At 40.8% G+C, this 71,486-nt stretch overlaps 4 protein-coding genes and 1 non-coding gene across 9 annotated transcripts; 3 read left to right on the forward strand and 2 right to left on the reverse strand.

Annotated features, from left to right (window-relative positions):
- The first annotated feature begins 1,601 nt into the window (after positions 1 to 1,601).
- On the forward strand, positions 1,602 to 7,348 carry LOC105389740 (odorant receptor 4). Its single transcript, XM_048630631.1, has 10 exons — positions 1,602 to 1,753; positions 2,181 to 2,333; positions 2,787 to 2,966; positions 3,716 to 3,868; positions 4,412 to 4,538; positions 4,937 to 5,033; positions 5,220 to 5,321; positions 5,439 to 5,527; positions 5,626 to 5,692; positions 7,277 to 7,348. Exons 1-10 carry the CDS (start codon positions 1,669 to 1,671, stop codon positions 7,331 to 7,333), a joined length of 1,110 nt encoding a protein of 369 aa, XP_048486588.1. The 5' UTR covers positions 1,602 to 1,668; the 3' UTR covers positions 7,334 to 7,348.
- Positions 3,212 to 3,284, reverse strand: Trnaa-agc. Its single transcript has one exon. It is a non-coding gene; the product is annotated as a tRNA-Ala (tRNA).
- Positions 7,349 to 7,606: 258 nt separating the features above from the next.
- Positions 7,607 to 15,979, forward strand: LOC105389739 (protein BCCIP homolog). The gene is made up of 7 exons (XM_038111469.2): positions 7,607 to 7,802; positions 8,318 to 8,444; positions 10,240 to 10,364; positions 10,467 to 10,603; positions 10,786 to 10,922; positions 15,296 to 15,438; positions 15,749 to 15,979. The coding sequence occupies exons 1-7, from the start codon at positions 7,686 to 7,688 to the stop codon at positions 15,824 to 15,826; spliced, it is 864 nt and encodes a 287-aa protein (XP_037967397.1). The 5' UTR covers positions 7,607 to 7,685; the 3' UTR covers positions 15,827 to 15,979.
- A 231-nt stretch (positions 15,980 to 16,210) lies between these two features.
- LOC105389760 (protein polybromo-1) lies at positions 16,211 to 47,733 on the reverse strand. Of its 5 annotated transcripts, none has more exons than XM_048630521.1 (37): positions 47,648 to 47,733; positions 47,345 to 47,476; positions 46,773 to 46,922; positions 46,334 to 46,505; positions 45,783 to 45,910; positions 45,089 to 45,343; positions 44,424 to 44,591; positions 43,055 to 43,160; positions 41,548 to 41,779; positions 41,087 to 41,202; positions 40,353 to 40,600; positions 39,824 to 40,018; positions 39,379 to 39,460; positions 38,851 to 39,115; positions 38,267 to 38,365; positions 37,687 to 37,848; positions 37,077 to 37,283; positions 35,117 to 35,237; positions 34,837 to 34,898; positions 34,351 to 34,499; positions 31,831 to 31,949; positions 30,153 to 30,266; positions 29,588 to 29,754; positions 24,333 to 24,399; positions 23,978 to 24,083; positions 23,414 to 23,547; positions 22,868 to 22,972; positions 22,435 to 22,558; positions 21,841 to 22,026; positions 21,284 to 21,423; positions 20,152 to 20,169; positions 19,850 to 19,946; positions 19,284 to 19,479; positions 18,776 to 18,849; positions 18,352 to 18,423; positions 17,991 to 18,063; positions 16,211 to 16,640 (listed from the first exon to the last, which is right to left on the reverse strand). In XM_048630521.1, the coding sequence occupies exons 2-37, from the start codon at positions 47,468 to 47,470 to the stop codon at positions 16,349 to 16,351; spliced, it is 5,127 nt and encodes a 1,708-aa protein (XP_048486478.1). In that variant the 5' UTR covers positions 47,471 to 47,476; positions 47,648 to 47,733; the 3' UTR covers positions 16,211 to 16,348. The 5 variants fall into 5 exon arrangements, with proteins under 5 accessions (XP_048486478.1, XP_048486477.1, XP_048486479.1 ...); XM_048630520.1 differs by lacking the exon at positions 17,991 to 18,063 and adding an exon at positions 18,101 to 18,148 and having other exon boundaries at positions 18,327 to 18,423; XM_048630522.1 differs by lacking the exon at positions 17,991 to 18,063 and having other exon boundaries at positions 18,279 to 18,423; positions 45,783 to 45,904.
- A 399-nt stretch (positions 47,734 to 48,132) lies between these two features.
- Positions 48,133 to 51,591, forward strand: LOC105389738. Its single transcript, XM_038111640.2, has 5 exons — positions 48,133 to 48,210; positions 48,396 to 48,583; positions 49,051 to 49,389; positions 49,595 to 50,632; positions 50,959 to 51,591. Exons 2-5 carry the CDS (start codon positions 48,404 to 48,406, stop codon positions 51,178 to 51,180), a joined length of 1,779 nt encoding a protein of 592 aa, XP_037967568.2. The 5' UTR covers positions 48,133 to 48,210; positions 48,396 to 48,403; the 3' UTR covers positions 51,181 to 51,591.
- Positions 51,592 to 71,486: the final 19,895 nt, after the last annotated feature.

The following is a 71,486-nucleotide window of genomic DNA, read 5'->3' on the forward strand; positions in this document are numbered from 1 at the left end:
GCAAAGTTATTTCACTGAAAAGGTTAAGACCTAATAACTTTTTGTTTTTTACCATAAGTATTGTGTCTAGTTTAGAAACAATCTGTTACTTTTCTATCGATATTAACCCTGTAAACCTTGAAAACTAAACAAACAAACAAACAAAAACTTTTTCACAAAGTGTTACAAAAAACAGTTTGAATTTTTGACAAGTTTAAAACTTTGCACGAAAATTTGAAACGTAGCATGTGTTACCTCAGTGGCTCGTGAATAAAGAATCTTCTTAGAAAGTTCTAGAGAAGTTGGTTCTACAATATAAACCGTGGTGAAGAATAAGTGCAGCACTCAAGTTTGCAGAGCGCTGGAGTCATGAAGTCTTCTTTTATAAAGAACTTCTGTAGCAAGAATAAAAAGGACGTTGAAGATGAAAATGAAAATAAGGTCAGTTAAAAGCTTATTGTTTTCAATCTATCAACTTAGACCCAGTTCCCAGTAGGGAAACAGTTCGCCCGTTACTATCGCGTAACACTTCAAACTCTGAAACACACTCGCGTACCCAATAGACCTAACTGTTTGCCAACTGGGAACGCTACTCTCTACCTATGCAGTGAGGTCTTCGCGGTATAGGTATCCTATGTATACCTAGATACCCTGTTATGTCACCTGTGATGCAAGACCTGGATTAGGCTTTGTCACTGTGGTGAAAGATTAGCCAGTCAGATTATAGCATCAGCCGCCGACTGTCCGAGAGTAAAAATTAAAATCATATTTAATGTCAGTTTGAGTCGGTACATCCTAACTAATCCTAATCCTATCCTAACTAATATTATAAATGCGAAAGTAACTGTGTCTGTCTGTCTGATTCTTTCACGCTAAAACTACTGAACGGATTTGAATGAAATTTGGTATACATATGGTCTAGACCCTGAGAAAGAACATAGGCTACTTTTTATCCCGGTATTCCCACGGGAAAAGTTTTTAAGGCGAAGCGAAGCTCGCGGAAACAGCTAGTAAGGTATAATTTTGTTTTTTTTTTAACTAAACATCTGTTTTACGTTTACGTGTCTAGATTTGTGTGGTACCCTAATAACTATAATAATAATATAAGGTGTATAAAAAATATTTAGAATCAAATTAACTTTATTCCTATGAAAGTTCAACTTACTATTGTTTTGATCCTCCCTCCAGGTGTACACATGCGATATCGAGCAGTACGACGACACCTTCAGGGTTCCGAAGACCATCCTGAGGCTGGTGGGCCTGCGCCTTACCCGCCAGGACCCTCCGCTTGTCAAGTAAATACATATTGTTATGTATAGATATTCTTAGCCCGCCAACTAGACCACAGACTCTTAAGACAGGTTCGTTATCGACGTCGATAAACTCGATCAATTCGCGTTCCACCAATCACAGCGCCGTACCTATTTATCGCGATGTCTATCTAGCGTCTATCTACTTCGATAACGAACCCTTGTCACGTCAGTTGGCCTAGACTTAGTCACTGTGAGAGGATTACCCATACCCATATACAATTTACAACTGCACCTATTAGTCACCGTAAGAGGATTACCCACATACAATTGACAGTTGCACCTACCTCTAACTCATATCCCCAGGCTATGCTGGGACGTGTTCTACTGGTTCGAGTTCGCGAACCTGTTCGTGGTGACGTTCCTGGAGCTGATCAAGATGGCGGAGACGGCGGGCGGCGGCTCCTTCCAGGACGCCGTCGACATCTTCCGCATGATGCCCTGCGTCGGGTACCTGCTTATGGGTAAGGGAAAGTGTGGTATAGCAAATATGACCCTTAATGCTATGCCAATGGTCCCGGGTTCGATTCCCAGCCGGGGCAGATATTGGTTTAGTTAAGACAGATAATAGTATACTTATGTGTGAGATATCCCCACATGGTCCTTTTCGGTGAATGGCAGATTCTGGCAAAGGCAGATACATATAATCAGGCCTAGCGGCATAGGTTCGTTATCGACGTGGATAAACTCATTTTATGCGAGTTCCACCAATCAATGCGCCCGTATTATGACGAATCGCGATATTGGCCAGCCAAATATGCCAATAGCATTAAGTTCGCCTATGTAGACAATTAATTATGTGCAATAAAGAATTTAATAATAAGAATAATATATATAGAAGTTATATTAACATTAATAAACAGATGTATAAAAACCCTTGACTTCCCCCAGCCATGTCGAAATCCTACAAGATGGTGGTGCACCGGCCCGTGTACGAGAACTTGGTATCCGAGCTGCGGTCCATGTGGCCCCGCGGACCTGTGTCCAAGGAGGAGCATGAAATCATCAGCGGCGCGTTGAGGACTCTGAACTATGTCGTGCAAGGTATGAGTTGTAATGGAGGCTTGTAATGGGTACAACAGGACTCAATGTACAATGACATAACACACATATTAACTATAGGTACCTACCTACTACCAACATGATGCTAGGTAGGTACTATGTGGGGTTATATCTAATCGAAACATAAAACTAGAAGGATATAACAATAAGTTACTATATTAGGGTAAAATTTTATCAGTGAGCTTCCCGAGGGCCTGTAATGTGTCATGTAGTGAACAATTGTCATCGAAAGGCCAATTTTGAAATCACGAATAACTAGGTATTAAGTAGGTATACTTACCTACTTTAACAACTGCACATAATATTTTTTGAGTTTGTCGGGAAGATTACTAATAAAAATACACCCTGTATATTATCATAGAATAACGAGTACAGTAGTATTATGTACCTACCCGTTATTCTATAATATTATTTACCGTATTCTCATCTCCCCAGGCTACTACTGGTGCAACAACGCCCTCCTAGTGATCTTTCTGTCGCCCCCGTTCGTGGAGATAGGACGCCGTCTGGCCGGCCTCGAGGTGCCGCTCATACTACCCTTCTTCTACTGGTTCCCCTTCGACCCCTTCCAGAAGGGGTACTACGAGGTGGTACTGGCCTTCCAGACGTGGCATGGTGAGGGATTCTATAAATATTTTTTATGGGTATAAAAAAAACTTGATAATAGATAAATGGAATGGTACCTCATATTATTACTGGGTAGGTAGTTGGCATACAGTCATACATAAATACTTACTTTTTTTAGTCTAACTAAATAAAATTTATTACATAGTAAATTCTTGATTGAATTATCATTAAAGCTAGCTAAAACTAACTAATATAAAATTTAAGTTAAATTAAAAATAAAAAGCAAAAAAGATTGGAGGCGCCGGGTATCGATCCCGGTACCTCTCGCATGCTAAGCGAGCGCTCTACCATCTGAGCTACGCCCCCGATGTCAAATCAGTCGAAAATTGCATTCAGGTTCCCTACCACTGATATCCGAAACTTCATCGGCATCAGCTTTTGGTAAATTTTGGTTGTCACTAGAGCAAATAAATTATCTGCTATACGTTTCCCAGAACATTTTTGCTGCCGCGCAATATCTTATTATTGGAAACCAAAGGCAGTCTTTGCCCTACAATTTAATTTGCTACTCAAATATAGGCCTAGGCATCAGATTGATCTCGAAGGGTGGAACAAAAATGTAATGAGATGACCCAACGACGGCCAACGTTAGCTTATACGAGTTGGAGGCAGTCGCATTTACCGAAATCGGTAGGAATAAAAATACCATCATCGTACATCCTCGATGTTAAACATCTTTCCCTGCGTCCAACTCCTCCAAGTATAACTACCTACCTATCATCATCATCATCCTCCAGGTCTAATAACCATCTGGTTCATGCTATGCGGCGACCTGCTGTTCTGCGTGTTCCTGAGCCACGTGACGACCCAGTTTGACCTGGTGGCCGCGCGCGCGCGCCGCCTCGTCTACGTGCCCGCTGACCGGCAGATGCCTGGGGAGTATCCACTTGGTAATATTACCCTGATTACTTACACCTACCCAGTAGCTTATTATTTATTCGGGCAGCAATACGTGGAGACACTAAGAGCAAAATCATCTGATTTGACTGCTTCCCCATAAAGTCCCCATCTCAATCCACACTGTGACTATATAGTTAATATTACGTAGATTAACTAGTTAATGAGAATTAAAACTCAAACTCCGGTGTGCCTATTTCCTAATTTATTAATCCAGTAGTAGTAGTAACTACACCGATATTAAATAAGTCACTGATGTCGATTCTGAAGGCAGAAATTCTAATTTTAACGCTGTCAAACTAAAAAATTTGCTAGCATAAAATGACATGTACGGAAACAATCATAGAGTCCAATTTCAAACAAAGAAATTAAGGTTTTGACAGGTCTAAATTTAGAATTTCTGCCTTCAGAATCGACATCACTGTCTTGTTTACATAACAATTTAAAACAGGTAGGTATCTGTATAGGTTGGTATTATTTGGTAATCAGCCATTAAATAGTTTTCTAGGTATACTTATAGTGGATCCCATTCCCAGGTGTGTACAGCTCGGCCTACTTGCTGCAAGACAAGGCGAGCGTGGAGTCGTTCAGCTACCAGGACTGGGAGACCAGACATCAGAAGGAGCTTACAGAGATCGTGCAGAGACACCACGCTTTGATCAGGTACAAAAATCTGCTAAAGTATAAGCTATAACAAGTTACGGCTGTACTTAAGTATTTTTTATTTTACTGGCTCTTCGTCTTTTTTTCTGAAACCTTCTCTGCTAAGTGTTCCTCTTCTCTGTATCTTGAATAATTATTATTACCTCTATAACAATCAGGTCACTCTGAAAAAATGCATCTAAGTAACTAAGTACTTATAGGTATAATTCATCTGCCCATCTAGGTCGGCAACTATATACGCTGGTGGCTGAACCAATATGAATAAATGTTTCTAGTTAAGTACTTACACCATTCGGTGGCATTCATTTCTGCCAAAAATTCATAATCATCATCGGCCAGTAATGTAATCATTTTACGAAGTCGGTTAAATAATGATTATCTTCTCTTATCTCGTGCAGGTTGGCAGGCGACGTGGAGCGCATGTTCAGTTTCGCCCTTCTCGTCAACTTCTTCAACAGCTCCATCATACTCTGCTTCTGTGGCTTTTGCTGTGTGGTGAGTCTTCCAAGCTTGAAGTGCCGTGAAAACTAAAACGGGAGGCGATAACTAACTTTAAGTTTTTCTTTTTGTTTATTTCGTGTATCTTTCTATAGCACTGTATAGCCAAACAGATGACTCTTACCTCGATTGCAGTGATTAATCTACCGAAATAGTATCTAAGAGTAGGGCTTTACATTGCAGATTGTGGAGAAATGGAATGAGATGATCTACAAGTCCTTCCTGACGACTGCTCTCTCACAGACTTGGTTGTTCTGCTGGTATGGGCAACGCTTGTTAGAATCTGTAAGTAATAACTACCTACCTTGTTAGTAAGAATATAAATAATAAGTACTTTCCTAGGCCTAAGCCGAAAGATTAGCGTTTTAGCTAGCCCTTCAGTTTTTTTTTGTTTTCTTACAGAGTGAGGGTATTTCCGATTCTCTGTACAAGAGTGGATGGTATCTAGCGGCAAAGAAGATAAAGAGTTCCATTTACATCATGATTCACAGGTAATTATTTATAATAGGTAAGTAGTTACCTATCTAAGTTTTTATTGTTGTGGGTGGTGGGTATTTCAACACCCACTTACAAAAACTTTGGTTTTCAGATCCCAAAAAGAAGTCCATGTCACGACTTACGGGTTTTCTGTAATATGCCTAGCAAGTTACACCACGGTGAGTAGTTACGTTCTCATCAGAAAGTAGGTAAGTAGGCACCAACGAACATTATGAGTATCTAACTACCTACCTACACTAATCTAGTGTACATAATCCACAGTAGATCAGGCGCGGATCCACCCATATGGGCAAGGTGGGCATGCCCATCACCTAAATGACTTGCGATTTATAATTTAGTTATTTTATCACTATCAATGAAATAAATTAATTTAAAAACACCACATCGCAAAAGCGCATATATCTACGATTTTCATATATTTTGTTAGGATCCCTTAGAGTAATCTATTCTGAAATTTCCAAACGTGAAAACCGTGTACCTACCCATGGTACCCGAAAATCAGTAAAGTCTTGTTTCAGTTATTTTTAAATGTGACATTTACTAAGCTTTTTCCAGGTCCTGTATGAATACTGAATGGAGCGTTGTAATACAAAAAAATTTCGTACAATTTAAGGCTTAAAAAAAATTGGCCAAGTGCGAGTTGGACTCGCACTTTTAATTTTTTCATATTATATTATGTACTAACTACATCCGTGATTTTTTTTCATATTTTTTGGCCTAGCCATAGAGCCAGCAGGTGGGGACACTGAATCAAAAAAATGTTTGGGCACACCTGTGTGTGTATTTTTAAAAGACCTATTCAACAACGCATGAAAACAACGTGAAAAAATAAATTCATCCCTGCTTTACCCCAAAAATATAATATTTTTATTTTACTACTTTGTCGGGGCCGCAAAATTTTATATTTACTTATGCGAAATATCAACTTGATATCTTTACTCGTTTCTGAAGAAAAGAGTGGTGACAGACTGACAAACGGACAACAAAGTGATCCTATAAGGGTTTGTTTTTTCCTTTTGAGGTGATCTTTCTAGGTCTATTCGTTGCGGAAAGGGGCGGAGAAAATTGAGCTTTTTTTTCCAAAAAGTTTGAAAGCAATCGCAAAAACGCACGTAGGTATTCAGGATTTTTGTACTTATAAGTTTTTGTAATGTGGCCTGAGAGTAGTTAGTTTATTCTGAAATTTGCAACCTTGTGCTTCCTGGCTCATAACCCAAGAGAACAAGAGCCAAAATTTTACCGTTTTTCGGGTACCATAATAGTAACGTACTTAGCACAAGGTTACAGGAACGCAAATTTCAAAATAAAATATGCTCAGGTCACCTTACAACATTTTTATGAAAAATTGTAGCCACATGCGCTTTTGCGATGTCATAAGTAGTTTTAACATATCTAACACCCTAAAAAAACAAGATGAAAATCGGTTCAGCGAGCTATGCTACCACAGACACAGACAGATACATACACACACACTGATACACCAACAATTTAAGCTTATAACACTTCTCTTTTTCCGTCGGTGGTTAAAATCGTAGTATACCTATGCGATGCACTTTTGCGATGTTTTCCTAAATTTACGAAATTTTCCTTAATCAAACACGCGATTCGCCGATTTTCAGGTAGTTTAGACTTGCCCATCACCAATTTTGAGGTCTGGATCCGCGCCTGCAGTAGATAACTAGATTTCTAATCCATCAAGTTGGAAACACTGGTTAACTATAACCTTTTCATGGTTGTTTCAGATCATAAAATCTGCGTGGTCTTATTTTACACTACTGCTGAATGTGTATAAAAAATAGTTAACTAAGTCGTAGATAAAATATGTAACTATATATAAGTAGTTACCAAAGTAGTTACCATCCTATTGTGGACACAAAGTAAGGTAGAACGACTACTTACCATTTAAGTACCTACTTATAAAAATTGCATGATTTATTGTAGCTAAATAAGTGTAAATTATGTATAATGATAAAATATTAATCACACACTATCTTTTCGTTATTATTCTAAATAAAAAATATTCTGTGAAAACAACTCAAATCAATGTTAATCTGTGTAATAAAATAAAACGTCAAACCAAACGTCAAAACGCAAATTTGTTTTGATTTCGCGTGCTCTTTTGTTGCTGTGCCGGGATAAATTAACTTTAAAATGTCCAGCAAAAAGAATAAGGAAATTGAAAACGACAGTGGCAGCGAAGACGAAGTTGGGTCTGGCGATGAAAATGATTCTGACTTTGATTCGGACGGCAACTTCATCGGAGACAAAGTAAGTGCTTAACCTTAAATTTTCCGCACGTGGATTCAAATGTTAATGTTAATCAACATCAAACTACGGTAATTACATATTTGATATAAGTATTCTAGGTCAAAATCCTGTTAAAATCAATTCATACCGTTTTACCTGTAACATTGGGACTAACATAACACTCTGGCGAAAAGTGGGTGCAGCAATGCACCTCTGCCTACCCCGCAAGGGAGTACATTAGTACAAGGCGTGAGTGCGTGTTTTTTTTTTTTTGTTTTTTTTTACCTGTAAAAATTGTCCTTATTACTTAACAGCATCTTTACTATAATATAGCATTGTGGTGGTGTTTTGTTTCTTCGTAACCCTGAAATGGATACACTTCCTTCTCAATAAACAGACAACAATCGAATGAATAACATGAACATGCTATATGAAATACTTAAAGAAGTTTGTAAACATTACAGAGTTGCATTGCATCATTAAATATTTTAATAACTTTAGTATCAACAGAATCTTATGGGTTTAATTGATTGTAGGAGATCCAAGCTGACTTCGAAGGCCGCAACCCTGAGGACTGCGACTTCCAGGGCATCAAGGCGCTGCTCCGGCAACTGTTCCTGAAGTCTAATGTGGACCTCGGGGCACTGGCACAGATTATTATTTGTGAGTGTATTTACTTCTTTACAGAAGTAGTAATGATGTTTTTTTTTTTTTTTTGTAGTCACTGTAACATGCAATCGGTCTTGAGTGACCATAAGCAGTTGTTTGGAGAGTGTTGATGACGTTTTAGGCACTCCCTCCCATCGTTGGGTTGCCTTCTTATTCAACTGGTCCTAGACCGTCCCAAATGTGCTTTCTTTTCAGCCTTCTTATTGGAATACAACTGGTGAGGTCAGTAGCCAGCTTGTTGGGGTGAACAGCAATCCTATCTCTGTAGGCTCTTGACAGGTTTTCCACTTCCGCTTTAACCGTGGGCATTTGTAAGTACTCATGGACCTCATCAATTTTAGTGAACCATGGTGCATGGGCTATGGTTTTTAGAACACTGTTTTGGAACCGCTGCATTATTGCAATGTTGGAGGTTTTTGCTGATCCCCACAGTTGTATTCCATAGGTCCAAACAGGTTTTAATACAGCCTTGTATATTAACAGTTTGTTGTTAACTGATAGTTTTGACTGTCTCCCAAGTAACCATGACAGTGACCGATACTTTTGGTTCAGCTCGTCTCTCTTCTTCTGAATGTGAGTTTTCCAGATCTGCTTCCTGTCCAAATGGAATCCAAGGTATTTCACAACCGTCTGATGAGGCAGAACTTCACCTCCAAGTTTTACAGGAGGACAGTTGTCACGTCTAAGAGTGAAAGTGATGTGGTTAGATTTGGCTGCACTTGCCTTGATCTTCCATCTTTTCATCCAGTTATGGACCTGGTCAAGATGACTTTGTACAGTTTTTGAAGCTGATACGGGGTCTTTGTCCGATGCCAGGATGGCAGTATCATCGGCAAATGTGGCAGTTACAATATTTCCAGATTCTGGGACGTCAGCTGTATAAATTAGGTACAGTGCTGGACCCAGTACTGACCCTTGTGGTACTCCAGCCTTTACCTCATGAAGAGATGACATTCCCTCATTTATCTTCACATAAAAAATAATGCGGTCTTCTATGTAGGATTTCAGCAGTTGATACAAATTGTGAGGAAGCCATAATTTTAATTTGTATAGGAGTCCAGCATGCCAGACCTTATCGAACGCTTGTTGCACGTCAAGGAATACCCCTGAACAGTACTCTTTTCTTTCTAGGGTGTGCCTGATGTGATCGCATACTCTGTGTACCTGTTCAATTGTAGAGTGCTTCCTTCTAAAGCCAAACTGGTGCTGTGGTATTATCCTGTTATCCTCGAGCCATCGGTTAAGCCGTCGGCTGATGACTTTTTCGAATAATTTCGATAGCAAGGGCAGAAGGCTGATTGGTCGATATGATGAGGTTTGATGGGGTGGTTTTCCAGCTTTCAGGATCATAGTTATTTGAGAGACTTTCCACTGGCTAGGAAAATATCCAATCCTTAACATACTGTTAAAAAGTGTTGTCAGAAAAACCAGCACTTTTGTTGGGAGTTGCTGTAAGACTTCAGCAGTGATGAGGTCGTATCCTGGTGCCTTTTTCAGCTGTAGTTCTCTTATGATTCCCCTTAGCTCTCGAGGTGTGCAGCTTTTGATAGGCGGGCTTAGCTGTAGGTTACTTTGTAAGAAGGATTTAACTTCCTCTTCAAAGGCATTGTCTGCAGTGTCTGTGTTAGGAGTGAATACATTTTTAAGGAAGGCTCCAAATGCTTCCGCTCTTTCTTCATCAGTTGTAATGATGTGGCACCAGTACATTTGGAGTGAAGCTAAAATCATTATGTCATGTAACATAAATTTTCATATACAAAATAATAACTTCAGTTATGTATAATTCCAGCCCAGAACTACATTGGCAGTGTAGTGAAGCAGTGTCTGGATGATCCTCAGGATGATGATGATGAAGATGATGGCTCGGATGGAGTGTTTGGCATCACTACACTTATCAACATCACCAAAAGAAAGGTAAAATCATAACTGCCTCTCCCCCCCTTTATTACTAATGCTCTGCAAATAGACCATAATTAGGACTACTTATATGTAAAATTGAAAATATCTTATTTCCAGCATGAGCCATGTATTGCGCAACTGAGGGAGATCCTGACAACACTGGCCACTGACAATGCAGATGACAAAACCAAAGCCTTGATCACCAAGATACTTGAAGATGAGAATAACCATGTCGGATTTGTTATTAATGAAAGGTATGTCCATGCTACTGTAATGTACAACTACTGCTATTGGTCTGTTGCGGCAAGAATCCGAGGATACCTCTCACACAGGCATCCAGCCAATTTCCTGGGCCCTAGCTGCAATATTAATGAACAAAGTGTAATATTACATTACCATATTGAGCTTGCTAAACAAACCTCTCATACTCTTTCAGGATCCTCAACATTCCAGCGCAGATCAGTGTGCCTCTGTTCTCATCACTTGAGACTGAACTGGAGAAGGCCATCAGAAAAAACATGCCGTACACATTCCAGTACCTCGTGTGGATATGCAAAACTTATAACACTGGAGGTAAGTCATAGCTACTGCATGCATATTATTAGGACTGAAATCTCTAAGGCTCACTTGCGTGGATCACAGGGTTAAAAATATAAACTCAGAGGTAACTAACTCAGGGTTAACTTTGTAAAATTTTAACCCGGACTTTTGATTGCGCTAATGGAAAATAACCCTGAGTTAGCCAACCTGACGTTTCTTTTTGCACTCTGTGAATCTATGTCCCGTTCCAGGCTGAAAGGGACCAAGTTTCTATTGCCGTAAAAAACATTGTCTTCTATCTCACCTCACGTCTTTGGATAAAACTATCCCTCTCTATTTCCATTTTCGCAATCTGTCAGTAATTTGTATTTTGTTTACAAAGTGTCATATTTGTGATTTCCTTGTAGATATACATTACGAAAATTATAAAAAATTGAAAAGAAGCGGCGGTAGCTCAGTCGGGTAAGCGCTCGCTTCTCACACAAAAGATGCGTGTTTGGATCCTAGCGCAGACATACCAATGAGTTCTTTGGAATTTAAGTACAATGTGTGGCTTACTTACTACCACACATTCTACTTACCACAAAACGTTCAAGAACCTTATCATAAGCAGCTCTCTTCAATCTAACCGTACCAGCAAGCAATACTCAACCAATAACAACAGCAAGTATTGATTTTATTGAACACATCGCGGTTGCAAGTTGTGCTTTAGATAGCCCTGAAAAGAGCTGTTTCTGGAAACAAAGATGGAGTTCCGAAAATAACAGTTCAGCAAGTTCAAGCAAGCAGCAGCAGCGACCACCGCCGTCACCGCGGCAGCTCGGAGAGGAGAGCCTCCGACAGCGCAGAAAAGGAACGAGTCCCCGTGCATTCCCAACGCCACGAGTATTTAAGTTAGCACCGCGCGTATAAGTAGGCTTATTTTCTGTAAATAAATTATGTAACAAGACTGCTAACCGTTTTCCCGCGAAAACAAATCGCGCGCCGAAAACGGTTAGCGTCCCACGCCGCCGCGCCGTTTTACTGCGCAGCTCTACTGCGCAGACCGCGTCCCGCGTCCTCCCCTTCACCCGCGCGCACCCCGCGCTCGCGCCACCGGCCAGCGAAGCCCGCGCAGTCAGTCGGCGCCAACCCGTTTCCCGGCTACACGCTCGCTCGCGCTCCCAACGGACATTAGTTTAGTGTTACAATAAGATTACCTCACTTGCATTATTACGTGTCTGTAGAACCTTGAAATACAGTGAACGTTTGTTTTACCCTGAGATTGTGTTTTCCCTACCACTCCCACGATAGGACCTTCTCATAGTGGCGCCCAACTCGCGGAGACGCGTGAATGTAAGTGTGTGCGAAGAGAAAATATGCTACCGAAAAGGGAAGAGCGAAGCGTCGTGACCTCGAGGAAGACGAAAGCAGCGGCACCGCCGGCGAGACCACGGTAATGCCCCCAGGCGGCGGCGCGCCCGCCGAGCATGCGGCGCGTGGCCCTCCCGCGGCGAGCGGCCTCCATGCCGCGCCCGGCGCGCCCTACGCGCACGAGGAGCACGCGGCGTGCGGGCCCCCTGCGGTGCCCGGCCGCCCCGCCACGCCCGGCCCGTCCTACGAGGACGCAGCGCGCGGTCGCCCCGCCTCGCCTGGCCCGGCTGGCCCGCCCTACGCGTCCTATGAGCACGCGGAGCGCAGCCGCTCCGCCTCGCCCGGCGCGCCCTACGCGCACGAGCAGCACGCGGCGCGCGGGCCCCTGCGGTGCGGCCCCCCCCGCAAAGCCCGGCGCGTCTTCCGAGGACCGAGGACACTCGGCGCGCGGCCTTGACGACGATGACGACCGCAGCTGCACCGGCGAGAGGAAGGTGACGACCCGCCCCGGCGCGCCCAGCGTGCCCGCGGCGCGCGCTACCGCCGCCTCCCCCGCCGCGCCTGATGTGCCCGCCACGCACGACGCGCTATACGAGTACGCGGCGCGCAGCCCCCCCGCGGCGCGCAAACTCCGCCGCTTCCGCCGCTACACTCGACGCGTTCGCCTGCGTGCTGCTGGACACCGTCGCCAAGGCCGCCAAGACCAACCGCGTCTTTATGCAGAGGATGGTGATGACCCGCCCCGGCGCGCCCAGTGTGCCCGCGGCGCGCGCTCCCGCCGCCTCCCCTGCCACGCACGACGCGCCCGCCACGCACGACGCGCCATACGAGTAAGCGGCGTGCAGCCCCCGCGGCGCGCATATTCCGCCGCTTCCGCCGCTATACTCGACGCGTTCGCCTGCGTAACGGCGGCGCAGCTCTCTGTCTTCATGGAGAGGACGGTGATGACCCGTCCCGGCGCGCCCAGCGTGCCCGCGGCGCGCGCTCCCGCCGCCTCCCCTACCAGCACACGGAGCCCGGCCGCCCGCCTCGTCAGGCAGAGCTGGCCCGCCCGGTGCCTTCTACCAGCACACGGATCCCGGCCGCCCGCCTCGTCAGGCAGAGCTGGCCCGCCCGGTGCCTTCTGGGAGCACACGGAGCCCGGCCGCCCGCCTCGTCAGGCAGAGCTGGCCCGCCCGGTGCCTTCTACCAGCACACGGAGCCCGGCCGCCCGCCTCGTCAGGCAGAGCTGGCCCGCCCGGTGCCTTCTACCAGCACACGGAGCCCGGCCGCCCGCCTCGTCAGGCAGAGCTGGCCCGCCCGGTGCCTTCTACCAGCACACGGAGCCCGGCCGCCCGCCTCGTCAGGCAGAGCTGGCCCGCCCGGTGCCTTCTACCAGCACACGGAGCCCGGCCGCCCGCCTCGTCAGGCAGAGCTGGCCCGCCCGGTGCCTTCTGGGAGCACACGGAGCCCGGCCGCCCGCCTCGTCAGGCAGAGCTGGCCCGCCCGGTGCCTTCTACCAGCACACGGAGCCCGGCCGCCCGCCTCGTCAGGCAGAGCTGGCCCGCCCGGTGCCTTCTACCAGCACGCAGCGCGCGGCGCGCAGTACCCCCGCGCGCGCAGAACCCCTGCGCAGACCACCCCACCGTCCGACCATCAGTGTTCTCGAGGACGACGAACAGTTTAGGGGGAGGACCAGGGCTGTCACCATGCTACTCCGAACGCGAGGGCGCTTAGTTCGGTCTAGAGGGGGAGGATGTAACAAGACTGCTAACCGTTTTCCCGCGAAAACAAATCGCGCGCCGAAAACGGTTAGCGTCCCACGCCGCCGCGCCGTTTTACTGCGCAGCTCTACTGCGCAGACCGCGTCCCGCGTCCTCCCCTTCACCCGCGCGCACCCCGCGCTCGCGCCACCGGCCAGCGAAGCCCGCGCAGTCAGTCGGCGCCAACCCGTTTCCCGGCTACACGCTCGCTCGCGCTCCCAACGGACATTAGTTTAGTGTTACAATAAGATTACCTCACTTGCATTATTACGTGTCTGTAGAACCTTGAAATACAGTGAACGTTTGTTTTACCCTGAGATTGTGTTTTCCCTACCACTCCCACGATAGGACCTTCTCATAATTATTATTATTCTGTCCACTCTGAGTATTATTTTCTACCTACTCTACGCAATATCTCCAAAAATGTATACCATAGCTCTTACGGTGAAAAAAACATCGTGATCTAGATGTGTACCCTAAAGTGCATTGTACTCTTTCAAAAACGGCGATACGGCTCGCGACCTATCACGTGAGTACAAAAATGTACAGCGAAAAGTGGGTGAGTCACCTCTGAGTAACTACAATACAGTCATAGTCGTGAGCATATATGTATGTAACCACACCATCGTGCTCTTAATTTCACAAGTGGGACCATTTGCTACTTTGCTAGATAGTGGAAAAATATAAGAATGATGAGTTAATCATCATAATCAAACATTTCCAACAAATACAAGAATATTGATAAAAACCTTTTCTTTTGACGTAAGCCGGGTTAGCGTCTTAACCCTCCAATATTGGGGGGTTAAATATTTAAGAGTTTATCCCAAGGTTAGCGCTCATATTTCAGCGATGCAAGACAAATTAATAATCTAACCCTCCTTATGTCAAATATCTCCGAGTTAATTCGCTAACCCAGGTCTGCGCAAGTGGACCTAAGGGGTAGCCAGAGGTGACCATTTTTCGTAGCCTATAACTGCCTCTGATATTGTGATGTTGTATTAAATTAATAGTTAAGTCATAATACTGATGACCTAATGGAATTTGCTACTTAGGTATTTTTAGAAAGTTGAATGTTGTAGCATTAGGGCTGGACTAGCATTTGATTAGGATTTACTATGCGGAAAGGATTAGTTACTAGGATTAACCAATTACAGGAAATGACGTATACAGAGTGGTAAAGATAGAGAGAACAATGCGTTTTGAACACATCTCTTATGAATCAAAATAGTATTGGTTTTTCCACCCTACCTTCTTAATTTATACCAAACCTCGCCTCACTCTACAACTAACCCCCTCCCCTCCACCCCGCAGAAGCGACAGAAGTCCTCTACGCCAACCAGGAGGAGCGTCCCATCGTGGAGGAGGCGCTGGCCAGCTTCGACGTGGACGTGAGCGCGCAGGTCGACTTCTCGCAGTGGGAGTACGAGGGCGGCGCTATGTCGCCGTGCAGGAAGGTAATATACCACCGTGTCTTTGAGTTTCATCTTTGGCGTTAGTGTGTTGGCCGTGGCTTCGTTCGTTCTTCCTTTGATGAAACGAACAAAACACCTTTACTTTCTTTTGCACTGACACTCCATCTTGTTCGTATGTTGTTAATATAAGAATATGGCCTAATGGTATAGTAAGCCAAAAGGCGGAGCCTTAAAATAAAAAATGGCCCGTTTTGTTGGTATTCTACCAACAATGCAAAACGACGATATACATGTAGGTACATAATTTGTGGATGGAGATTGCTAGAATATAACCTATTTTTATTTGTTACAGGTCCTTATATTCGAAGCTAAGAAATTCAATCACCTAATAAGACTTATCAAAGAAGAAGTGGACAGTCAGCAGGCGTAATCTATAAGAATAATATACATCATTTCAATCGATTATCAACCCTTTTGTATACTCGCTTCAGTCGCTAGCTCCCATGTATAACAAAGGCAGCAAATATGCAAAAAATATTACTGTGTGTTTATTGTAATAACACTGGGGTGTAGAGATACACAGCCAATCTAAAATGAGAGTCAATGGGCACTGTATGTACGCCCAAAAGGCTGATAATCGAAATATTGCTGCTTATTCGCAAAAGTCACGTGATATAATCTTGTGATGTGTATGCCATTTGTATCGTATGATAAAAACTATTTAACTATAATATTAAAATTGTAAGCTTTTAAATTTACTATCTTTTATTCCCTTCGTAACCCCTTTTACTTTCTTTTAGCCCAAAAAAGAGAGTTTTAGTTCTTATATAAAATGCATTTATTCTTCAAAGTTAGTCATAAAATCAGCGACAAATAAAAATGATTTCCTTACTATCTAAACATGCACAGTGCATAATAATATGATTGCCTCAAATCACCACATACCCAAACCTTAAGTGCTAATATTGTAATGCTTATGAATATTGAAGGCGTCTCGCATCATGAAATCTCTTAGAGCGCAGAGCCCTTTCAACACTTTAGTATTTTGATCCATCTTCTGTATGTCAGTCTCTGACAGACTCTTGTCCTGAGCCAAGTATCCGTTAACGGCGTCTTCGGTCATCCAATGAGCCGGCAACTTGCTCATGTTGAAGTGAGCCGGGTCTGGGTTGAGAGGCATCGGAGTCAAGGATTTCTCCCACGGAGTGATGTACTTCTGGTCAGAGTGCAGACCCTCAATGTATCTGATGTGATGGAAAATTTAGGTATTAGTAAAGACGTGCGAACTTATGGATATGAAAGAGGTAATAGGTACGCCATAATGATAATAATTTCAATGTCAATTGATTAATTGTAATTTTTTTCAAAGAGGTTTAATAAAAATACAATCTATCATAGGTTGTTTAGGAATAAGTCTGATTTTGTAAGCCAATAATGAATGTAAAACCTGTCATGTTAAAGAAGAATGGCGAAACCTGACCCGCTTTGCGTAAGGTAGCAGCCACTAACCAAACCTATTTTAAGTTATTGATAAAAATGTCTACTATCAGGGAAAAATATTTAAAAAAATCTAAACCATGGGGTTCTTGAGATATTAGCAAAAGTAAATTAATTAATTATTTTTTTTTCGTTAAATAAGTTTTTGATGAATAGTACACGCACAAACAAGTTTTATAATTTAAATCATGAGATTCCCAATACATAGTGCATCACAAAATGTATTACATGATTTTATTTCTGCAAATAATATCAAGATTATTTTTGCACATTTCACACTCGGAAACCTATTTTTATAAAGAGATCAATTTCAAAAATTATTTCATTCTATTCAAGTTCCCTTTATCCCGTAGTAACGTAGAATACTTTTTATCCAGGAATTCCCACGGGAACACTTTAAAAACTATTTTTAGCTCAAGGGTAACATCTAGTACAGTAGAAAGACTTGATCTTTCGGCACTTATATCTTCGTTCTCCCATGCCTCATAATAATAAAATTAATACCAGTATATACTGTAGTCACGGACTACACATCAGTGTATGTTTCATCAATGGCCGCTCTGGGTCATGGCGCTATAGAGAAATTGCCATTCTCCTTTGTAAAATAAACAAATTGATGATGATTTTCACAGGCTAAAGCCGCGTATCGACTGAGCGCGACTGCCGCGTGAGACATGTTCGAACGCGGCAAACCGGCGTTTGCCAATGTTCGAGTTGCCGCGGGCGGCGGAGCCATTACCATATTGCGCGGCCACCGCGCGAGCCAATGTTCGATGGTTTGCCGCGCGCAGTCGATACGCGGCTTAAGACGGCCTTGCCTGGTCGACATGATATTAGCACGCAGATTCAGACACCAATAAAACAGTACCGTTTAAAATCCGTACTAAATCATTATTTTAATTTTTCCTTTAGAATTCTTTAGTACACTTGACCCCTCTTTAAACAAAATATCCTTCCACCCTAAGGTTGTCTTGAAAAAATCGCTTTAAGCGATAAGACCGCCATTTTTGTACATATTTGTTAGTATTTAAGTTTTGTAAGTTTCTTTTATGTGTGTGTGTACAAATAAAGAATATTCTATCTATCTATCTATCTACCGTATGTAAGCATCAGAGTGCTGCAGGCGCTGCGAGCGCGGCGGCGCGGTGACGAACAGCGGCGGCGCGTGGCTGGTAGCTATGTATGTAGTATGTACATTATGTAGTACCGTATATAAGCGTCAGAGTGCTGCAGGCGCTGCGAGCGCGGCGGCGCGTGGCTGGTAGCTATGTATGTAGTATGTACATTATGTAGTACCGTATATAAGCGTCAGAGTGCTGCAGGCGCTGCGAGCGCGGCGGCGCGTGGCTGGTAGCTATGTATGTAGTATGTACATTATGTAGTACCGTATATAAGCGTCGGAGTGCTGCAGGCGCTGCGAGCGCGGCGGCGCGGTGACGAACAGCGGCGGCGCGTGGCGCGGCGCGAACGACGGCGCCTCCGACGGCGACGGCGTGTCGCGGCACGCCGGCGACATGGCTGAGAGGGAGCCTGGGGAAAAAATAATACAATATTAGATTCATATAAATAAACCGGGTAGCAACATCTAAAGTCCATTTTTAATATAAGATACTAAATTGACCGATTATGAACGGTTCATCATCAGTTCACTGTCCCATCATGTTCCGCGATCAAATCAAGAATGTTCCGCAATCACATAAATCTATATGACGTAAAATGAAGATGCACTGCTGCGCGAGCCCCGACTCTATCTTGTTAAACGTGCCGATTGCATGGCAGCTCTCGTTCGTCAATATACGTAGAGTAACCCTCCTGATACCCGTATCGAAAAGATACTACGAAATCGGCTGGCAGTATGGGAGACTCAAATTATAATTCTTACCTCCGGGCGACATGACGCCGCTGCGCACAGCCGTGTACTGCTTCTGGGGCTTCTTGGACGACGGCACGAAGTTCCTGAAACAAATAACAATAATCAATTTCTGCTAACACGTATAAACCAAGTGTAGAGAGCGAAAGATGGCGTCGGATGAGGTGTACACTGTACATTAAAGCTGCGTACAGACCGGCCCAACGAACTCCCAACGATGGATATTTATCATACATAATACAGGACAGATTGCAGCAACGAAGGTCAACGAAACCCGTTCGTTGGGCAGGTCTGTACGCAGCTTAAGAGCGAGGCCAATGCCTAAAGTGCGATGCGTGTTGCTGCCATAAATTTTACATGATGACCTTTCCTTTGCGACAAAGTGACGCAAAACGCCCCAATGGGGCCTCTAACTAGTTCCGTCCGTTGTGTTGCAAAATATCTTGAATGGTAACTAGATGGCGTTAGCGTACCATAAAAGAATCATAATTCTTGGCTGATAATGACGGTGATTACACACCTGGCCCGCTCGTGGTGCGCGCGCGGCTTGCCGTTGCTCTTGTTGATGTGCAGGTCGCGCACGTGCTTCACCAGGCGCGCCAGGTTGGGGAAGGGCGCCTGCCCCTTGCGCACGCGCGCACAGTTGCGCCACAGACACGGGTATTCCGTGTGAGAGCCGCGGTAGTGCGTTTGCACGTGGCCGGAGGAGGTTGCCGCTGTGGAGGTAAGGGTGGTGGTTAGAATATTATGTAGGATGAATGATATATTATAGAAAACGCAGTGTTCTTAAAATTTATAAAGAACTAGTATTAGGTACGCAAAAATTACGGCATTAGCACGTGCCTTATTCGGAAGCAGTAGCCTATCGTTATTTTCATCATCCCGTAATCGTTATCCATTGCTGGACATGGGCCTCCTCCTAGGACCCCGTATCTCTCCACTTCCACGGCGGATCAAAAGGCATCTAACGCTACCGCTTGCCAATTCGTAGTCTCGAAGTGCGATGCGAAGAACAAATGTTAATTTTTTTTTACTGTGTACATGTTCGTGTGTATACAATAGATTATAAATAAATAAACAACTCACTGCTGCTGCAGTCCCCGACGCAATGCTCCATGCAGTCGGACAGCTCTTCGAACTGCAAGTCGCACGTGTCCCACTGACACTCGTACGTCATCTCCATCTAGAACCAGACAGAAGATGTTATGGTTATATTAGAATAAAGGGTATTTGTTGTAAGTGTGGAAGCACACGGGGCGTTGCGGCGCCTCACTGTAAATATGCCTTTATCAATAGAATATTTCGCTAAATCTTTCAGCTGCAGTTTTCTATAAATATCATACAATATCAAAAAAATTAACTACCAAGTATAGCATAATAATACCCACCACTTTACTCCAAGATGGCTAGCATGAAAAGATAAGATAAGTGTTAGTATTCGTTAGTTCGATAGATACGATAAAGTATAAAGTCATACAAATGTTAAACAATAACAGTTAGTAATTTTAGACGATAGGATTGGTGGGACGTGCATTCATCGCAAACATAGTTGTCATTCAGTCAGGTCTGGGATCGATCTACTATACGATGACGATTCATGATAATACGTATAGTCGTTTGCAATAGAATCCAACAATCATGTAAACAAACCAAATTGTCACGATTACTCCGTAATCACATACATTTGACGATCAACTATGATCATAGTCTGATTTCAACGAACGCACCATTGTTTTCACATTATCTTCAACACGATTTAACTTGTATTTATAAGTTAAATTTGTTAAAACATTTGCAACGTAAAAATTTCGAAGTATTTGACAAGCTGTCATCTTAGTTTTTTACTCATCGAACTCTATAAGTCATTGAAAAGTTAGTGTTGTTCGTAATCTGAAGTTATCTTTTAATTTTAATTTCATAAATTATTTTAATTTAATATTATTTGAATACAATAAAAAATAATTTTCAAGAGCTTAATATAATTAACCAAAACGAAAAAAGGAAGAGAAAGAAATGAAAAAGCTCGACGGCATTTTAGACACGGCAAGCGATGACACAGTGGTTCCATTTATAATTACGGTCACCGGCGACACTTCTGATAGTGATGATGAAGAAGACGAAGATTTAAATTTGTTTTAATAAACACTTTTTTTTTATATATAATCAGTTTTATTTTATAGTCTATGGCTTATATATTTAATCTAATTAGAACACTATGACATCACTATGGGCATAAACAATACGCTGTCAATGTCAGTCCGCCATATTTGTTTACATTTTTTTTTTTTTTACATGATTGTTGGATTCTATTGCAAACGACTATAAACTCTAATGCCTCATTTATACTCTCGAGCGAGCCACGAGTCGAGCCGCGAGATTAGCCGCGAGGCAATCGTGGCTTGTCTCGCGGCTATCACGGAGCGCATTTAAGACGTGACAAAAGTAGGATGGATGAACGATGGAGAACTTTTGTCACGCCTTAATAGCGCCCCGTGCTACAGGGCCAGGTACAAGACTCACGTGTTGCGTGAGCTCGCGCATCTCGTCGGCGAGCTTGGCGCTGGTCTCCTCGTTGCACTTGGCCGCGCGCTCCTCCCAGCTCTGTTTAGTGGACGCGGGGAGAGAGCGCCACTCGTTGCCCACTATGCGGGATATCTCGCCTGAAACATACAACTTAGGATCAGTAAGCAAGTTACAACCAGTCACAGAACTAACCTCTAGAGACCCCGAGACCTCATACGATGACATAATGGGGAGACCCAGTTCAGACGAAGCAGTTTGCACCCACCGAAAACTGAAAGTTGAGATTTTTTGTCTCTGGGTCTCAGGAGGTTAAACCTCTGAAGTCAGACTACCTTTTATAGATCCCAAGATATGCATTGAATAAGATTTATTTTTACGGACATTTCATAGTTCCGATGTACCAAGAACAGAGTATTGTTATCCTTACGAGAGGACTGTCTTCAGCAACAATGGTAGATTCTGAAGAGGTTATGAGCGTCAAAAGCAATCTTCAATTTCCTTTTCGTCTTGCTAGAAGCTACACTATGCAATACACTAGAACATTCCAGACTTACCAAAAGTGCTCTCCGGGTTATTAGCAATAATAGCTTTCCGCACTTCACTCGAGTACAATATATAGCCAGTGACAATCTTCTGCTTCTGTTCCTTCTTCTTCTTGCTAGCGGGCGTGGGCGTCGCGCTGAACCGGTCCTGGCTCGGGGTCGCGCTCATGGACGGGTTGTAGGGGTTGCTGTTGCCACCTGGGGGAGTAGGTAGGGGGGTTAGTTAGCGTGTTTGATGTTATGTAAATTCTATGTTGCACTACACTCTACTAGTGCCAAAGGTTATCAAAAAAGGCATGTCCAAAACGCGCGGCAATATTCATTCTTTTGGAGTGTAAATTAAATAATAGCGCGGCATTTAGGCGCCACTGGCGTCGTGTCGCCTTACGCTCGACTGTCATTGTTATAAGCCTTTTTTTTATAACAAACGAGTGCTGTTATTGTTTTACTTCGTTGCTATTGGTCCACATAATTTATTACTGCGTTGCTATTGGTCCGAACATGAGACGACTAGACAACGCTAACTACACTACTGACCAATAGAGAGAGGTGATAGACGAGGGCGACGTACGGCGCTACGATTGGACAACTACCAAAACCACTGACCAATAGAAAGCGGCGTGGCGGGCGAGGCGAGCGATGACTCGTCGAGCGAGTTCTCCAGTATCATCTCGACGTCCTGGCTGCCGATTGTGGTGTTGATCAGCGCCGTGAACTGGGGCTTGGCGTCCTGTAAGCAATTTAATACATCATTATGATTAACGAGTCTTATCATCACGACCCATCATGTCCCACGTCGCACGGGTCTCCTTCCAATGAAGGAAGTGTTTTAGACCTAGTCCTCCACGCTGGCCTAGTGCGGGTTGGTGGACCCCAACATAAGCAAGCTTGTGCTGGGAGAGTTGTCGGGTAAGTGGGCAACCCGACTGTCAGATGTTTTCAAGCTGCCTGAAGCTCTGACTAGGCTCAACGACTGCTGCCGAAGCAGCAACCGGGACCCACGGCTTAATGTGATATGATGGATGATATTGCAACGTACCATGTCAGCGTTAGAGTTGTAGCTCTTGCCGCTGTAGGCCACGGACTGCACCTCCTGCGCGCTGGCTAGAGGCGGCGGGCCCAGCCGCTTCGGGAAGTAGTAGATCTGGAACACGGAATAAAATATTATTTTATACATCATCATCGGCTATAATATCTTCCAAATATGGGTTACATCGTAATTAATGGCTGTATACCTCTATAGCGGCACTTTTTATCTTGCCGCATCTGTATTATTTTATGTATAAAGTATGATGTGTATTAAAAATAGTATCTATATAAGCAAAGGTAAAAACAATAACGATCCCTGAGCATGGAAGTCGAAACTAAAGCGTATATCTTGAGAACTACCAAAGCGATAATTAATAAACAAAGACATCAAATCTTTAAATCCTATATTTATTTAAAGTTACACGGTTGCACTATTTTTTTTCACTTCACTACTGATTTAATTTTTAGCTACATTACAAGGTTACAGACAGATACAAACATAGTGTTTTGTTTACGTAGCCAAAGCGTCAAAGATTCGTTTTTTTTTCAAACTCACCTCATCAACAGTGACGTCCTTGCTATGCTCGAACTTCCTGAGCCCCGACTTGAGTTTCCGCGCGACGCGGTTGGACTCGTCGTACAGAGACTCGCACACGAACACGTCCGATTCTGGGATCTCTGTCGGACGACCTGCGTGCGAGGGAGATGGGGATAGATTAGGAAATTAGGTTTACTAGAAACATACAGTATTTAAGTATTATTGATTGGGTTCTTCTTCATTGGGGTGGCCAATCAGTCGGTCGGCTTTTAGTCCAATCGTCTGTAGCAACCTTATTTGTTTAATGTTTCATCTAAGGTTGAACAATGAACAGTGCATGTTATTGGTCGAACAACAGCTGGTGGGGTCTGATGAGGTTGACCACCCTAGGTGCTACATAATTATAAATGCATGCTTGGCTTGTTTAGGTACATAAGTAATACATATAATAATAATACATGGGGCTGTTACAAAAGTGGGAGTTGGAACGAGTTCTGACAGCCCTACCTATGATTACGAGCGAGATAGCCCGTTTGTCTGCCATTTTCATATTGTTTTTTTACTCACGGATGTTATACTTACACTTGAGGTACTCTTCGTAGTCGAGCACGGCGCACTTGCCGATGATGCCGACCAGCGGGCTCGTGTCGTGCATCGTCGTGAGTAACACCTCTTGCTTGTAGAACGGCTGGAAATAACAAAAAGGTAACGGTCTATCACATGGGATTTTGTCTTTGAAAGGACATGAACAAGAAATAAATAACATAGCCAAGATTGGTGGTAAACGTTCCTCATATGCCACTAAATAGAATATAAATCACCATCGACGTGGCCATGAATCAAAACTTGTCTACCGAGCCTGGGCCTCCCCTAGAAGCGCCACAATACTATGTCTAGGGCCTACAGGGGTTTTAGTGATCAGTAATACTAAACGTACCTTGTTGATGATGTTAGCCACTTCAGACGGGAAGATCAGGAACGGACCACGGAAGTATCCCTTGTTGCTGAAACAAACATTTTATCGTTAATTTTACTATTAACTATGTACCTATAGCTAACAAAAGAGATAAGTATCTCCTATCCACGATCCACGTGTACTACGCCAAGTCATTTTTATGTTAGTTACTGTGTCCCGTGCTAATTTTTTCATGATACTTGGTATGCAGGAACCTGAAACTCTGGATAAACACATGGACTATTTTTATCCTGGAATTCCCACTAGAATACTTTTTATGTCGAAGCAGGCCTGTGTCACTCCGCGCATGGGCGGCGCAGGCGCCAGCCTGGCGCCTGCCCCATCGATGGGGCAAATCTAGTCGGCTGCCGCAAGCGGAAGACGATACACGCGCGCGCTATTTGTTCCTATTTTGTACTAGTTTATAAATGTCGTATTTAGGTATTTATTAAAAATTATGAATAGAAAAATGGACATAAAAAGAAAAAAAGCAGCAAAAAAATACTGTGCCGTATTTAATTGCTTAAATACGGATCGTGATCCAAATTAATTTTTTTTTAGATTACCAAAAGATGCTGACAGGTAAAACTAATCTAAGGGCGTCTTGCACAACAAAGTTAAATAAAATTAAATAGTTTGTCTCTTGCTCTGACAGTATAATGTCAGAGCAATAAAAGACGTCCTAAGTATTTTATTGATTTCTTCTACGTTCCTTATTTGAAATGAAATTAATCCGAACTACAAACCCTTTTTTTTCTCCACGTTGAACAAAGTCTATTCCAATTTTGTTTTCGTTAAAGTATTAAATTTACAGACACAACTACCTTCAAAATGCATTAATGAATCGATTATAAAATGTGCGCTGAGTGGGATTAGTGCTTAACCAGGGTGTCCACTCAGAATCCTCCAAAAAATTCCCTGACTTTTCCCTGACTTTCCATGACCATTTCAGAGATTTTCCCTGACCAGAGATGAAAATAAACAAAAGTTTAATTTGAAAATTTTTAGTGAAGTAAAATATTATGCCGAAAGAGACGAGAGTGACTCGGGCAGATCATTTTGAACATGAAATTAAAAAAAAAAGATTTCCACACACGTTATGCCGTGTAAATGGGCGGCTAAATAATGTACCTATTTAATTATTATATTTCATTTTAATTTAATTTAATACCATTACTAACATAATTTTTTAAGTTCATTTTTACTAACAAAATATGGATCAATCCGAAATAAATGATTTATTATTATTATTTATTATAAAATTACATTTTACTTTTGAAAAACGTCATTTAAAGTTTGGAAACTCAAGCTGGATACGCTGATTATTATTGCAAAAGTAGTTAATTTTATTTAAGCACACTTATTGATGGTAGGATTAGTACAGGGTGCTTTGAAGAAATACGCCTCCTCATATATTTTTTTTCAAATGAGAGTTTGGAATTAGGTGGATAAAATAAACTTTTTAATTTGTGTATAAAACTTGTACTAGCACCTTGTAAAGTAATGTTAGGACCTTCAAACCCGAAATAACTCGAGTAAAGCGTGTTAAGTTTTGTAAATATCGTAATTAATTAAAATAAAACAAAACCAAAATCAAATATTTTCGTATGGGCGCGAGGCTTTAAAAAAAAAACATTAGGTGCCGCGTGGAGGAAACGCTGCCGTATCAAATTATGAGAATTGGTGAGTGAAATGAGCGCCGATACAGCATGTCTGCAGTGTCTGCACCAACAATTTATGAGGGGATTTATTTTTCATCACGAACTCTTAAAACAAAAGTTCAGAATGGCAAGCTGAGTCACACTCTTTTGAAAAAAAATAATTAAGGGCACATCATTTTAGTATTTAACAAACTATGAACTGAGTCTGGAATCTGGCTTACGAGATTTTATTTTATGATTTACGTCTTTTACGTTTAAAATAGAAGAACAAAAATAATAATTAGTAAAGGAAAGAACTACAATTTTGCAAAAATATATGCTTTACTAGTCATTTTTCCCTGACTTTCCAGGTGGTCCATCAATTTCCCTGACTTTCCATGACCACCTTGAGCTTCCCTGACTTTTCCCTGACTATCCCTGACTTTCCAGAAAGTGGACACCCTGTTAACGAAACTAACACGTTCTGTATCATAATATAAATTATATCCATAATATAAATTATAACGAAAAAAAACATGTTTTCACAAAATTAAATGTTTTAGGATAATAAAATAAAATACTATGGGGAAATAGGGTTCCCTCCCAGATAGACAAGTACAATGAGTTAGTTATAAATTCCTTACAATTTATCTCTGATCCAAATTTTTTATGTACAGGTAAAACCTGTAATAATTTAGAACATTGTAATCTGATTAATACCTACTATGATAGCCTGGTGAAGTGTCTGAGTAATGCTGCTATTGACTCACACAGGGGGGCTGATGTTAAAAAGAAACAACAAGTTATAGGATGGAACTACCATGTGAAAAATAGTAATTCGTTGGCTAAAATAGCCCACAATGCATGGATTTTTTATGGATGTCCGAGCTCTGGCCCTTTTTATAATAACATGAATAATACACGGAAAGAATTCAAAAACAAATTAAAATGGTGCCAAAGGAATGAGGATAAGATAAAAATGGACATAATTGCTTTTAGTAGGCACAACAAGGACTTTGGTAAATTCTGGAAACAAACAAATAAGTTAAAGTATAAAACAAGCCTCCCTGTGTCAGTGAATGGCAGTCATGATGAATCTGAAATTGCTAGTATGTTTATTGGTCAATTTAAGGTTGATAATTTGGAATGTAAGAACTGTAAGAGTGACTGTGCCCGTCGTGGCGCGGCATGCCCGTCTCAGGGCACGGCTACACCGCCGCCGGCCGGCCCGTGGTCGCCGCCCGCTCCGCTGGGCGGGCGGGTAGCACGGGACGAGCCATCTGAGCCCGAATCACGTGACACACAGATGCTACACGTCACGGCTGACCAAGTGCGTAAATGTGTTGTTTCTATGAAGCGTGGCAAGTCTCCGGGCCATGACGGGCTCAGCATTGAGCATGTTCTATATGGAGGTTCATTAATTTGTGAGAAACTCGCCGTCCTCTTGAATGCGTGCATTGATCATAGTTACTTACCTATGAATTTTATGAAAACAACTGTAGTGCCGATTGTAAAAAATAGAACTGGTGACCTCTCAAGTCTATCAAATTATCGTCCAATATCATTGGCTACAATTTTTTCAAAAATTTGTGAAAGATTAATTAGTCATCACTTGAGTGAAGAAAATATGCCTATAAACGAAGCTCAGTTTGGTTTTCGTAGCAAATTGTCAACTGACCTGGCAATTTTTGCACTTAAAAATACTGTTAAATACTATACTGCTCGTAAAACGCCAATTTATGCTTGTTTTCTAGATTTGAGCAAAGCCTTTGATACGATAAGTTATCATAAGTTATGGTGTAAATTAAGAAGTACTAATGTTCCATGTAAGATAACAAATCTATTACAGTATTGGTATGGAAATCAGAGAAACCATGTTAGATGGGGAAGTGCCATTTCAGAAGAATATAAGCTATCTTGTGGAGTGAGACAGGGGGGTCTGACCTCCACGAGTCTTTTCAACCTCTATGTAAATGGTTTGATTGAGGAACTCAGCAGCATGAGGATTGGGTGCCATATAGGGGGCAAATGCATAAATAATTTAAGCTATGCGGATGATATGGTGCTGCTGAGTCCCTCTGTATCAGGACTGGGCAGGCTCTTGGAGGTCTGTGAGCGCTATGCGACTGACCATAGTCTTGTGTATAATGTAAATAAAACGGAAATCGTTGTTTTTCAATCTAAAAACGAGTCTACTTGTAGTCCTTGTCTCAATATGTATGGAATTCCATTGAAGGTTGTACAAAAATTTAAATATTTAGGACACCTCCTCACTAACAACTTAAAAGATAATGATGATCTTGAACGTCAAAGGCGTTTATTAGCAATGAAAAGTAATATGTTAGCGAGAACATTTTCTCAATGCTCGATTCAGGTTCGCATAACCCTTTTTCAGGCTTACTGCCAGGCGTTCTACACTGGCCAGCTATGGTGGAACTACACGCAGCGTGCCATGAACACGCTGCGTGTTCAGTATAATAACGCATTTCGATGTATGCTGAAACTCCCCTGGCGGTGTAGTGCCTCTGCCATGTTTGCCACGAATGGGGTCAAAGACTTCTTTGCCTTGATGCGTAATCTTACAACTTCATTTCACAATAGAATTGTTAACTGTAATAATGAAATTATTAAAACTATTTTTGTAACTGTTTACCAAAAAACCACACCGTTCTGTGGCCTTAAGACTAATGATAAAATATGTAAAATGCCTAATCAAACTGTTCAATTTGTACCACACTCTCTGACAAACTAATTCGATTCAATTCTATGACATTAAATAAATCTCATAATTTCTGTTTATAACAATTAATTTAATAAAATTTAATTTAATTGCTTACTTTATAATTGTAAATTAAGTAACAATGAATGTTAAATGTAAATTCTGATGTATTATGTATAACTATGGGACCTGTGCCTGAAATAAAATGATTTTATTTATTTATTTATTTAGGTATTCATACACATTTTATGTACTTCAAAATATCTTAACTATGAAATTGTTATTGTTTTTACTGGTTATTTCCAATAGAAAAAAAGTTTGGAATAGCTTTGTATTCTAAATTCAAATTAATTTTGTTTTAAAACATGACATTCTTTTTACAAAGTCAGTCCGTTGCTTAGTAAACGTTGTAGTCTGTGGTGCTGAGGCAACCCTAAGGTGGCTTCTTTTTCAATGCGTATAACCACGTATAACTTATTATGCACCGTAGTCCAGTGAAATAAGGCGCATATTCCCTCAAAAATTAATTGGTAGGTAAGTAAATAAAAACGTGTGCGGCCGGAACGCGATCTAAATTAGATCTTATTGCTTATGGGATGGAGTCATATTTCTTTGCAGGCCATTGCGAAGATGGGCTTCTGTACCTGGTACTAGTTATTATTCTGTGGTCGAAGCGAAGCGCGGGTGAACAACTACTCTAGCTGTTCTATATACAGGATGCTACTCACTCGCCAGTCTCCCATATGGTGTCGACTTGCGCGATGAGTTGCTTGCCGCGCTCCGGGACTACCCCCACGTAGTCGCCGGTCTTGACTACGCTAGAGCACACTCTGTTGTACTGACTACATATATTGCTCTATATACAGGGTGCTACTCACTCGCCGGTCTCCCATATAGTGTCGACTTGCGCGATGAGTTGCTTGCCGCCATCCGTGACTACCACCACGTAGTCGCCGGTCTTGACTACGCCGGAGCAGACCGTGTTGTACTGTTCGTAGTACGTGTTCTCGTCGTCTGTGCCCATTGGGTTGTATTGTTGGATGTCCTGGGAATAGAGGTTAAATGATGAGTAATTAAATAGAAAGAAAAACGTTCATATTCAGTGCACCCAAAGAGTAAATAATATAGTGCACATAAACACAAGAATTGTATTGGTGATATTTTCATAACTAAGCCAGATTGCGTAACTTGGCGCAATGTTATCCGTTTAAAGGTTCAGATAATCACACTTGTCTAATTGGACTCTTACAAAATAAAACGAACGTTTCTGAAATCATTTGCACATTTTTATAAAGATATATTTGACGACGCGTTTCAGAGCTAGTTTGGGGTTGGATTGATGCGGAAACAATATTTTAGCGATACCGTGTATATTGAGTATTGCTATAGTACTTAATAATATAGTCTCTCTACAGCAACACCCTGTATATCTATCATCATTACCGGTCTCTCCTTCTCCTGCACATGCTCGAGCACCTCCAGCTCGGCGAGCTCGTCGCGGTGCTTCTCCACGCGCTCGCGGAACACTGACACGCTGCGGAGAGGCTCCAGAGGCACCTGGAATGTGATAATTTAATGTAGTAATTTATAGGTACTGAAATTAAGAGATGTATAATTGTTGACTGGGAAATGAGGGGATGTTGATAGTTTTAGGGTACAAACACTTAAGGTTTCATCTGTCACGCATTATATTTGTGACCTTCTCTATAGGTTAATTCATTCATCTTTGTGGCATGCCGTTCAGATTTAAATGCAGAATGACGGAGCATCAACGAACACGCGACGCAGCGCTAGCGCCACGCACACCCGTGTCGCATTGCTCTCGGGTGAATCAATTCGCGGCGTTTACTCTAGTTTGCGAAAAACTAAGCTTCGCTAACCACGACGCCATCTCATCGTACCGATAGCACGACCTGAAGTACTAGCACTAGTAACAAAAGTTCTCCGTCGCGTGATGCAAAACTTTTGTCACGTCTTAATTGCGCCCCGTGCTAGCCCTTCTGGTTGCTACTCACATCGCGCGGCACTAGCGTGGCCTCCTTCTCGGCGCCCTCCCACAGCTTGATCTTCTTGTCAAGCTAGAGTGACCGGGTAAGTAATACGAGGTATAAAAACGCATGGTATAACATTCACAAGGTATACGCCCATATGATATAAATTTATTAAGTATAACGATCACTGTGCATAACAAACGAAAGGCATAATTACTAAATACATAATTTTGTAAAGAATAACGTTCAAAAAGTATAATTTCAATTGATATATCGATTAAAATATATAACGTTTATAACATATATTGTTCACCGTATATAATAACATTATGTATAATGAACAAAAAAATATATTATTATTGGAGCTATGTTGGGAGACGCTCCGCTCCGCTTCGCTGCGCTCCGCTTTGCTTTTAACGAACATGTGCATCTAACACGCTCCTCCTCGCTTTGCTCGTCGTCGCACCTATCTTTAGGTTTTGGTACTAGGGGTTTTCACAGCATTATTATTATTGAAGCTATGTTGGGAGACGCTCCGCTCCGCTTCGCTGCGCTCCGCTTTGGTTTCGACGAACATGTGCACCTAACACGCTCCTCCTCGCTATGCTCGTCGTCGCACCTATCTTTAGGTTTTGGTGCTAGGGGGTTTGACGGCGTTGGGTAATTAAACACAGATTATGCGATATGAGAAGAACTTTATACAAAATTATAGTATATATTTTAATTGATATACGTAATGTATGTTATACGAATCGATATTAGTCCTCGTGAGTGTTAGTTATTTTGATATTATATGAAATGTACGATATACCAATTGAATCTTATACCTTATGAAAATATAGATTTTGTTGTTATACGTAACGTTCATTATATGTTGTGAACGTTATTAATGTGAAATTATACATTTCGTTTTTATACGTCGCAATACGCACACAGAGTGACCCGTCTGTACTCACATCGCGCGGCACTAGCGTGGCCTCCTTCTCGGCGCCCTCCCACAGCTTGATCTTCTTGTCAAGCTAGAGTGACCCGTCTGTACTCACATCGCGCGGCACTAGCGTGGCCTCCTTCTCGGCGCCCTCCCACAGCTTGATCTTCTTGTCAAGCTAGAGTGACCCGTCTGTACTCACATCGCGCGGCACTAGCGTGGCCTCCTTCTCGGCGCCCTCCCACAGCTTGATCTTCTTGAACGTCTTGTAGCGAGTGCTGTAGCGACTCTCGCACACGTACACGTCTTTGTCGGCGTAGCCTGGAAGGAATGGGGGTTGTTATTGCAATGGAATTTGATTGATTTGGATATTGGTTGATTTATAATTTATTTATTTATTTGATACTTTATTGCACAAATATGAAATATAAGTGTACAAAAGGTGGACTTAATGCTAAAAGCATTTTCTACCAGCCAACCTACAGGAGGTACAGAAAAACTAGTAGAAAGGTGCAACATTTAAGGTAATTTAGTGTTAGATATAACTGACACTGAATGTATTAAGGATGAGAATTTTCGCAAATTTTCTATCTTCATACTCTTGTTTAAACAAGTTAAATAGAAGGTAAATTTGGGTCCTTCTTTAGGTACTTCCTCAGCGGAGATTGGGAAAAAATTCAGATAGATTTTCACGCGTGGTCGTGCATGCCATCCCGTCCGATTAAAGATACTAATGGCGGTATTATAGTCTAATTTTGTAAGTACCTTCAGGTTTAAACTTGAAGGAATCCTTCACATTCATGACATAGCACTGCCCCGCCACAGTATCAAGCGGCGCGGTGCGGTGCGTCTCCGTTTTTTTTTTTTTTTTTTTAATAAGTGATTATCACTCCACAGACTTTATGTCCGTGCCTTTTGAAGAGTGGTAATTTTTATGAGATAGTTTTTAATTCTTGTATCTACTTTCTACTCGGTAAGGAAGTTTCGTTTATATATATTCTATCTTTTATATATATATTGTTCTTTTTTTCTTTTTCATTTTTCTCTTTTTTTTTTCACTGCTGGGGGAAAATCCACATGGACACCTGGGAAGAGGACCCAGGTAGTGTCGGGCGTTAACCGACTAAAAACCCCCAGCCGTGTATCTCATTATACAAGAAAACTTTTTTTTTATTTTTTTTTTTCCTTTTTTTTTAATTAATGGTTTTCAGAGTCACACTTACATTAGTAATGGCAACAAACTTAACAAGAACAGGGCCAATGCCAGCTGTCTTCGGAGAACTTAGTAGACACCTGGCAATGGCTCGGCCCCTCAGTCGTTATAGGTCATGTTTTGCCTGATGTTAGTGTGTGACTCTGTTCTTAAAGATAACTTATTTTAATTGTTGGTTGTTATAATAATGATATAATAATCAATAGGTTAGTTATACAAATTATTTTCCCAATTTGGCCTATATTTTGCGCTCTTAACAAAAATTATATTTTATGTTTTATTCCGCCCCGTTTTGCCTTCTTAACATTTCCCCAGAAAGTGCAATTACCTCTTCGTCTCGATTCTTAACTGCCATTTTTAGATTGTACTCGAGGATGCGTTTCTTTGGCGCTGTTATTGCCGTTTTAGCGAGGTTTCCGATAGCGTCCTCGGTGTCATCCGCATAGTAGCGGTGCAGGCGGTGGTGAGCCTCGACAGCGCCACTACTGCGTGAGGTACGCTATCATGCAGCTTTATTTTATCTTTTGTTCTTATGATAATAACGGATTCGTACGTCAATCCCTGTGCTTCGTGTATGGTTAGGACGCGTGAGCCCATTCCTTCACCATACCCTTGGCTGGTCAAGGTCTCTTTTTCTTCCTGTGTATGCACCAGGAACAGAGTGTTGGTTTGGGATTTGGGAATTACTGCGTCTGTTAACCTTTTTAGCTGCAGGGATTGGATGCGCGCTGTGGCTGCGTATATGCCTGAGTATACTTCCTTTAGGGCGTATGCAACATCCATGGGGTTTCTGTATGAGCACAACAGCTCCTGGGTGATGTTTGCTACCAGTGTTGGGTGATTGTACCTAAGCTCGAATAGGTTCTCTCTGTCGATATATGGTAGCTGATTGATGTCTCCGATCAGAGCAATATCACAGGCACGAGACAGGTGGGCGGCCATTACGATTGCCCCGAAATGGTTCATCAGGGCTTCGTCAATTATCAGGCGTTGGCATCCGACATGTTCTCTAAAGCCGTTTACCAGGACTGATGCCATCGTACGCACCCTAGTTCTGACCATGTCACCAATACGATGCGCTAGCCTGTTTCTTATGTCGATTGTGGTGGTGGTGCGTCTCCGTTTATCTGAACCTTATCTACTACACCTACAGGTTTAAACTTGAAGTAGTCCTTCATATTCATCACATAGCACTGGCCGGCGATAATAACCAACCACGACGGCGTGCGGTTTTTAAAAACAAAAGATGATTTTGTTTTCCAAAGCCGCAAACTTCTTATCTACTATACCTTCAGGTTTAAACTTGAAGTAGTCCTTCACATTCATGACATATGTGACTGCCCGGCGACCGTATCAAGAGGCGCGGTGCGGTGCGTCTCCGTTTACCTACCTACCTTCCAACAACAATAAACCTTATCTACTATATCTTCAGGTTTGAATTTGAAGTAGGCCTTCACGGTATCAGACTCCCCCACAGCATCAATCAAAAGTGAACCTTATTTAACTTACCTTCAGGTTTAAACTTGAAGTAGTCCTTGACATTCATGACATAGCACTGCCCGGCGACTGTGTCTAGCGGCGCGGTGCGGTGCGTCTCCGTTTTGAACACCTCTTGCGGGAGGAACTTGCGCGTGCGCACGTGGAACGTCTCGTGTGGTCTGCGGGTGAGGGTGTAGGGGTATACAGGGTGTTCAAATATAGTATAGTAATCTGAGAAGGTGAATAACCTTCTTCTAAAGACTTTGAAAAATTCGAGGGATAAGGTTTAAGGGTTATACAGGGTGTTTAGTAGGGGTATAGTAAACTGAGAGGATAAATAACTTTTGTTAATAGAATATAAAAAAATTGGAATTGTTGTGTTGGTTATACTATATTATGTACTTATATGTTTATGATAAGTTAATATAGAGTATTTTTTTTCTTGTCTTAGTAGAGAGTCTCCGGATAGAAACCGTGGTACAGATTAAAATATTTGTGCTTTAACATTTTTCTTACCTGAAATAGACGTTGGCGTACATCATCGGTACACCTTCGTTGTTAGTCCATACGCGTTCCACCTGAAACAAAATAAACATTAAGTACTGGCTTCCTCTAACAAAGTGGAAGTGGATATTTATCTGTTTTGTTAACTGTAAATATGTCGAGATTGTCTAGACTAGACAGTGAAGGTACCATACACCTAAGCTATAAGGCGACTCTTTCTTCCCTTGACTCGTCTGTGCTGGACCCACGGAGGCAACACCCTGTAGAGAGTGAAGAGCGCGGCACTACACACCTGCACTATAGGCGACTCCTTCTTGCCCTTGTCCGGCTGCAGGTACACGAAGTCTCCCTTCAGGTACTGCGCGTGCTGCAGCGCCGTGCCGCCCGCCGGCATCGACTCGTCTGTGCTGGACCTGGGGGGAAATAATATTGTAGGCTATGCATAGAAAAAATTGTTTTTACTGGCCTACTCGAAAGAGTGATTGTGGAACTATTCAAACCCTTTGGACACCTATACTGTAAAATATAGTATGAACCCCATGTCATTTATTGGTTTTCTAGGAAGTTATAACTTTACTCTCCAGGCATAAGCATCTGTTTATCAGACGGTACAATTTTGCAAATTCTAGCAGCGATAATGCCCGCATGCGTATACACGAAAAACATGAACTCGACAGCATTAGTCTATACAGATTTTAGCCGAAACAACTCTGATAATATTACGTTTTTATACAGACAGCAATCTGCCATAGTTGCGTGTTTTGAAACTATACAAGGCCAGAACGCAAAGGGTGGGACTGCTCACGTATAGTTTCAAATTAAAACGGTGCCATGATTGACTTGAAAGTATACAAGGCCATTACGCACTAATCGCGTATATTTTCAAGTAAGTTGGGCCAAAATTATGACTTGAAAATATACTGCAGCAGTTACCACTGCGTACTAATCGTGTATAATTTCAAGTGCCAAGCGGCAATGCGAGCACTTGAAACTATACTTGATTAGTTACCAGGTAGCCCTCTTGAATTGTTGCTCTCTCTTTCTTTCATGCGAAATAGTAATAAGTCTATTGCTTTCTAAACATTGCATCATCATTCCGCACTTGGCATTGTTTTCGTAACGTGTTTTTTGTTAACATCGTACAGTTAAATTGATTTAAATTAATCTGTAGAACTGTTGTTAATAGTAAAAATGATCTCAGAAGAGGGTGTAGAACAATTCATAAAAGACAATTACGGTGAATTCAAAACTTGATGAAAAATATGTCTGTAATAGGTTTAAAGGGTAATACCTACTACACTCAAGCAATGAACAATCAATAACTACAAGCAATAAATAAGTCCAACTAGCAAAAAATCAACACCAAATGACCCCAATTTTTTAAAACATTTAATTTAGAATTTGATCAAAATTTGCGTTTTTAGGTTGTTATAATATTATGATGGGCTGTTAAATGTACGTTATTATTGCCGACAGCGTCATTAAGCTAGTTTTTTCCGTTCAGGAGCTATCGACACTGGAACTTTTTCATTGCTTGTGAGTGTATTTATTTATTTATACACTTTATTGTACACATAAACAAGCAAACATAGAAAAGAACAGTTACAAATCAAAAAACACAAAACGTAAACAAAGGCGGGCCTATAGCCAAAAAGCAATTTCTTCCAGCCAACCTTCGACTGGATGAAAGATAAATGCCATTAGATCCCTTAACTAATTTGAGTAGGTACAATTATTGAGTGTAGTAGGTAAAGGTATTACTCTTAATTCATATAAATAATAAGATTCTTACTTGCAAGTATGATTGCTATACATTTATCATAAATTTATCAATCAAATTAGAGCTGGTTCATCTTTATTTATTAACATTCTATAGGTATGACAGGCAGAACAAGTAAATTTTAGTCATTTACATTTACTGAAATAGTTAAGTAAATCAGAATCAGCATGTAGGTATAAATTATATGCGACAAGTACGCCAATCAAGCTATGTGCGTAATAGCAATGTATATTTTCAAGAACGATTTAGTAAATACCAACTTGAAAGTATACGCGATTAGTACGCACAAATCGTGTATATTTTCAAGTAGAATATTATTTTTTTCCACTTGAAACTATACAGTGCTAGTACACTATGGGTGCGTTCTGGCCTTGTATAGTTTCAAAACACGCGCCATAGTTACCAGCGTCCTACACTCTATTTTGAATCTTAACATCTACAAAATTATAAAATAAGACTGAATGAAACCCACCTGGTCTCATCCTCATCAGTATTCTCCTGCAGCAGCTTGCATTGCTTCACCAGCTCTATACTCGTAGTCATCAATTCCTTAGTAAAGCTAAGAGCTGGGGACTGTAAAGTGCCTGCGCATAGCTTGTCCCGTTGTTCTATGTAGTAGGATTGGAGTTCAACTGCGTCTTCGAAGATTTGGCTGTCGGTGCGGGATAGGCGGCGTGCTCTGGAAGTAGACAGTTGTATTACAAATTAAGTTTACAAAATATGGATTATTTGTTATAAACTCAAAGTTGAATGAATTGAAAATTTAAATCTGCGTAGACCCATGGACAAACGATGCATAAATAACGGTGGTTCCCATCAAACCTGCTTTCTCTTTTTGTGGTCCATACCAGAAAGATAAAAAGAAGAAAAAACTACCTTTCAAAAACAGCAAACATGTCGGTCTGGAAGTGGTCGAGTCGCTTGTACAAGCCCTTGTCCAGTCGTCTTTTCACCAGGTCCAGAGATATCGCGGGCACTCTCTCTCCGCCTATAGACTCATCGTGCTATTGAACTGTTCAACCCGTGAGTCTATGTTACTCTATGTTTGCTACACACATCCCACAATAAAGATAAACAAATACCTCTCAAAAACAGCAAACATGTCCGTCTGGAAGTGGTCGAGTCGCTTGTACAAGCCCTTGTCCAGTCTCCTCTTCACCAGGTCCAGAGATATCGCGCGCACTCTCTCTCCGCCCATAGACTCATCGTGCTCTGGGAGTTCCGCCATGCTGTCCGAGAAACATCTGTGGAAGAAAATTTATTATATATTCATTATTTATAGTCCCTAACTATGTATCCTTTATTATTAAGATCAGGGTTTTTATCTTCTTTTTGTGCGTCAGTTTCGGACCATTTTTACTGGATAACTGATAATTTATTAAATTATTAGGATAGACAAGTTTTAGAGTGTACACGACGATTAGGTCAACATATGGGTTACACTGAAGAGTACCTGTATGAGGAGGGCCAAAAAAAAGAGTAGGGGCACGATTTGGGAGAGGTCTATGTTACGCTGCTAATGATGATAATTTCAAAGCACATACATAAATTTGCATAACTCGTAGAACAAAAGTTGATCAGTATGACCCCATGAGTCACTCCCGGCTTAGTATACTCTCTTTCCAACACCCTGTAGTTATATCCAATGTCACGGTAACCCACCTGCCCTCGTCGTCCTGGTGGTTGTACACGGTGGTGAACAGGCTCACGAGCAGCTCCTGCACGGCCGCCGGCACGTCGGGGACCGTGTCGTCATCGTCCCTGGAAGAGGTGGGCATGTGTTTATAACATACATAACACAGAGTTGGGAAAAAGTGACATCATAAACGGAATCTTTCATAGTTCTATAATTCATACGAAAGTTATAATTGAACTGTTTTGTCCCTCAAGAGCAAATTGTTTTCGGTCAGAGAGTGACATATTACATAGTAACAGTTCAATAGCTAAAACGCTCTATAACTTTTGTATGAATAAGGGGGGAAATCTCCTGTCGTAATATCTACCTGAACAAATTATATGCGCGCACGCGTCCGACGAAAAATAATATAAAAAAAACGTCGGTTAGAGAGCGTGCGCTTTTTATCGTGTGCTTTTTCCGCGCGACTCTTTAGATCCATGATTTTATCTGTTTCGTTCGATTCGATCGCCGTAGTTGTTTGGGTCAATAAGTCACCTTTGTATTTAGACACGTACAAAATACTACAAGAAAAAATATGCATACTCGATTACTAAGAAGTTCAACTAACCTCAAAGTCTGCTTCGTCTGCAAACAAACTCTCTGCAGTGTAAGCGCGTCCTTGTATATCTGACTATCGGGCTCGTTATACTTGCACGCGTTATCAAACATCAGCACAAAATCTGAAGCCAACTCGTTCACACTCTTGTACACCTGGTTCTTCAGTTTGTGCGCTATCTTCTCCATGTCTATTGGGTTCTTGATAAGTTCGTAATAGTCCGGGTATTCCGTCTTGCTTGGTAGTTTCATGAAGATTAGGGCTAGCTGGCGGTTCGCTGCAATGGTAAGAAAAGGTTTTTAGTTAGGTTGAAGTGAGTGAGAATGTGTTTAATTGGTTATAGAGGGCGCCACTATCATCTACTATGCTACAAGCAGTTGATGGGTATTATCTATTTTATTATTATTAGTAGGTATATATTTTCGCGGATTTGGAAATGTCTGTAAGAATGACGCATCAGAATTCGCGACTCACAACTCACAAAATTACGCTCGTCTGGCCTCACCCTTAGTATACCCTTTTTGCAATATTTTTACTCACCTTTAGGATCCCTGAAGTCTCGGATGGCATCGTACAGCGATCTTAACTTCTGCTCATGCGGGCCCATTGAGCGTTTCGTTGCCTGCAATATCACAAATCCATGACCTTCTTATGAAGACACATAACACAAAAGTGTTTATTTGTTTAATTAAAGAAAAGGGGAAAATCATGTTTGGTTAAAGTTAGTAGCATTATCTACATAGAAGTTAAAAAGAAGCTCGAGTTATGTTATTCATGCAATACAAACGAAAGGAATTTAACTTGCGAAAATAGCGGTCAATCTTTCAGCACAAACATTAGCATTATGTTACATTTAAACATTGCAAGAAAAATTCGCACGGTTTATCTTATAATGTTAAAAGCTCTTTTTATCGAAAAACAACAGTAAAATTAGCCACGACTCCCACAAGCCAAGCGAAGAAAGTTAGTAGACACAATATACAACCTTGTATACCTTGACAGCGCTATTCTTGCTGGTCGCCGGCGTCTTCCCCTCGCCCCGCAGTCGCTCTGTCAGCGCTCTCTCCAACAGGTTCGCGTCTTCATACACCATGGACCCCTCCTCGTTGAACTGACGGCAGTTGGCGAACATCAGACGGAAGTCTGACACCATCTCGTCGATTGAGCTGTAGCGGTCGTTCTGCGGAGGTAGTGGAGGATTAGAGGAAGGATGAGGACAGAGTATTGGGTACTTGGAATATTGGGAGATTAGTGAGAGGAAGAAGTAGGCTATAATTGTTGAGGTCGTTAGGAGGATTTCCATGAGTATTTTTTCCAAAGGTCCATATATACACTACTGTAGACTACAGTATACTTTTGCTATAGAATAAACATAACTGATTTCTTGGTTCCGGTGAAGGAACAGAACTTTTATTCTAGCAGAACTAAATACATGAAATTCTTGACTTCTGCAGAAGCACTGGTAAAAAAATACTTATACTCTGTTGTAAACAAACGATAGCAAACAAACCGACCTTAATATTGCTCTCAATCGTGATCATATCAATGGGCTTCTCGATCACATTATAATAGTGCGGGTACAATTTCTTCGAGGGTTTCTCCATAAACAGCAACATCGGTTGTCTCCCGTCCGAGCAGGTGTACTCTAGTAGATACTTGGCTATGGCGTGGAGCTTCTTCTTGAGTGGCAAGTTGTGTTTCATCAGAGGGGAATGCACCGGGGATGAAGCGTTGGGCGGCAGAGGGTTGTTGCGCGGGCGTCCTGTGTCATAAAGTGAATGTTTTTGTTTGAGAAATGATCGATAGGTTACTGAACTACTGTCGTGTGATAATGATATGCATTGGCTGTCACAGGAGAGGTATTTCTATGGTTATAAGTTATACGTATGCTCTTACATACAAAACACGACCACCATTAAAATGTTATACGTATAATGAGAAACTATAGAAAGTGTCAAGTTGGTTACTGACTAAGCACCATGAATTTTGTTACTAAAAGCAAATCAAACAGCGCACTCGGCGCAAGTTTCATTTAGTTGCCTTCGACATAACAAACGATATACGCTTACCCCAGAAATCCCCCCCATTAAAACGCTAGTATACTACGTCTACCCCTAGGCCTCGGAGTGTTGGCCTGCGCCTGGCTCTTCACGGACGACAGGCTCTGCGCCAGCTCTAACAACTCCTGCTGAATCAGTCTGCAATGATATTCACCGCAGGATATCCTCTATAACGCTAGTATACATACCCCTGGGGCGGGGAGTGTTGGCCTGCGCCTGGCTCTTCACGGACGACAGGCTCTCGTCGTCGCTGGACGAGCTCTGCGCCAGCTCTAACAACTCTTGCACGCGTTGTTGCATCAGTCTGGAAGGGAATGATGGTTATTTATTTGGTTACATAGGTATATGCATAAGATCTAGGTAATACCTACGTATCTTATTACCTACATACCAAGCGGAAAGTGCACGAAAGGAGAATCCTTGAGTGACATTACCTTTTAAGTATGACCATGCCAGAGAGCCACTTGGGGCAGTCAGAGATGGAGAACTAGTCAGACTGGCTTATCCTTTGATCACCGTGACCAATGCTAGTACAGCTATTGTTTTTATTTATAACCAATACGCTAAGAAGATGAATCTTCGGTGGATTTCAAATGAGTGTCTTGTTTGCATTAGCGACTTTCCCTCATAAAATATTTTTTTGGCTTACCTCTGCAACTTAACAGCATTCTTATACAGCTTGGAAGTATTAATATTATACTGCTTAGCATTCTCGAACATGATGTTCATGTCCCCGGCCACTTCGGACAGGGTTCCGTAGGCGCCGCGGCGGATCTTGTTCCGGATCTGGTTCAGTGAGACTGGGTTCTTTATCTCTTTGTAGTAGTCCGGGTAGAAACGACGGGAGGGCAGCTTGAGGAAGGCTGTTGACATTGGTGAGCCTACGGGAGAGACAAGGTTGAATAAATAAATATGTAGTACATAAATGAGGCTGTGTGATTTCATGCGTGATATAGTATAGTTGGTTTTAAGAGATACACCACTTTTGCGCTCAACTCCTCCGTGAACATTTTTTTTTTGTATATGCTTATCTAAGTTATTCTTGTCATATTGCTTTGGTGTGGAAAGGCTAGCACGGCGCGCAATTAAGACGTAACAAAAGTACTCCATCCCGCTCGCTCTTGAGGTTGCGCGATTTGAGTGGGCACGATGCAAAACTTTTGTTACGTCTTAACCTCTAGAATGCCGTGTGCCAGATCTGTCCCAACCCCCCTTGTCTGCCTAGTGACAGATCTGTCCCAAGAGCACTTCACTTGAACACTAAAAATGAAACTCCAGATCTAGATATTGTCACCAATGAGTACTTTGGAATTTATGTACAGTGTATACCATCGCTCTTACGGTTGAAAACATCGTGAGAAAACCTGCACATCTAGATTATCGAACCCACCAACCTGCAGTGGACCAGCGTGGTAGGAAATGGTCCAAGCTTAGGAGTGGAGTTTAGACCTTAAGGCGATATGCACAAGGGCTCCATTCGAGTGAGCCAGGTACTGACACCCCCACAAATAATAGAATAGTATACTATACTACCATTATTTAGTTTCAACTAACAACTCAACCAGCATTCATTGTGTGGATTACTAATGTGTTATTTTTTTTTATAGCAGTTTGTTTAAACGGAAAGGATAAATAAAAGTTAAATAAGTGTGTGATTCTTTTATTTTTATTGTATTTATTAAATGCCTAATCCTCATTTACATTATGTTCTTTCTGAAATTGACTGAAATTGGTTATAATGATTTTCACAAACACGAGATTATGGGATAATAATTATTTCACAAGCCACTGTTTTAGAACAGTTTTATCACTTGGTAACATAATGTCCTCCTTTTCTTTCCGAACATAACGGATCTGCACAACATTGCGGCATAGTAACTCGATATGATGATAGTTATTTTATAATGAATAAGCTTATAAGATTCAAGATTTTAAAACTTTATTTCGCGCCAATTTGATAAAGTCGCCTTTGATAAGTTTGACAGCTATGGTACCTCTTGACCTCAGTCAACAGTGGCGCCAACTGGTGAGCAAAAAAACGGTAGTCCCCATTGCGCCCCGTGCAAGCCATTCTGGACGTCAGTCGTCAATCATGAATTTTAAAACCTATGTACACAAATCATACAGTCGTTATACATAGTACTAAGTATACTGACCGTCAGGGCCAGGATGGTTCCGGATGGTCTCCAGCAGTTTCCACTGAGGGGAGTCCTCGTTGTCAGCCTTCTCCTCGTCACTCTCTGCTCCACTCTCTTCGGAATGCTGAAACAAAACAGATAGATATAGTTAAAACATAAGAGTTGAGTCAGTACAACACATGTTTTTATCAATATGGTGTATTTCCTAAAAGTCCTGTTGAGGCAATTTTTACGTCTTGTCATCATTCATCATATTTTATCTAGACTCACTTATCATCGTGATGATTAAACCTAGCGAAGAGCTAACATGCTTGAGGCCTATGACCGGTAGTGGACAGTAAAGTTATGATGATGAAATTGGTAGGAAATGGCGTGTCATAAGTGGCGCCATCTAGCGCTTGCGTAACTATCCGCGATTTCTCAATATGGCTGCCTGTCCAAGAGAGGTCTGTTCTAGATATCTATTGCGTGTTATGATGCTATATCGAATGATGATGTATAAATTTATCAGCATACCTTAACTTCGCTTTCGGCGTCAGAGTCCGGCGGCTCCATGATGGCCAGCGCGCTGCTGGAGGGCGCGCGACGTGCGCTTGCTGCGGATGCGCTCCGACGTCTTGTAGCTACACTGAGCAACGTGAAGTCATAGCGTACTAGTGCTAGCGCTGGTGGCGCCATCTAGCGCTCGCATAATGATCCGCCATTTTTAAATGTGGCGGCTCCCAATGACCTTATAGCGTGTTATAATATTATGTCTAACCACATACCTTCACTTCACTTTCCGCGTCCGAATCCGGCGGCTCCATGATGGCCAGCGCGCTGCTGGTGGGCGCGCGACGTGCGCTTGCTGCGGATGCGCTCCGACGTCTTGTACTTAAAAACGTGACGTCATAGCATACTAGCGCTAGCGCTGGTGGCGCCATCTAGCGCTTGTATACTCAACGAGCCGCGATTTCTCAAAATGGCTACCAAAGCATCTCGTGGCACAAGTGGCGCCATCTAGCGCTTGCGTTACTACCCGCGATTTCACACTATGGCTGCCTCCCGAAGAGCTTATCTATTACTTGTTATGATGCTATGTCTATATAAATTTGTCAGCATACCTTAACTTCGCTCTCCGCATCAGAATCCGGGGGCTCCATAATTGCCAGTGCGCTGCTCGAAGGCGCGGGCGCGGCGCGCGACGTGCGCTTGCTGCGGATGCGCTCCGACGTCTCAACAACGTGACGTCATAGCATACTAGCGCTAGCGCTGGTGGCGCCATCTAGCGCTTCTATACTTAACGAGCCGCGATTTCTCAATATGGCTACCAAAGCTTCATGGCGTGTCACCAGTGACGCCATCTAGCGCTTGCATAACGATCGACTCTTTTACAAAATTTACATACCTTTACTTCACTCTCTGCATCAGAGTCCGGGGGCTCCATAATTGCCAGCGCGCTACTCGAAGGCGCGGGCGCGGCGCGGGACGTGCGCTTGCTGCGGATGCGCTCCGACGTCTTGGCGGGGTGGCCGCGCCCGTGCTGGTCTATCTCTTGTTTGCGGGTTGTTATCACCTGGTGGGGGAGTGAAGGAAGTTATAATAACTAGACTAGTTAATGTTAATTTACTTTGTACCTACTTAGTGTAATTTTGGTATGGAAATTAAGAATTACTTTAGGTACTTTACTATAAAATTAGGCTTCACGACTGCTGTCGAATCAGCAACCGAGAGCCACGGCTTAGCGTGCCGTCCGAAGTAAGGCAGCGCCCAGAATATAACCACTTGAAATCGGTCACCCATCCAACTTTGATTAAAGGCATCCAATGAGTGACCACCGTGCCATGTGTTGCCTATTTTCAATGATCAGTTACGATTCTATCGATCACTGAAGCTATCTCGACTATGGAAACTAAATTTATGGATACAAAATAGATAATAACTTAAAATATTTCATTTATATATTTTTTCAGATAAAAATAGGTATATCTGAATTTGAAAGTGTGAATAAATCTCCATAGAACCTTCTGATAATCAGACAATAATAAATTAAACTATCATTCAAAAACTCACCTTCTTCAAAGTCTTAGCAGCCTTGTAAATCTGGCTACCGGGCTCGTTGAAATGACACGCATTCCTGACCATCAGCTGCAGATCTTTCTCCAAATCATTCAGAGTGGAATAGTCTCCCGCCTGGATCTTTTGCGCTATGGTCTTCAGGTCTATGGGGGTCTCTATGACGTCATAGTACTCGGGGTAGAGACGCTTTGAGGGCAGGAACTGGAAGGCAGTGTAGAGCGGACGCCCGTCCACGTGAGCCGACATTACCTGTGGAAAATATGCAGCTTTTTATACTTATCGAAATAGCAGTTAAGACCTTGGGGATATGCACAAAGGTTCCATTCGATAGAGCCAGGAGCAGGTACTGACACCCCTACAGAGAATAGAATAGAAATAGTTTTCGAAATATGTTTTCGTAAATTATTTGATTTGGTTTTTCATTTTAATGAGTTTCTGTTCTATTATGGGAACCCCCTCCCAAAGGCTCTGAAAGGAATGTTTGTGCATAGTCCCTTCCTTTCAGGTCAGCCAGCATAGCTTTCGTGTTTATAGGAGTGCAAACCTGGATATCCAAAAGGCCCACCAAGAATGGATAACCAACAACTTTAAAACTTTTATACTAGCCTGTTTTGCATTCAGATGGAAAATTTGCCAATAACAGCCAAGCCCACCTAAGCCCAGAACCAAACACACAAACAACACTTACAGCATTAAACAGCTCTTCAAACTCGCTATCCCCCTCGTAGTTGGTGGAGGTCTCGGACATCTCCTCCGCGTTGTCCGACCGCCGCGACACCGAGCCCGTGCGGCCCTGCTTCGCCTTTATGTCTTCACCTGCAAGTGATAGCCGATCATTCTTGCTTTCATATTACCTTGTGAGGGATTAAGGTTACACCTCATATAAACGAAACAAAAGAGGATTGCTTTTCTATTCTTCTGTCATCTAGGCGCTTGCAAGCTCGCGAGTCTCGCAACAGAAGAAAAGAAAGGTGATCTGTTTACGTTACGTTTATATGAGCTGTGATCCTTCTTGCTTTCATCATCAACTCTACCAGTCTGAGTTTTATGATGAGTATTAGAATGAAATAAGATGAGATAAAAATAGATTTCATTTTTCTTAGCATGTCTGTAAACCATTAGAGCTGGACTAGGGTTTGTCACCATGGTGAAAGGATTAGCCAGTCAGATTAGTAGTCAGTCTCTGACTGCACAGAATGGCCGAACCTCTACAAGTTACAGTAAAATATATATACAAACCGTTTTCTAAAGCTTGCTTAGTCCTGGTGTACAGACTCCACAGCTCTATGGCATCCTTGTATTCCACTGAGTCTGGTTTGTAGAATGCCTTAGCGTTGTTCACTAGTAACTCAATATCAGCCGACAGCTCCTCAATGTCCTCATAAGTGTCTGTCTTTAGTTTTTGTTGAACCTGTTAAAATATGAGAAATACATGATCTTATTCACATTCATAGTGTTACCAAAACTCACCAAAAATGGGTAGTCAATTATTAAGGTCAATTTTTATACAGGAATTAACACTGCTGTACTTTCATTAATATTTTAAATTGCCCTTTTATAATTTTAATACTAGAAATACCATACTTTCAATGGTTATATACATAGATATGACACATAGCTCTCAAGATGATTCAACATAACTTACTGATGTGAACAATAAAACTATACTAGTACTTACTCTCAACAAATCAATAGGCTGTGAGACAACTTCATAGTACTGTGGCTCCTGTCGCCGCTTCGGGGCTCTGATGAAGGAATCACAGAGTGGAGTGCCATCCTCCTTCTTGTATGAACGGATGGTGTCGTACAGTTGCTGGCACATTTCACCCTGAAGTCAAAAGCATGCAGTTAGCATTATTTGGCAGTCAGTTGATAAGCATATTCAGATGGAAGTTCACAAGCTAAATATAGTGGAATCTTAAATGGACTAATCTGTTTTGGAATATCAGGGAACATACATTAAATGCTATAAATATGTTATTTATGTGGTTTATTTTGAATTTTAATGTTTAGGGTTACTTATACTTAGTATTATGGTACTTCCTGCGGCTACATAAGGACTACTAGATTAGTATAATATGTAGGTAAGATAATAATAGTCCTTGTTGAAGCATTTATGGCTATCATCATGAAAAGAGCAGCCACAAGACAAGGGCACCCTCCTTATCCAGGTAAAACTGTGGGATTTGGATCGCAGTACCAACTATTGATATGTAAACAAATAAAATGCGTCAACAGATGAAATCTCACCGGGTCTAATTTCTTCTTCTTCCGAGTGGAGGGCGGCGGGCCGGGGTTGTCCAGCGCGTCATCACTCTCGTCTCCATCAGCCCCGCGGCTCGCCACTGACGATGCACGGCGACGCTTACTCATCATGGGAATCTTCGAAATAAATCGATGCCAAATTAAACATAACCACAATATTGATAATCTGGAAATAGGCTAACTATGAGTGTTTGTTTATAGGTTTATTTGTAAGCATTACATGATTACAGTTTCAGGCATGGAATCTTTTCCATAGAAGGAAATTTAAAGAGATTCGAGACAAGTTACCTTATTTTAATTTCCCATTTTACACCGCGGCATAAAATAAAAACAAGCTAGCCAAAGCCAAAAAAAAGCGTCATTCACAGAGTAAGTTGTGTAACCTGTGGTGATGTTTTGTCACCGAGGTCCATTATTCTAAGCATGTCACAGATTTACTGGGCCAGCCACAACCACAACTCGTGATACTTAGTAAAAAAATACTTTTCAGAAAAGCTGTAAAACTTCACATTCCTAGACTTTGGTATCTGAGAATCAGGATCAACGTCGTATTGATAAGTGGAACCGTTTTATAATCAGCCTAGGTACTTTATAATAAGCTTAATAATATTTGTCATTCAGATGTCAACACCACAGAACCAAAAAATGGTGTTTGTACTCTACTGTCAAATTAAGATTTTTCAGCTAAAATTCAAATCGGTCCGGTCGGTCGGAATTTGAAAAATTGCTTACATCTCATAAAATTTACTTACTTGAATTAAACTTGCTGCGTTGCATATTGTAAAGTCAGGTCAGCGCCTTGGAGGAAGTGAAGTGTTCTATTTAGTTTTAGTTGGAATTCATCAACGACGGTAATCATTTTCTTATTTCGCACAATGAGGGTAGTTAAAAACTTAATTTAAATTTATTCATCTTTCTAATGTTGTAATTGGCCTGTACATTGTGGTACCTACTTATAAAATCGTCCCATTGTAACGCTAAACTCAGAGGTTATAACAATTAATTTAAAATAATAAAATACTGGCAAAACTTTCAGAAGCAAGCATGAATAAGTACAGAAAGAACAGCATCCTCTGTGGGGAGGTGGACTACCATTGCCTGCTGTGTGCGGAGACGCTGCTGCACGAGGCCGACGTGGAGCGCCACATCCGCTGGGAGAACCACCGCAGAGCTCTCAAGAATAACACTTATGTGACCAAGTTTAAGAATGATTGCATTATAAAGGTGGGTCACTCTGTTTCATTCTCTATCTCGTTATATCCTATTATACTGCTGTTACAAAAAGTTAAAATTGATACCATCTATTTAAATACTTTGGCATTGTTGAATAACCAACTTGCATGTTTGTTACTGCCAGCACATTGTTGCAATTCCAAAAAGACAAACAGAGAACGGAAATTGAGTCTATTCCATGAAAAGTTTAGCACTCTGAATTCAAGTGCCATTAAAAAAAACCAAGCCACATCTGGGACAATTATTCAGTTGAATAAAACTGAATAAATTTTAATGAAGGACAGCCTATCAATGGAGAGGCCAGTTCTGCAAGTCACTCTACCACTCAAAAGAACTGCTTATGGTCCAAAGACTGATCGCATGTTAGAACAATCAAGGAACAAAAAAAAAAAAAAAAATTAAAAAGAACAATAGTTTAAATGTTTTTTTAAAGCAATACTCTCTTATAATAATTTCAGATCGGCAGCCACTACTACTGTGAACTCTGTAACATCATCACCCCAACAGCTCTAAAGACCAATCTTCACGTCAAAGACGAAGCCCACCTCCGAAACAAGCAAAACCCGGAAACTACTTACACTAAACCATCTCTGGTGAAGCGAGACACTTCTGGAATCATTGCCATCAATAATATGGTTGTTACCGAGAGGGAGTGGAATGGCATCATAGACAATCAATGCTTGCTGTGTGATGTGGATGTAGAAAGTGTTGAAACTCACATGAAGTCAGGGAGTCACATCATCAGTCTCATTCAAACTAAAGTTGAAGTCAAAGATGCTGATAAGTTTTTTAGAAAGGTGGGTAAATTTGATTATAAAATAGAGTCTGGAATTTTACAAAAATTTAGATGAGTTGTAGTACCAGCTAGAATAATATAGTAAATATTCTTGAGTATTGTATTAAAGATATCCCTAGTTCCATACTAGGTACTACTGGGTACTATGCAAATGCATTCCTCCGAATATAAAACTTGATTAAATTTGAATTTTAATGTTTTTTCAGATTGGAGCTGATATTTTCTTCTGCTTCGCTTGCAAGGAGCCAATACCTCTCGCTACGTTCGACCAACACTGGGAGAGTAAGGAACACATTGATAATAAAAAGAATGTCAAAATTTACAAGGGAGCCAGTTCCAGCCAAGGCCAGTCCACATTCAGTGCAGAGTTCAAGAATAATATGAAGAAAATGTTTTCCTCCTCTGACCCCTCCGTAATTGCGAATGCCGATATTGCCGCCAAAATGGATGAATTCAAGAAAGAGAATATCGATATAAACATGAACAGATCCAAGGCTGTCTGTAAAGTATGCAACTTTTCACCCGAATTCTCAGTTAAAGCCATAACTGAGCACATCAAAATGCATAAAAAAGCTGAAACAAACAGTCCTGGCTTCCAGCTTGATGCTGATGCTGAGAGTGACTATGACAATGAAGATGATGATGATGATGACTATGAAGACTGCAGCACCGACTCAGCAGAATCTGATGAAGACGATGAAGTGATCAAACAACTTCTGGCGTTCCGTTTAATGTCCATTGAAGCCGTCGACCACGGCTTGAGAAGAGCTGAGCTGGCCAAGTTCGGGAAGCAGCACTTCATCAAGCTCATATCGGGCGGGAGCAAGGGCCACTGCACTCTCTGTGACACCTACATATCTGCACACATCAAAAACTTCCATCAACATGTCAAAGGTGCCAAGCATATAGAGAACTTAGCATTAAAAGGTGGCAGAGGTGGCGGCGGCGATGGCCCTAAAGGCCCACCGGAATACGAGACCAAACCTTTGAGAGAATACCTCAGAAACATATTCTTTGTGAAACAAATGGATGACTTCTGGATCAACAGGCGGATCTGCATCGACAAACACAGCTTTGTCGGCGTCAGACACGTGGACAAGATGGCGAGGATCAAGTGCTTCCTGTGCAACGATCTCTACCCCGCGGACAAGGATCAGGAGCATTGCCAGACGATTGAGCACAAGAAGAAACTGTTTGCGACCAAAGTCATTACTAGCTTGAAAAAGGGGGAGTTTTGTAGACAGGTAAAGTAGGACTTATTGTATACCTACTGTATTATAAGTAACATTTTATTAAAGACTGCTGAGCATAAATAGTAGCCTTCAGCACTCTAATGATAATTTAGCATCCTAATGGTAATTGCTCTAGTAGTTTCGGGCTTATTTTATAAACAACAAATACAAATAAACAGTCAAATATTAGTGTAGGTTGCCAGTGCCACTAAACTTGTTGAAAGCTTCCACAACATTCTTATGCTACCTCCATTATATTCAACACCCATGAATCGCACTGCATTTCATAACAAAACCCAAACCCAGCACCTAACCAACTAAACCTCTCATTTCCACAGTTCACACCAACAAAGTTACACTGTGCTTTCTGCAACGAAGTGTTCCCGTCGTACCCAGTCCTACTGCAGCACCTGAGGACCCCGGAGCACATCAACTGGAAGCGACAGCAGAAAATGGTGGCTGACATGACGGATGACATGTACAGTATGCACATGCCTGACACCAACACCGCTGAGGCAGACATCATGTGGATGGAGCTCACAGGGAATAAGCTGCTGTAAATTCTGGATGGTAATTCGTACTGGCGTACTGTTTGTAAGGTCACTGCCACGAATTATATAATAATACTGCCACGCATCTCCAGTTACCATCAAGTTACGAAATTCAAAAAACTTTTATTTAGATCTGTAAAAGTTGTTGTATGCGAAAATCAGCCTTATGTTTTCTTAACTAAAATGTCACATTCCAATCAGAAAATTCAATTTCAGACAGCTCTAAAATGTTTCTGTTGTTTCAGTCAGACTAGGCTAGACACTTTAGCTTTGCACTGAGGATTCATGTTATTTTTATTAAAGTTATGATTAAAATTTCATTCAGTATGTTTCTAGTTTCATATGAGTGTAGAATACAACTGCAGACTTGAAGAGTATGTACTTACAAGAAAAGAATATTATTATAAAACATACTTTGTGATTTTAGTATGTAGGAATTTGTTAGGAAACCAGGCTGTGTATTTGAGTTACTACTCTAGTGTCAGCTTTACGCCTACTGTGAAACGGGAGTAAAGTTTTTTGTTGTTATAGTATAGGTACTTTTTTTATTATTTTTTTCATTCAACCCTCCATAATGTGATTGTGGTGAATCTCGAGATAGTTTTTAAGTATTTTTATATTCTGCTTTTTGTATTGTTGCATAGTTCTCAAAGGACTATTTGGTTGATTTTTTAAATAAAAGGTATTGAATACTGAAAAAGTTGTTGTAAATTTAAAAACCTTTACATCATTACAATTAAATTTATTTAAGGTGGGATATTATTATAGATTAATCTTACAACTAAGCAGTCACAAAAATATTATACTTGAAATTAGTACCTACATAGTACTAAAACTCTTATTGCTTCTTATTACATTTCATAACTTTTAGTCGCCATTTATCCAATCTTAAATGTATTGTGATCAGCCAATATAAAATTAAGTTTTATTGCTACAGTCTTATTTGCATTTAGATTAGGTTTCCATTTCACAATGTCAGGGTAAAAGTTATTTGTGGGATAAAAATAACTAATAGTTGGTGATTTTATCACACAGATAGCTTTTTCCTGCCATTGGAAACAGGAATTAAATTATAGTCATTAATACCAACACAGAATTAGTAACATCTTATTTATAATTAACTTTCCATTTCATTTGAAAGCTCTTTACCAAAATACTCATCGAACCATTGTGGGTAGTGGGATATAAGCATGATGAGGTCATGCAAAGATGATGTGTGCAATCTCTTCAGATGTGCCAGTGTGTGGGTGACATACACATCTCTGAATGGACTCTCCAGAATATCCAGGTCCATATCCAGTAGTATAACAACACTGCTCAAGTGACTCGGGTACAGAACCATGAATTTGTGGGACGGGACTCGGTTCTTTACAATTATAATAAAGCATGGTATAAATTGCTGCAGGCGTTCATCACAATTTGTTGTAATAAAAATGAAATTCAAAATGCTGATGCTCATTTGGAAACATTGAGATGAATCCACACATTTGTCCACCAGTTGAAGCAGATTTTCATAGGATGTGAATACAGTTCTGATCTCTATGTCTTTGTTCACTATTACATAGTGACATAAACTTAAAAGGTATTTCTCAAGTTCAACCTTCATTTTAATGGTAACATTGTCGAGCATTTGTGAGCTTGACCCTGTTGAGTCGGGATTTGTCCACAAATTCCTCATTAGATGGTGTTGTTTGTCATTATTTACATCCCAATGTATGAGGTCTGTGGAGAGCTTTTCCAAGTAAATTCCCTGGCAGTTAAGGTTGATCATGGCTTGGAGTATTTCGGGATTCAGCTCCGAGTCAAAAGCGCTGTTCAACTCCATGTGTTTAAGTTTCCTGGCTAAGAAAGCGTCGAGTTTACGGTCCACGGAGTCATCGGAAGAGCCAGCCCCTATGTTTAAGTTGAAAAACTCGGTCATCATACTGGTAAAGTTGTCGTCTACATTTTTGTGGCCTTCGGTACCGGCCTGACATAGTTTTCGTATGTTTTCAAGTACACATAGGCGTAAATTGTTGCTCACACCCTGATTTTGGTTTGGTACGTTGAGAACCTTCACAAAACTTCTCACTAATTCTTCAGTCATTTTTCTGTCGAGAAGTGGATTTTCGTAAACAAACTCAGGACAAGATTGATTGTTGAATTTTATTACCTTTGATATGAGCTGATTATTCATTACTTTATCGTTAAAACGCAGTAGCTATTACGAAACTTGACATAATTTCACACGCGCAGCGGATTTATTTATTTACCTTCTGTCAATGTGTCATTGCACTTTTGACATTAACGTAGAATCACAGACCCAAAAAAAAAGTGGAACCCATAATTATTCTGAGTTTCAATAATACTAAATAAAAAAAAAATGAAAAAAATATGCATTTATTCTAATTAATTATTAATTTATTTAGCTGAATATTTACAGCCATTTTACTGCATATTTTACCTATCTGCCGTTTATTCCATCGGACAGGGACAGTTTAGTGTTATTGTTGTTACGTACTGTCATCTGTTGTCGAATAGCAGGAACTTTTTAGATAATCCAGTCGGCAATAGATGGCAGTATGTTTGAACTTCAGTAAGTTAGTTACATTAATTGTCACAGGATGGCGCTATAGGTAATCCAAAAAGTGGTTTTTGGTTTTCCTGAAAGCATGGTAGATACTTTGGGATAATATTCTAATATTCTGCTAAGTACGGTGGCAAGGACTACACAAAAAGTGTGGAAAGTTAAATAATAGACGCATTTTTCCTGAAATAAAAATGACATATTATGTATCTAGCCTATCTGAAACCTAGTTAAACATTGTGAGATATGGCGTTTCGACTTTCTCCGTGTTCGGCATCATAAGGGTCACAGTGACAGTTAAATAAAGTCCATTTTTCTCTCCACCTTTAATTTGCAAGGTGCGGGTGCCTATATAAATAGAGTGAGTCGCCCGCGCGCCTCAGTTGTAATATCACCATGCAGAAATGACTAGGTTTCAGATAGGCTAGATACATAATATGTCATTTTTATTTCAGGAAAAATGCGTCTATTATGTAGTCTGAGCCTATCTGAAACCTAGTTAAACATTGTGAGATGTGTTTATTATCGCATGGTGGAGAGAAAACCAACTGTGACCCATAAGCTACTGATGAGTATATCAGTAGATAAATATTTGAATCTATAAATTTATAATGCATAGATTTCTAGGTAATAGATATACTAAAAAGAAAGGTATAAGTATACATAAGACTTAAGAACTTCCTTATTATTCCTGACTTGTCAGAAAGTTATGGAAGGTATGTACCTATACATATAGGTAGGTATTTATACATATGGATACACACAGTGCCTCTTCGAAAGCAATACTTATAAGTAATTATTGATCAAAATCTTGTTATTGTCAAGGCAATATTTTTAAAATACACTAGCCGAATGGATGGAACCAGTGAAATACTTTGCAACAATATTTAATAGCTGTAAAATTAGAATATCGATCCAGGCCGCTGGGGCTCAGGTCAGCACATGCTGACTAGGGTATGTAATTCTGGACTGACCTTAGAAATGCAGCAGCCGACCCTGGAGCCTCGAGGACCTGCTCAGTCAGCCCTGTACGACGACACGGCCTGCAACACCTGTCGCGGCATCTAGTCCTTGGAACGAGGAGTGGTGCTTGAAGGGAAGATAATTTTACTAAATATCTCAGCCTCATCAGCTACTGGAAAAGATTAGATGAAGGCTGTGACACTGGCGGATAACTAAGTATTCAGTTTTTCAAAACATGATGCAGGTCACTATATTCATATTCTAGATTGACAAGTAACACACAGTCTAATTTTGTATTCTAACTAACTCGGCGGTTAACGAGTTCCTGTGCAGTCCTACTAGGAAGGAAAGTTATTTTATAAGCCTTTGCACCGATTTTGTGGGCTACTATCATTCTGTATCATCATGTGTGAATATTATAAGCTCTGGCAGCATTCCTTGGTAGATGACATCAATTAATAAAGATTGATTAACACAACAATAACAATTATAATAGTTGATAAATGAAACCCGGCTAACATGTCTTAACTGGGTAAGTAAATGATCAGTCATGCCACCAGGATAAGTAAAATGTTCAGTACTTCATATGAAAAACATTAACAAGGTCACCTTTAGGTATGTTCGTCAACACTAAGGGCAGGTCTCGGCCAAAACCTTAAGGCTTCGCCTTGTTGCAACTTCAAAGGTACGTAGGTAGGTACCTACTTACATTGTTGTAGGTTCGATTTTGAAACCATTAAGTCAACCTAGATAAAACAAAATAACATAGTTCGATTAAATAAAGATGGTACGTAAAGATGTTAGTTGTACCTGATCAGACCTGATGCAACGACAGCCAACATAGACTCTCTAATCTGTGGAAGCAACAATCATGGTGGCGGGAACATGGACAGTTGGACGAGCCACCTCGAGCCTGACTTATCAATCAGAACTGACAGTTCACCAACAGCAGATAGCTTGCGGCTATCTATAGGTAAACTTAGGTAGTTAGCTATACCCAAGAAAAAGTCCTTGGACATCGATATGACAGTGGAACGGCGAATAACTGTGACATTCTTTAAAACAAAAAGGCTTGTTGTTGTCCAGCTAAGGAAGGTTACCTACTTCAGCGACCTGGTATTTCATTCTGAAAGAACTGCGAAGAGTTAATATTATGACTATTAATTATTAGAAAGTTTTATTTAGAAAGTTTTCAGCAAACTCTAATAAATCAAGCAGCTACCACGTCACCGCTGCCCGGTTATAACTCTGTACTAGCTTAGTAGATATACATACCAGTTCTAGCCTTCAGCTAGAGGCCAGAGAGCTCCTAAATGAGATGCGAGTACGAGCATGACACAAGTATTTTTTTACTTGGTAACTAGTTACGTAACTAACTGAAAGATCCATAAAACAGTTGAGGATTACTCAAAATGGAATTGTGAAAACGGCACGTCTGCATCTTAACCAGTCAGTCTAAGTAGTTTCAGCAGATACAGTGTTGAAAAATAGTTATGAAAAGTTTGCGCCAGAATCGAATTAAAAATGCATTTTCATTAGAGAAGCCGTCTAGGCATGAATAGGTACTTTCACACTTTGGATTGTGCTCCAAATGATGACCTTCGAAATTCATAGAAATTTAATGACGACTGCCATTGTTTATTATCTAGCCCCGTACATTGAGTAGGGCTGCGGCTACACGTGATGTGATACTCAGTACACAGTAGGTATATGCATGTTCCCAGAATAGTGGAAGTTTACCAAAAGGTAGTCGTCTCGTGCAAGAGCACCGTTACTCGATTTATTCGATACACAACTAGTAGACAGCTGCTGCGTAGGAGGTTCACGCATTTTTCAACAAAGAGCCCGGATACACACTCACAATCCACTGAGACATATGGAAGACAGCTAATATGGTGCCACTCAGAAACCGCGATGACACTCCGATCATGATCACCCGACAGTAGGATCATAATAAATTCGGTAACTTGTGAAGCGGTATGGTATAGCAACAGCGACTTTCACGAAATCAGGAATTAGCTCAGTGCTTTTAGGTTGAACACTCGCCGGTGGGATTCACTTTGCTCACAGCCGAGAAAAGAAAAGACTCAAAGCTGGAATCTGCCGATGTGTCATGACACTTAAGATAGTGTCTGGGGGGGTCACTTTATATGACGAAAAACGAACTTTCAGTGCACTGCGGCGCGAGCCGTAGAGTTTGTATGTATTAAACGTGCCGATTGCACGACAGCTCTCGTTCGTTCGTTTCTCATCAGTATAGAGTAACGCTCCTGTACTTACCGTGCGTCACCATTCCCATGAGCAGTCCAATGATCTTTAGGCAGTTTAGAACAAAAGCTGCATTAGACAGTTTCTTCAGCAGAGACATCGAAATAAAAAATTGATTGCACAACTATCCCCAGGAGCAGTCTACAGGTCACTTTGGGCAGTTCAGAAGAAAGCTGCTTTAATAGAATACCCTACCTCAGCGGAGGCATCAAATTGAAGAACTATAACACTTTTAGAAGCGGTGCACGTTACCCGATTTGTCGTCATCCATGCCGATGCGGCTACGGCGACTGCAGGTGGTTACTCAGGCTTCGTTGGTGTGCCCTTGTATGGCTAACATGACCAACCTTGGCAGTAAACTTTCGTCTGCATATGCCAAAATCACTGATGAATAGCGCACGTTACTCGATACCTTCTAAATAAGTCACTCATAATGATGGCTGATGATGATTATGACCGTGCTAGCAATAGTGCAGGCGGTTCCGCTGAGCATAAAATCTCTTCCCAGACAGGGGGCGTTTGGATCTGGCAACCAGAACAGGAGTGCCAGGTGTGCGCAGCGATGCAGGTGGGACAACACAGCCGCCAGGGCAGGAGTACATGGCTGGGTCTATGCAGCAATGCAGGTAGCACAAACCGGTGGCCAGGGCCAGGACCAGGTGTACGCTGCGATGCAGGTGGCACAAAACGATGGCCAGGGCCAGGACCGGGTGTACAGCCGCCAGGGCAGGAGTGCATGGCTGGGTCTATGCAGCGATGCAGGTACCACAAACCGGTGGCCAGGGCCAGGACCGGGTGTACGCTGCGATGCAGGTGGCACGAGACGGCGGCCAGCGCAGGAGCACAGGGCTGGGTGTATACTGCGATGCAGGTGGCACGAACCGGTGGCCAGGGCAGGAGCGCAGGGCCGGGTGTACGGTGCGATGCAGGTGCCACAAGACGGCGGCCAGCGCAGGAGCACAGGGCCGGGTGCAGGTTACACGAAACTTCAATTTCACCGAATCGGCCTGCCTACCCTCAGCGGGTAGGTACCGGCGGATCACATTACTCGCCGCACATGCCACAATGTCCCAACATACTGAAACTCGGAGCCACGTGCTTCCTGTAAAAAAATCCTATGACGGTCCTGGAAAGCTCCTGTTTGTAAAGCCTTACATAAGCTATAATCAAGTGCATTATTGTAATAGCAAAGTTTTTATCAACTGTTTTCTAAAAATATTAGAAATTGAGGGTAGAAAAATATATTTTTGTAATTTTTTCCTGCATAAAATTAACATATGCTTTACTTAAAGCGGTCATTAATGTAAGTATCTAGCTCAAGCGCCACTAGTAGGACCGGAATATGTGATCAATCATCACCACGACTATTGAATCGGACCCTACTGCGTGGGATAAAAACCCCAAGCGCCGGAGCATTATGACCAGTGGCTGAGCTTTTAAAACCAGTAAATAATAGCATTTTACTCACGGCTTATCAACTCAAACCTTCGTTGCGAAATCCTCAGCAATGGCTGCGTGCGCAGCAGCCGGCAGGCCCCGCGCCACCTGGTCCGCATCACGCTACAGCTCCCGGCAGCGAGGACTCCGCAAATTCAATATTATATTTTTCCCCGTCGGAGCGAAGCCGACGAGAACCGTGGCTACATTGAGCCATTTTGCCGAAGTGTTCACTTCAAAAATCAAAAACCAACTGAGGCGCGCGGGCGACTCACTCTATTTATATAGGCACCCGCACCTTGCAAATTAAAGGTGGAGAGAAAAATGGACTTTATTTAACTGTCACTGTGACCCTTATGATGCCGAACACGGAGAAAGTCGAAACGCCATATCTCACAATGTTTAACTAGGTTTCAGATAGGCTCAGACTACATAATATTATATTAATTTGTGAGTTTCTCCATTGTAGACGACAGACGTACTACTACTACGCTAGAAAATCCTTTTCCATTACACGTTCATAGATTTTATCATAAATATTATTAATTATCATGGGGATTTCTTATAAATAAAGCTAGGTATTGATATCCGACAAAATATTATTTGGAAAGACTTTGGAAAGGAAACTATAAAATTGTTTTTGAGCAGAGTGCTTACAAAACAAAAGCAATAGGTGAGTACCTATACACATGGAAGAAATAAGTACTTAGTAAGTACTTATTACTTCCATGCCTATACCTTGTAAAATATATCCTGACAGCTGTCTAACCCATTCATTTGTAAATTTTCAAGGGAAATCCAACTTTATTCACCGGGCATAAGGATCCGTCTATCAAACGTCATAGGGCTCATATTTTTTTACAAATATAGTAAGTAGGTACCTACCAAGGACTTTGTATATTTAGCTATGTTATAATACAAAGTCCTTGGTACCTACTTACCTAAAAATTTTAATGGCCAAAAACCTAGTACCTACACAGGTACATAGTAAAATAAAAGTTTGAATTGAGAAGCAATAAGATTTATATAAAACCTTATAATCACCCTGTTTAGTAAACATCCCAACATATTTTTGTATTTGTTGTAGATACACACCTATTATTTGAAATGGAACATATTTTAATAATAAAATATATAAGTAGGTGGGTACTTAAAGGCATTGAACAACTGTTCATTCAAAAACACAGTGTACTTATTACCTACGACTGCTGAAAATTTGTGTAAACTTGACCAAAAAAAGTGTTATCGAGAAGCTGATAATGGACAACATTTAATTTTCTTTACCCTATATTTTTATTAGCTATTCGGAAAGGTTATAAAAAATTAGAGGACCCGTATTTTTTTATTTTGTATATACATGAATTTTTGCATGTTATTTTTTACTTTAAAGTTAATTATTTTAAAACCGGAAGTGACATCACATATTAGGCTCAATTTCTATTTTTGTCTATTGCCTTACCCCCTTATTCATAGAAAAGTTACAATACGTTTTAACTAATAAACTGTTTTGTCCCTCTCTGTCAAAGAACAAATTGTTCTTTGTTGGAGAGGGACAAAATAGTTTATTAATTAAAACGTTTTGTAACTTCTCTATGAATAAGGGGGTTAGTCTCGAAAAAAAACATAAATGACACTGACAAGTGACATTTAAACTTTGTTTACATGCCAACCAACAAATGGGTCATTTTCAAATGACATTGATATTTCTGATGATACATACATAGTAGGTACTTATCATGTAAAAAAATAAGCAGAGGCATTTTTTCAGCTATGTAGGCGGTGGCATGCTCTGGGACATATTAAATAGAGGTCATCTCTTAATAAGTACTAACCATTTTATATGATAAATTAAAAAAAATAGTCAGAAAGTGTCAGAACAGAATTTATGAAAATGACCCAAATAAACAACAACGACTCGATAAAACGTCAACGTCAATCGAAAATGAAAGTGACAGTTACTTTGTTTTTAAATCTATAGGCTTTGATCATCAAAATGCATCGCACCTGATGCATGACGTCATCACCACTTTTTTACTATTTTATGATTTTCTCGAAAATGATACATCCAAAAAAATTAAAATGATTTTTTTTGTGGTCTTGAGAGCTAAATCTCGAAATGGTTTTCGATTTATAGCAGCTTTAGTTTTTTGAAATGTTGTCCATTTTCTCGCGATTTTTCTAAGTCCGGGACTGAGTTGTTTCGGAATGCGTACAGTCCAACTATAAAGTCGTGAAAACGGATGTGGATCCTAGCTAATTGTTAAAGATCCTATTTAATCGATCTGTTATATTTATTAAAGGTTATCCGTAAAAATCCATAATCAATCAGTATTTTATTTTTAAAATGTATGTAAAAGTAAGTAAGTAGGTAAATAACTGATAATCATAAAAAGTCTTAGCAAAATCGCATTCTTTGATGTCGGACTTTATAGTTTGACTGTAGGTAGGTCTTGTCTAACATTTAAGAAACATTATAAACACCTAACAGGTAAAATCGATCTATACCAATCGATCAGTGAAAGTCTTAAGTGTGTTTGTAAATCTAATAATAATAAAATCATGATAAAAAAATGGGAACGCTCATCAAAATGAATAATGGAATATTCGGATAAGTTAATTAGCGTTAGTTTACACTGACTGGGTAGATAAAGTTAAGAGTTATAAGATTGCCAGTATCGTTACCTAGTAAAGGAGTTGGGATCCGTAGAGAAAACGTAAGAAGATTTTAAAAATAAGAACATGATAAGTAAATTATTTATCAATATTTTTAACGAGAAAAAAACGGAAGCCGTCGATAAACCCGTTTAATGCGCACTCCATCAATCACAGTGCCGTACTTATGGCGAATCCCTATAATAGGTATGTACTTACCTATCTATAGTGACGTTTATCAACGTCGCGTCGATAACGAACCCGTATATCCGCAGTTGGTCCGATTTCTGGATATGTACTGATCACGCAGGCAGGCTAGCTTTCAGGCCCGGGTCTCCTATTTACGACGTATGTCACGTCCAGCGTCACGCTGTAGGCCGCGTCACGATGGTCACTATATAAATGTACTGAGGCGGTCTCCCTCACACGCCGACGTTGGCGCGTAGACATAGTGAGCATCGTGACGCGGCCTACAGCGGCAGCGTGACGCTGGACGCGACCTACGGCGCGTAATAGGAGACCCGGGCCTCAGTGGTTCTAAGCTTTCAGGCCACGTCAATTAAGCATCGCATTATGACTCCTTTGTCCAATAACTGTATATTCAGGAACGATTATGAGCAACTGGTTAAGTGTTAAGGTACAGTAAAACCACAAAGTCCTGAAAACGGAAGTGTATCCTAACTAAACAGACCGTATTTAATCGATGTATTACCTATATTTATTAAAGGACAAATCCGTTAAAAAGCCATTTCCGAACGGTACGTTATTTTTTAAATGTAGTAAATGTAAGTAAATTACTGATAATGTTAAAAAGTCTTTGCAAAATCGCACTCTTTAATGTCAGGACTTTATAGTTGGACTGTACCTATCTACCTGCCTATAGTTTCAAGAATATTTTAACATTAATTTACTTATTTCATATCTAAAATCACTGATCCGAAGACAAATTACTAACAATATTCAAACATATAACATCCAAAGGTTCTTTCATACCCTACAACCACGGACCCCCAAAAAGCGACCACAACGTCTTAATATTTCATAACTCTTCTGTGCATCGAGTGATGTATTTCGAAAGTCTGTATTTGTGGGGTCTCATAATTTACCATTGGACCTCACATAGTGTGGAGCGCGGGTTTAGGAAGCCACGCCCGAGAGAGAGACGAAAGATCGGGCCTTTCGCTCTGCGCATCATAAGATAAGGTTGAATTCAGACATTTCAGATTCAGAAGTTTGTATTGCATTGTTATGTTTAGAGGTTACAGAATCAATTTCATAGCCTGGAATAATTGAGGCTGATTTAGTTTTAATCGATCGAAGCTACGATATTAGCCGAAAAGGTCTTCTACTACAAGCTACAAGCAATGAAAAAGTTTCAGGCCGCGAGCAATGAAAAAGTTTCAGTGATGGATATAGCACCAAATTACTCTTGAACGGAAAAGGCTAGGTTTAGCTTAATGGCGCCGCCTGCAATATTGAAGTACGTTTAACAGCAGTGCATCAGAATATTACTAACTAATAATTAAAAAAATTAAAAAACCGACTTCAAAAAACCACTAAAATGTAAGAAATAATTTAACAATTTCTACTCGTATGTGACAGTACAAATATACCTAAGCAGGAACTGTTCTTTTTTGATGTTGGTGCGGTGACAAAGTAATCTGAAGAAATATGGCACCAACTTCAAAAAAGAACAAATAGGCGAAAATAAATGTAACGACTTTTTATTTCGTCTTTACCTCTTCACTCAAATAATGCGATGATATTAAAACTTAATGATAATATTCTATCCAAAAATAAATGTATCCATATAAGTACTAAGTCTAAGTACCTACTAAGCCATTTTCTCTATTGATCATAAGCTTAGAAGCATAATTGCAGATTTTTCGGTTTGAATTGCACAAGCGCAACGGTCAATCCATAATTTGAGACAAAAGAATTGCCCCCAATGACACAGAGTCGAAAGCGTGCGAAAGGTGAGCGTCGTGAACATTAGTGATCATCTGTGATCATCACGATCACAGATTATAGACTTGTCGTGCGGGCACGTGACTCAATCATCTGTGTGTAAGGTTGTGTAGTTGTGGCGATACGTTATTAGAAATTAATGGCATTATTATGCGTTTGCGCCGATCAGCGTGTCGCCCGATCGAGGACGCATACAATGTGTCAATCAGTAGAAAGCTTGAATTCCTAGCCTAGGTAACCTAGGCAACCTAGGCTAGAACAGGGCAAGTATTGCGAACACATAAATGACATCGATCATCGGATCCGTGCTTAAATGCTATCGGTTTTCTACAATGGAATTGATGAAGCTGCTACACATCTCATGAATATCATTGGTTCTGAATTCTGAAATAGACCGTAGGTAGGTACCTACTTACAAGAGTTTCAGTAAATTACAGAATCAGAAAATGAAATGACGGTGCAGTATCAGTGGCCCAGTTCTGGACATGTATTATTTAGCGACTTAGTTCGTTTGTCGTCGACACGATAAGAAGAAGAATAATATGAAAATGGCGGAAGGACTACTCCTACTGCTACATATCTCACCCTGTTGTATGCTATGTTTTTGCCAATAGGTACTCCTTCCTAAGATAATTCGTGTGACGTCGGATGGATAAGTCCTTATCTAGACGTTTTTAGTTGGGTCGTATGATCGTACCCAATAAAATGTACCAAATTAATCGAGACAGACTTCGCAATAGTATGTGTGCGTAGTTAGGAAAATTATGGTGACCTGTAACAGGAATCATCTTATCATGATGTGTGACTCTAGTAGTCTTTCGAACAACCCATGTCACTTTTTAAACCATATTTCAACGGAACTGAAACCAGTGTCACTGACAGGACAGGGCCACGCAAGGCGCGCCAAACGCGTTCCACACGAGGCGTCCGTTACAGCCTCATTGAGTGATTAATCGCATCGGTGTATCATCGATACACGGCTGTATCGATACTGAATTAATGCAATTTTAATGCCGCCTCGTCGATTACGCCGAGCGAGAACGATTTATCGTAAATTTATAAACATACTTGCGGGTAATCACGTAAAAAATGAGGCATCATTTACCTGATAGACCTCCTTGGTGTAGGACCTCCTTCGTATACTAAAGCATGGCCAGTTGGAAAACTTATTTGTGAAGAAAAAAGCAATCGGGCGTGTTTTGTTTTTTAAAAGACGTGAAAGCTTTATTGAAGTAAAAATGGTGTTTGACGAAATAATATGTTTTAAATGTGAGTTTTATTGTTCACGCCAATTTCCTAAATTTAGTTGGTATTGTAATTGTAAGTATATTAGTAGCTAGCTAGGTACTTACGTTTAAAATAAACGAAACATCATGAAATTTCCTGTAAGTACATATTATTATGTACCTCTAGTTCTCGGTATGGTAGGTACTTAGATTCTTATTCGAGGAAAAATGCAAATTGCAATGTAATATTAATCGTATATTCAAGCAAGAGGATAATTAGAGGCTACCCATCTTGTTTTCTAAAAATAACGACCCAAAAAAACTTATTTTTTTTTTAAAGAAAACCGATATCTATGGTGAGCTTTCGTGAATTTCAGGTAAGTACCCCCGAGGTAACATTCGGCCGCCCTCTCGTTATGGACCACCGGGCGCGTGCGAGCGAGACAGCACTAGCCCGAGAGACAGGGACGGCGATAGCGCTCGCTGGGTGGCCGCTTGCAGCGCCGCCGTGGCCGCTGCTGGAACTAAATTAGGGTTGTACGATTCATGGAGTACTCAGAGTATGAGAGGAAAATAATATGCTTCAGGTTATGTCAATAAACTTACCTTTTTGGTTTTTAAAAAAAACGGTGTGACTAGGTAGGTACTAGGTACCTATAATTATGTTGCTTAAATGAAAAATATAAATTAAGACATACTTCCACGGTGCACAATTTTTTTCCAATAATCCAATAGGGACCCATAAAGTGTTGTTAATTTTCGGCCACATTCAATACTACAATAATCCTATCAGATTCAGATTATGAAATAAAGATAATAAGTACGAGTTCTCATAGATTAGTAGTATTGAAAAAAAAGTACACTCATCTATAAAGTAGTGAAAATAAAATTTTGCAAATTCTGTTTTATCATTGTCAGTTATTTACCTACTTAAAGTTAAATAGGTACATGTTAAATAAATTATATTTTTGTCTATTATATTATAAACAGACAAGTGAATTTTGTGAGTGAACATAAACATTCCTTCGGATTTTATCTTCGAAGGGGCCCCCATGCCGAGCCCTGGACCTTCGACATACAGACCTGTGAGCAAAATTAAACTATCATCTTTATCTATTTCTTACTATATTTATCTAATAAACTGTATGCTAATAACTCCGTCAGCCCTGAATCTCTTCATTCCCATAGTGTTCAATAATGACGTCGTCGTGGCAAGCGGTGATCTATCTGCCCATGCAACACGCTGCCGGTAATACAGTCATGCACCCCACAATCCTTGGTACCTACCTACAATCTGTCCATTATCTTTGACAGTCCGGTTGGAAAACTGATGGTAGTTGGTAGTAGTTTTTTAGGGATCTGTATAGTATAAGTAGGTACTGATTTGATTGATTGGTATAAGTTTGGATATTTTACGCAGACGAAAAAGTGCCGCAGCGGCTTACGAATTCGCGTTTAGTGTTCATTACTCGAACTGTGAGATATAATCCTATAACAAACATTTTCCTATTGGGGACATTATCGTAACGTATATAGGTATACATACACTTACACAAAATAAGTTTTAGTTTGGTTCTGCAATCTCATCCGCATGATTATATTTCTATCAAAAGTTTCACAATCGTGTTCGCTAGACGCACCATTTACATATTTTATGCTGTACATTATAATATTTATAATAAACAAAATATGACATCGTGAAAACGGAAAATCCATGAAAAACACGAAGTTTATTAGACTCAAAAATAAATTGGAAATATTGCAGAACCCTTTAGTAATACAAACATCCTTATGCAGACACATTGCGTGTTTGTAAAAGATGATTGTTTCATCTCAATAGATTCTCGTCGTACAATACGTTTTATTTGAGCAAAAACAAGATATTTCAAACAAGTAATAAGTTGTTTAGCTAATGACCGCACGAGTTCATACGTATCCTTGTTATAACAGCTGTCAGGTTAATCATAATTATTTTAACTCACTTCAGACACGCAACCTTGTCTGAATAACTAACTTTTATTTAGACAAAGGCATATTAGTACTTAAAGTAACTGCTATTTAGTGATCTGTAGCATAGTTGACCGATATTGTCGTTAGAAGATCAGCAGCTTCTGCAGACTTCTAGGGTTCTATTCATGGATGGGATCATGGGGTTTTGGGGTCATCATCATCAGCCAATAATCATCCACTGCTGGACATAGGCCTCTCCCATGGAGCCACAACTGTCGGTCCTCGGCCTTCCTCATGCAACCACTACCGGCTACCCGCCTAAAGTCGTCGGTCCGGCGGGCAGGAGGGCGTCCCACGCTGCGTTTGCCTGTTCGTGGTCTCCTCTCGAGAACTCGTGTAACCCAACGGTTATCGGTTCTACGGCAGATATGACCAGCCCACTGCCACTTCAGCTTGCATATTTTGACAGCTATGTCGGTAACCTTAGTCCTCTGACGGATAACCTCATTTCTGATCCGATCAATCATAGAAACCCCAAGCATAGCTCTACCAATAGCACGCTGAGCGACTTTAAATGGGTGGACCAGTCCTGCCGTCAGTGTCCACGTCTCTGCACCATACGTCATCACTGGCAGGACGCACTGGTTGAATCATGGGGTTTTGGTTTAATAGTAATGCTTGGAATTTTAAGTTTAGTTTAGTCAGGTCATAACATAAATAAAAGGCACGAAAGATCAGATATAATGACAAGAAAAGCTCATCATAGTTTGACTTAAACATATTTGTGCAGCAGGTACAAAGGTTCCTACTTAGGTGAATTGGTAAAACTGTAGGTGGTCTCACATGATGACTTTATATGACACGTGACTAATATATAAATATAATATTATGAAACTTTTGATGTATTAGTGGTAGTGATTTTAGAAAGTGAAATTGGGAGAGTTGGCTTTTAAAATAATGTATATAAGTTATATAATATTAGATAGGTACTTAGGCATAGGCTCCATTAGATGCTAGGTAGGGCTGTAACAGGGATGGCAAAAATTAATACTTAAGTAATTTTATTGATATTGCAGACCAAGGCAAGAGCTATCCGAAAAAACAGAAGCATCCAACTAATCAAAACAAATCCCAAAAAATACCTCAAAGGGCTAATAACATCAAAAGTCATAATCACATCAAAAATAACGTACCTAATTCCACCCAATCAGGGCACTCATATTTAGTGACGTAATAAAAACAGCTTTTTGACATATCCGTGGCAAAATCCTAACCGATATGACCCTTTTATGCTGCTAAGGTGTTAAGCAGAGCACGGGAGTGCGTTCAAAAGTCGGTCTTACGATTCGGGAGTGAAGATTGATAGTCGGGTGTGGGTTGGGTCGGGTTTATTAGCGTTCAAAGGTGCCGCGGAGGACGGCGGTGCGTTTGAAGTGGGGCGGCCTGTAATTACGCGGGACGCACGTATACTTGCAGCTTAGATCGCTGGCTAAGTGCTGGTGATTTTGGACGAGGCTCTAGGGGCCTAGGAATGCTGTTGCGTTGTTTTGAGATTTGAACGCGAAGGCTACTGGGCTTCGAATGAGCAATGAGCAATAAATGTCGAAGTTTTTCTGTAGGGAATGATATTAGTGTACTTAAGTACTTACTTAAATACTTACTTATAAAAGTATGTTTACATAGGCTATGTAATATAGCTCTGTTAATTTTGTAGTATAAACTGTATAAATGCTCTGTGTAACCATGTTTATGTGTGTGTTAAGAGTTTTTAATGTGTATTGTGGATTCTTAAAACTAAGATGTCTTCAAATATTACTTAATGGAAACTTTATTGGAAAAAGTACTAATTATGTATTTTAACTTTAATGTATCCATCTGCTCTGTATGTTTCCTTAACAATAATAAAAATAAAAATAAATAAATAAATATAGCTAATTAAATACTTATACATTATACATAAATTGAAATATGTAAGTACTTTATTGGAAAAAGTACTATTTATGTATTTTAACTTTAATGTATCCATCTGCTCTGTATGTCTGCTCTTAACAATAATAAAATAAAAATAAATAAATAAATATAGCTAATTAAATACTTATACATTATACATAAATTGAAATATGTAAGTACAATACAATACTTATAAAACAATACTTAATACTTATAAAACAATTATAGTTATAGTGCCCACTTCGGCAATTTTATGGAAGGGAAGATAATATTGTAAAAAGGAGGACCTAAAATGGTGCCCTGTGGAGGCCCGGTTGTTTATTGACTTGTACAGTTCGTGTAATGTTGTTTGTTGTTAATCTGCATCTATGTAAATATTATAAGAGTCATGGTGGTTTCAGGGAGGTGATTTTAATTCCTGAAATCCCTTGGTCTATAAAGTCCATCAATCAGACCGTCTATAAAGTCATGAAAACGGAAATGTAGAGATCTATATGCTTATGGTAGAAGAATATACCTACTTATTAAAAAAAAGGCAAAAGGCAGATTATGTATGTCTCATAACACAAAAGTCATTCCGTATAGTTAAGCCGGTTACAAAAATCGACACTTAAGCTTAACCCTTCACCTGCCTATTCTGCCTACGCAAACTATCACGGCGACAAGTTCACTAATTGCAATCAATAATTAAAAGCATTGTCATTAGCACGTGACGAATCACGCCTGAAGTTAGCAGAGGGAGAGCCGGCCAATAGGCGTGGCCACAGAGCTTCAAAGACGCCGCCGCGGCGTTTCAAAGATACCACTTATTGTTGTGCGAGAGAGGCAGCTGTAGATGGCCTATGAAGGAGAAAGGGACGGAGATAGCATAATCCGTATGAACGGGTTGAGTCATGGGCTTGAGGAATGGTCGATAGTGATGGGGCTAAAGAAGTATCGAGTCGATTTTTGTTGGGACATAAAAGTGGAGTGTCTTGTCTCTAGTATACCTACTTACAAGTTCATTGATTCTTGGACATCCTTCTGAAGGTCTGTAGATTCTTCACTTATGTGCCAGCTCGTTCTGCAGCCACCGGTAAGTTGAAAAAAACCACGTTTCACTGTAACTGTTTCACGGTCCAACCCTTGGGCTAATCCATAATCCCCTGTGATCCTGACCCCAAGAGATCCATAGACATTTGTATCATCAGTCGACTCAAGCCGATAGCAATTTTTATGACATCTTGATCTAATAAAACGCATACAAACTCCAGTGACCCGCCTATCGAATTACTATGGACTCAAGCCGACAATATTACGCACACTAGAGACAGGATATTCTTTCAAAAATAGCTGGCATTAGTGAATGTCTAATTTAAAGTGTTCCATCGACATGCTTAATTTCTTTACCACATCCCTAGCGATAAATCTGTGCCGCTAAAGAAGCTTACGTCACTGACGTATTGTTTATAAATCAAAAACCGCCGCAAGATGAGCCGACCAATGTTTATAACCCGTCCAAATAAAAAAGTTATACGACTGATATCTTCAATGGGACTGGGAAGGCCAATTCCAACTTAGCTGGTAGGATTTAAGTGAAAACGCAAAGTTAAAGAAATGATGTCTTTGTTCAAGTTTTATGGCAGTCTCTTTTCGCACGTTATAATATGTAGCCGAGGGGTTTATTAATATAATTAATGTTAATTGTCTGATTTAATGTAATAAAACTTAGATGAATTACCTACTTGAATAACATTGTGGTGGAAGGCATCTTAATTAAATCGATACGATATTTTAAATTTAGATTTAAAAGTAGAGTACGTTATAGGTACACCGTATAACGTTATTCACAGCTTATTAAATATATCATATAGGTAAGTACTTATGTTTTTAAATGAGGCTACTACTAACCCCGCCCATAGATAATTAAGGCAAGTTAAGTTCCCATAAGTTACCGCACCATACAAAAAATCTTCACACAGCCATCATCGGTGAACAAAATATCAAATCGAATGCATACATCCCTAATTCGATAATTAATAGGTCCCCGCCATTAAATCGAATTATCTATGACAAGTCCACTCGGAGAAGAAAGGCTAACTACTCATTAGATGAACTTGGCCAGTCATCGAAGAGCTGATCGCATGGTGTAAAAGGCTTTGGCTGGTTACAATTTTAGTTAGTGACAGCGTGGGGAAGGGTGCCAAGATATTCTGGTGGGTGTTAATAGAAAGAGTGCTGATTCACGCCATATCTTGCCGACTCTGCGACGGTTTAAGTGGTCAAGCGCAGCCTGGGTTCCCACGATCTTCAAGATAAAGATGTTCTCCCGTTGTGTACGTTTTTGCGAAATCATTTGTAATTTTTTGCTGATGAAACAATTAGCTCGCGAAAAAACTCTAGGCGCTGATTATTTATATAAATTGTGTTGTTCTTTTAATTAACCAAGTAATAAATGTGTGTATGCCGAGATTGCAGCCATGATAACTGTAACTGAAAGTTTATAAGGTTTATTACAAAAAACTGACGGTGAATTTCACAGCGGAGCGAGCGAGGCAATTTTTCTTTTTAATTACGCAATATTTATTAGTTTGAGCCGCTTCAAAATACATTTAAAAACTCATTAATTTTCTCAATAACGTCAATGGTGGCCTTGGAGAGAATCTGCGTTCGGAAACGGCATTTAAAAATCGAATGGCACAACAGTTGCGCTAAAAGATCCATTAGAACGGTTGGTCCCGCCTTCTGGCGGTGCGTTCAGTAATTAGCGACCATTAATCTCCACGGACTGTGTCAAAACTGTGTCGTTTCGTCCGAAAACATTCTAAAATATAGCATAATTAGGGACCAAGTGATTAATTTGACCGGTCGAATGAGCCTTTGTACGTCAAGTTTTGGGTTCTTTAAGGTGTGAATTAGATGATTTTTCTCGTTGATAAAGGTCGACTGATGGACACGCGGTTCAAAACGTTCCTTTTCAAGTTAATTATGCGTAGTTATCTGTTAAATTTATTTAATTACACGCTAGTATTATTACTGGCAGTGTACAGTGCATCTGCTAGGGGAATGTGGTTTTTTTTTACTAAAAATTTGAGGCCATTCCATTTCAAACGTTTAAATTTGTATACGTAAGTAAGGTTCTTATATAGCTATAGCTATCAGGCTATTTTTAAGTTTAGGCACTGCCAAGAAAGTTTAATAATCATTCATCTTTAGCTTAAGTATAGCATTTGCAGAACCACTAATACAATTCCCAGTAACAATCAGATTGTCAATCAGTTTTCCAGCGAAATCCTCATTTACATTCGTATCCGGACGGCACTACCCACCGAGAGTTGGAAATCAACACAAAAACC

The sequence above is a fragment of the Plutella xylostella genome, chromosome 26 (assembly GCF_932276165.1).
Source record: "Plutella xylostella chromosome 26, ilPluXylo3.1, whole genome shotgun sequence".
In the NCBI taxonomy this organism is placed as follows: Eukaryota; Metazoa; Arthropoda; class Insecta; order Lepidoptera; family Plutellidae; genus Plutella; species Plutella xylostella.

Coding starts and splice junctions, on each gene's coding strand:
- LOC105389740 (XM_048630631.1), top strand. CDS start 1,669: ATGGCGGAGACGGCGGGCGGCGGCTCCTTCCAGGACGCCGTCGACATC. Junction 5,528..5,625: donor ATTTACATCATGATTCACAG/GTAATTATTTAT, acceptor TTTGGTTTTCAG/ATCCCAAAAAGAAGTCCATG. Junction 5,693..7,276: donor GCCTAGCAAGTTACACCACG/GTGAGTAGTTAC, acceptor TGGTTGTTTCAG/ATCATAAAATCTGCGTGGTC.
- LOC105389739 (XM_038111469.2), top strand. CDS start 7,686: ATGTCCAGCAAAAAGAATAAGGAAATTGAAAACGACAGTGGCAGCGAA. Junction 8,445..10,239: donor ACTGGCACAGATTATTATTT/GTGAGTGTATTT, acceptor GTATAATTCCAG/CCCAGAACTACATTGGCAGT. Junction 10,365..10,466: donor TCAACATCACCAAAAGAAAG/GTAAAATCATAA, acceptor TCTTATTTCCAG/CATGAGCCATGTATTGCGCA.
- LOC105389760 (XM_048630521.1), bottom strand. CDS start 47,470: ATGATGAGTAAGCGTCGCCGTGCATCGTCAGTGGCGAGCCGCGGGGCT. Junction 37,284..37,686: donor ATGTTTGCTGTTTTTGAGAG/GTATTTGTTTAT, acceptor GTCTACTTCCAG/AGCACGCCGCCTATCCCGCA. Junction 34,500..34,836: donor TACGCCAACGTCTATTTCAG/GTAAGAAAAATG, acceptor CCTCACCCGCAG/ACCACACGAGACGTTCCACG.
- LOC105389738 (XM_038111640.2), top strand. CDS start 48,404: ATGAATAAGTACAGAAAGAACAGCATCCTCTGTGGGGAGGTGGACTAC. Junction 48,584..49,050: donor AGAATGATTGCATTATAAAG/GTGGGTCACTCT, acceptor TAATAATTTCAG/ATCGGCAGCCACTACTACTG. Junction 50,633..50,958: donor AGGGGGAGTTTTGTAGACAG/GTAAAGTAGGAC, acceptor TCATTTCCACAG/TTCACACCAACAAAGTTACA.